Source organism: Hibiscus syriacus, unplaced genomic scaffold (genome assembly GCF_006381635.1).
Source record: "Hibiscus syriacus cultivar Baekdansim isolate YM2019G1 unplaced genomic scaffold, ASM638163v2 tig00111272_pilon, whole genome shotgun sequence".
NCBI lineage: Eukaryota > Viridiplantae > Streptophyta > Magnoliopsida > Malvales > Malvaceae > Hibiscus > Hibiscus syriacus.
The window spans coordinates 355,428-426,112 of NW_024063039.1; the positions used below are offsets into that span (position 1 = coordinate 355,428).

The 70,685-nt window shown below is 34.2% G+C and overlaps 6 protein-coding genes and 2 pseudogenes across 7 annotated transcripts; 5 read left to right on the forward strand and 3 right to left on the reverse strand.

Moving 5' to 3' along the window:
- Positions 1 to 2,764: 2,764 nt before the first annotated feature.
- On the reverse strand, positions 2,765 to 13,202 carry LOC120157435 (protein GIGANTEA-like). 2 transcript variants are annotated; one of them, XM_039168553.1, is made up of 15 exons: positions 13,115 to 13,202; positions 12,279 to 12,518; positions 11,261 to 11,332; positions 11,066 to 11,120; positions 10,794 to 10,936; positions 10,366 to 10,643; positions 9,539 to 9,594; positions 8,318 to 8,558; positions 7,643 to 7,793; positions 6,459 to 6,668; positions 4,768 to 6,303; positions 4,492 to 4,560; positions 3,996 to 4,214; positions 3,534 to 3,626; positions 2,765 to 3,334 (listed from the first exon to the last, which is right to left on the reverse strand). In XM_039168553.1, the coding sequence occupies exons 2-15, from the start codon at positions 12,363 to 12,365 to the stop codon at positions 3,038 to 3,040; spliced, it is 3,507 nt and encodes a 1,168-aa protein (XP_039024484.1). In that variant the 5' UTR covers positions 12,366 to 12,518; positions 13,115 to 13,202; the 3' UTR covers positions 2,765 to 3,037. The 2 variants fall into 2 exon arrangements, with proteins under 2 accessions (XP_039024484.1, XP_039024483.1); XM_039168552.1 differs by lacking the exon at positions 13,115 to 13,202 and having other exon boundaries at positions 12,279 to 12,618.
- Positions 13,203 to 14,558: 1,356 nt separating this feature from the next.
- LOC120157448 lies at positions 14,559 to 15,434 on the forward strand (annotated as a pseudogene).
- A 2,891-nt stretch (positions 15,435 to 18,325) lies between these two features.
- Positions 18,326 to 25,238, reverse strand: LOC120157436 (S-adenosylmethionine carrier 1, chloroplastic/mitochondrial-like). Its single transcript, XM_039168554.1, has 7 exons — positions 25,176 to 25,238; positions 24,726 to 24,833; positions 23,357 to 23,439; positions 20,160 to 20,236; positions 19,761 to 19,851; positions 18,447 to 18,508; positions 18,326 to 18,361 (listed from the first exon to the last, which is right to left on the reverse strand). Exons 1-6 carry the CDS (start codon positions 25,228 to 25,230, stop codon positions 18,500 to 18,502), a joined length of 423 nt encoding a protein of 140 aa, XP_039024485.1. The 5' UTR covers positions 25,231 to 25,238; the 3' UTR covers positions 18,326 to 18,361; positions 18,447 to 18,499.
- A 2,263-nt stretch (positions 25,239 to 27,501) lies between these two features.
- LOC120157454 lies at positions 27,502 to 29,708 on the forward strand (annotated as a pseudogene).
- A 1,512-nt stretch (positions 29,709 to 31,220) lies between these two features.
- LOC120157428 (50S ribosomal protein L13-like) lies at positions 31,221 to 33,407 on the forward strand. The gene is made up of 6 exons (XM_039168550.1): positions 31,221 to 31,333; positions 31,368 to 31,413; positions 32,037 to 32,108; positions 32,407 to 32,573; positions 32,830 to 32,941; positions 33,136 to 33,407. The coding sequence occupies exons 2-6, from the start codon at positions 31,369 to 31,371 to the stop codon at positions 33,352 to 33,354; spliced, it is 615 nt and encodes a 204-aa protein (XP_039024481.1). The 5' UTR covers positions 31,221 to 31,333; position 31,368; the 3' UTR covers positions 33,355 to 33,407.
- A 1,010-nt stretch (positions 33,408 to 34,417) lies between these two features.
- Positions 34,418 to 39,291, reverse strand: LOC120157453 (ras-related protein Rab7-like). The gene is made up of 7 exons (XM_039168561.1): positions 39,182 to 39,291; positions 39,060 to 39,086; positions 38,745 to 38,844; positions 38,466 to 38,612; positions 35,253 to 35,333; positions 35,024 to 35,169; positions 34,418 to 34,620 (listed from the first exon to the last, which is right to left on the reverse strand). The coding sequence occupies exons 1-7, from the start codon at positions 39,232 to 39,234 to the stop codon at positions 34,557 to 34,559; spliced, it is 618 nt and encodes a 205-aa protein (XP_039024492.1). The 5' UTR covers positions 39,235 to 39,291; the 3' UTR covers positions 34,418 to 34,556.
- Positions 39,292 to 51,115: 11,824 nt separating this feature from the next.
- LOC120157449 (probable WRKY transcription factor 51) lies at positions 51,116 to 51,876 on the forward strand. The gene is made up of 3 exons (XM_039168559.1): positions 51,116 to 51,306; positions 51,388 to 51,537; positions 51,714 to 51,876. The coding sequence occupies exons 1-3, from the start codon at positions 51,116 to 51,118 to the stop codon at positions 51,874 to 51,876; spliced, it is 504 nt and encodes a 167-aa protein (XP_039024490.1).
- A 2,491-nt stretch (positions 51,877 to 54,367) lies between these two features.
- Positions 54,368 to 58,741, forward strand: LOC120157450 (probable F-actin-capping protein subunit beta). Its single transcript, XM_039168560.1, has 8 exons — positions 54,368 to 54,383; positions 54,803 to 54,926; positions 56,761 to 56,874; positions 57,082 to 57,154; positions 57,244 to 57,321; positions 57,540 to 57,656; positions 58,485 to 58,554; positions 58,660 to 58,741. The coding sequence occupies exons 1-8, from the start codon at positions 54,368 to 54,370 to the stop codon at positions 58,707 to 58,709; spliced, it is 642 nt and encodes a 213-aa protein (XP_039024491.1). The 3' UTR covers positions 58,710 to 58,741.
- Positions 58,742 to 70,685: the final 11,944 nt, after the last annotated feature.

Here is a 70,685-nt window from a genome sequence, read left to right on the forward strand (position 1 = left end):
TATCTGCCAACCAAAGACCTTCGAGTTCGACTACGCTCAGCTTCAAGGCACATCATTTGCAGCATAGCTTAAGTCAAGAAGGGCTATCTGCCAAAGCCCTCGAGTTCGATTACACTCAGCTTCGAGGGCATATCATTTACAGTATAACTCAAGGCTAGAAGGATTATCTGCCAACAAAAGACCTTTGAGTTCGACTACGCTCAGCTCAAAGGCATAACATTTGCAGCATAGCTTAAATCGAGAAGGGATATCTGATATACAAAGACCTTCGAGTTCAACTACGCTCAGCTCCAAGGAATATCATTTGCAGCATAACTTAAGTCGAGAAGGGTTATCTGCCAACCAAAGACCTTCGAGTTCGACTACGCTTGGCTCCAAGTCACATCTTTTGCAGCATAACTAAAATCGAGAAGGGCTATCTGCCAAAGACCCTCGAGTTCGATTACACTCAACTTCGAGGGCACATCATTTAAAGCATAACTCAAGGCTATAAGGGTTATTTGTCACCAAAGACCTTCGAGTTCGACTACGCTCAGCTCTAAGGCACATCATTTGCAGTATAGCTTAAGTCAAGAAGGGTTATCTGTCAACCAAAGACCTTTCGAGTTCGATTTCATTCATCTCAAAGGCATGTCAACCACATGGCGGAATCAAAGAACTACTTTCCAGTCGAATTTTAACCAAGGTCTTTGAGTCGAGAAGAAGACCGAAGTTGACTACAATTTGGCAACGAGAAGCACGTTCCAATTCCGAACTATGTACTCAGCTCTATTTCAAGATAGACTTGACTTCACGACGAATGAGTCATCTGCAATACAATTCGACAGAGAGTTATTCTTAATTTATCACAGTCAAGTCTTCAACTCCATCGAGCGAAAATTTGTGTTATTTTATCTTTGTCCTATTTTTCGTTACTAGAAAAATGACAAAGAGGGGCAGCTGTAAACACTCATTTTCGTCTACATGGCATTTGCATGATTTATGTGTTATTATTTATATATGTTGTATGTGTATTATATTATATTACATAACATACACATATTATATATTATAATTAGATAACATATATTTTATTTCCATTAATTTATTATTTCATTTGTTTTGCAGGCCCAACAGCCCACTTTGCTTTCAGCATCTTAACAGCGCCGCGCCTCTTTCTTCGTAACAGCCCTGCCGAACACGCTCCAAGCCACATGCACGCCTTTCATCTCGCTTGTTTCAACAAACACAACAAGACGTGTTAAGAGGACTCCAAGCAACCACAAAAACCGAGTTTTACTCGGAACCAAATGCTAGAAATAGAATCCTTTTCGTATTATAAATAAAGCTTGTAAACCGAACACGAGAGGGGAGATACGACGAAAGAATACGAAAAACACAGGGAAATATAAGGTGGCATCCATTCGAAGCAAAAAGAACGCATAAAAAAGGAGGTAGGATTTTTGGGTGAAAAAACGAGAAAAAGGAAGACCGAACCATTACCGGTGTTGAACGCTTCATCATCTCGCCGGTCACGGAATCCCGAAAGCCAAAGAGAAAGAGAGCCTCGACAATCGGAGATCCGGTGACAAACTTGGGGCAGTTATATTTTTTTCAAGATCTCGAACACTCCAACCTAAAGGAGGAGACTGCTTTAACTCCTCAGGCTTATTTGCATTGGGTACATGTATTTGGATCAGCTCCAAACAAAACCGTAAGTTAGATATTGTGGGATGTCAAAGTTGTATTTTGGTAAATGTTTGAAAGCGATTGAAAACCGTCTGGTTTCGTGTGTCTTAGTTGAAAGCTGCCTATGGTTTTCCTTTGCTTAATGAAAATATATTAATATTTTTTCTTTCAGTATATAATTTGACAGCAATTTGCTTTTCATTTCTTTAAGCATAATAAATTAATAATATTTTATTACTGTCTCTCTCTCACTATAAGTGTAAGTCAGGGGTATTTGTTTTTTTATATAGGGGTAATAGCTTATTTTGTCCCTAATCTTTGTAATATTTTATTTTAATCACCTAATTAAATTCCATGTTATTTTATTTTGAGCATGCATATTTCAATATTTCTATTTTGGTCACTTTTTTTTTGCAATTAATCCAGTCCTCATTCAATATTATTTATGATTTGTCCATCTTATTTTACGCACATTTTATTTTAGTCATTAATGGAAATTATTTGTTTTTTATTGTTTTTAAGTTAAGATTTTTTATTTATTTAACATTTATTTTTTAACTATTTTTTTTAAATTTTTTTGTATCATATTTATTTTTTTCCTTTATTACATTTCTCTCCCTTTATTATTTTGTTATTATTTTATTTATTTAATATTTTTCTCTTTTGATTTATATTTATATTTTGTCTATTATTTTTATTTTACATTTTGATTTATTTTTTTCTTTTTCTTTTATTATTTAACATTTATTTATTGATTTTTGTCTAACATTTTCGATTGTTTTTTTTTAGAAACTTCAATCGATCAAAGGTAAGTAATCTGAATCGATTTTTAATTTTTAATTTTTCGCAATAAAAGATAATCAACAAATTAATTGATACCGAAAGGATAGTTCGATGGTGTTAATCCTTCCTTGACCGTAACAGACTCCCGAACCCGACATGTTCCTAGTACAACGCAAGTCAAGTAAGATGGTGTCCGACCCACCTAAATTCATTTTAAAGTGGTCGGTGACGACTCTAACCCAATCAATTCGTTTAATCTAAGTCGAAGCTCAATTTCAGACTCAACCGAAAGACGGTTCCGACACTGTACAAGTAAACTGAAATTATATTTCATAACCCGACAAACAAATCGAAACCTGGGTCTATTATCATACAAAGAAAGCTAAGCTTAACGCAAAGTAAGATTAGGCACATGAGATGAAACTTCAGAGCGGCATCTTATCATATAACACTAACCCTGCTTCAACAGGTTCATGGCATTCCAACCTTCAGTGTGGCTCCAGCAATTTGAAGAAAGTCTTTGTAGTCTCAGTTTCTTTAAAAGAAAAGGGTATTTTTTTACTGATAATCCGTAAGTTAATTGATGTTATATAGAAATATTACAGCCTAATTCCTTGGCGGCGGTGTCGAGAGATTGTATAGGCATTCCTCTTGCAAGCTGACTATAAGCTTCCCATGTTAAGCACTTTTCGATATCAGTTTGCCAGTCAATGGCGCCTATATTGATGTACTGATAAGAAGGGCCATGCATACCGTTTAGTTCCACCTTAGATTTAGAATCGATGGAACCTATGTGCAAAATATTTCGAAGGACTGATGTGCTGAGAGCTCGAACATGCGCACTTGTATGAGAAAGGCATCGAGTTGTAGCTGGTAGACGACACTGCATGGATACAGAGATTTAAGGCTCAAATCAGCAAAGATCATGCAGTGACAAGGGAGAAATTTCTTTTACTATGCGCCCCCTTTATTCGACGTCAATGGACATTGGTATTTATAATGAACAAGTTCAAAGCATGTTTTAAACTTTAAGGTTAAGAATATGTCAAATTGACTAAGCCAATAAAGGGCATTTTGCTCACCTTTAGCAGGTTTGAAAGTCCATCTGCTACTGCCAGTCCAGATTCTCCCCACTCGAGTACCGGCTGGACTGCTCTAGCAGTTGCTTCCAGCAGCTGGATAAAAGGATTGAAGACATTAACGAAACTTTGAAATAAATTCAAATGCATTTGACCTGATTTATTTGCAAGATAAGACCCGTTAACAGTCCAATATGTGTAGCTTTACAAGGGTCTTTACACAGACGACCTCGGAAGGGGTAACAAGGAAGAAGAATATAATATACCTAAGCTCTAATACCATGTTAAGCATCCAATCCGAAACCAATTGATGCAAGTGAAGAGGCTTAACCTTGAATATAATTAGATTATACGAAATGCAAAACTTAACAAAAGTGGGACAATATCCTTTGACTTCACACAAATGTTCAATAGAAAGATGCAGTGATTCGACCATCTATAAGCATCAATAATTGGTTGGAGTACCTCCAGTTGCGGTAAAGTACAAGCTTCTCCATCAACAAGCATCCCATCTGTAGCACGAAGAAGTAGATCAGAAGCACTTGCCACAATTACCAATGATTCTGGGCTATCATGGTTTCTCATCAGTTCCACGATCAACTTTACAATCCGCTGGTTGATTCTCCACATCTTCTGACCTTGATCATCATTTTTGGCAATCCAAGGCTGCAATTCCCTATCCGCCTGACAAGAACACAAGGCCAAGAAAGTGACCAAACAGATAGAATAAATAAAGTTAAAAAAACACAAAAGCTAAACAAAGCATTTTACGGCTGCTGGCTTGGAAACACAAGCTAAACCAAAGTGTTTTATCTGTTAACTCTGGGTTTTATTACCTTGATTACAAATTGACATCACCTTTTACAAAAGGTATGGTGTTCAAATTAGCATACATAGAAAAGCAGGAAAATCTGTTTTTTAATATATAGACTAAAGTTAACAAGATGAACAAAATTTGGACCTGAAGTACAACGGCTGTAGCTGCTTTTGTCGGTGAAGCTGATACGACATTGCACAATGCATCTACCACCTAATTCCATCCAAGTAGGGAAGTCAGACAAATATCAATGAAATCATAATGATGAATTTACAGATGAAACATAGGGCAATTATATGCATCACAGAACGTTACCAATCCACACAAGTATAACAAACTATATCTTCCATTTAGAAATTAAAAAAAAAAATCTTAGGAATCAGTTAAGGGGAATCTTTTTTATATACAAGTGACGATTACCTGTCTCCATCCTTGCTGGGCAGATGTGCTTTCAGCACTGAGCTGTGTTTCAGGGGCAGCTATCATCTTGTGCCACAGTAGTGAAACAACATAGAAACATAATTCTTGTTTCTCCACAAGCACTGATCTCAGAAGAATTTGTGCACTGCAATTGAATCCTATGTGCCTGTCCTTTGTGAGAAAATTGGCCAAATCTGAGGCATCTAGTGGGAAACTTGTGATACCTTTGCCCAAGGAATTTCCTGAGCCTTCATTTGATGCTAGCAGCCTCTCACATCTGAGATTACTCTCTGAATGAGTTGAATCTTCAAATTCTGAAGTAGATGACTGTCCAGGATCAAAGCAAGTGGCACTGGAACACTTGTTCAGTTTTCTGTCATCTAAACAAGGGGAAGACTTCCTAACAGGTGCATATATCAGTTGTGCTTCTAATGGTTCAGCCTTGTTAACAATGGATGCAACAGCCTTGCTGTGAATGTCAATGAGATTATATAATGATGATGCCCTGGAGTAGATTTCATTGTCCCACTTGCATCGCATTAGAACAGAGAGTGCATACATGCAAGCCTTTGACCGTCTAAATAGTTCAGAAACATGAGCAGCAACCATAGCTGCAGCAACTATTTCATTCGAACTATAACCCCATGAGGTACCAACAGAAGATGGCTTTAGCGAAAAAAGTGCCTCTAAAATTGCCAAAATTCTGTGAGTATGATGGATAGCGGAGTCAATACCATGTCCATACTCGATAGAAGATCCATTTACATTTACAGGGTTTACTGTAGCTTGAACATCTACAGAAGTTGAATGATTGTTTCCTCTTGTAACCAAAGGGAACAATTGAAGCTCGCAGGCAAGAGCACAAACAGCAGCCAGCACATAAGAATCAAATGCAGCTACAGGTCCTTGTTTTTTTGCTTTTCCGTGTTTAATATTTTTCAGCTTTTCAGATTGTGCCTGTGATTCCTCAGTGCCCTCATCAGGAGGAAAACTTTCTTCACCTCTTGGTCTCTTACTCCCCTTGAACTGAGCTTCATGGCTAACGCACACAGTCAAGACAACAAAAAGTAGGCGTGAAGCAAGCTCTATAGAAGCACATGATTCTAAAAAGAGGGAATGCACCATTGTACGAAGCTCCGCCACAGCAAGATTCTTTGAGGCAGACCCTATGCTGTATCTTGTTTTTCTGGTTTGCTCCCTGGAGGGTTCAGGTGGAAAAGTTCTCTGAAGAATTGCTTCAACAGTCGCCACAAATATCTTCATGAGACATGCTTCAGAAGGACTTCCACGTGGAAGGTATTCCAGGACCTTCAGAAGTGGTATGTATAGGTTCCACGATAGTAATGGAGGTTGCAATGGGGTTGAAACAATAATTTCTGGAAGATCAACAGCTGAAGAGCTCAAGGGAATCAGGCCATAAGCAGCTTCCCATATGGTACATATTCTCCATTCCACCTCTGGGCCATGAGCACAAAGCATTGAGGCGATCCCTTGAGCAGTAGCTTCAATAGTTGCTTCAGCTGCGGGCACCTCAATCTGATGAACAATGTTTGAAGATTTTTTTCAGTAATTGTGAACATGTATCATTGTATGTATAAACCCATGCATATTAACTACTTATCTGCAAAGAGAAACAAAAAGGATGAAGAATGGAAGATCACATGCAAAATTTTGAAGTTGACCAGTAATACCTGCTTTCTATAGCACGAGATATAACCACCAGAAGGTTCATGTTGAACTTCTACTCCCTCAACTTGTCTTATTGGAGGAAAAAGCAGTGCAGGCTGTGAAAGTATGCGAAAAAGTAAAGCTGCAGCAGTATCTGCAGCAATACCCGCTCGCATAGACATTGCAGTCCCAATTGCCCGCAAAAAATGCAAATGCATCCAATTTCGAGGAAGCTACAGCATCATCCATAAAAGTAATTTGCTAAGACAAATATAATGGTGATAATAGAAAGCATCATTGCATCATTTTTGAAGAAATGTAATTATATTTTTTTTCTGAATGAATATTTGGTACCAGATCAGAATGCTTCCTCATAAACAACTTTATATTACGGCATATGCTCCACATTTCACTGACATTCAGACAAGATTGCACTCCACCACATTGACCGATAACACCAAAAATACCATCAGGTTAAAGTTTCTATGCCATAGGTGTTTAAGAACAATGAGCTTCACAACTGTCAACAGGAGCTAACACGTAGTGGGTACGCTAAGAGTTTCTTGTAAGACAGATACTCAGGGTAGTATCTAAATCCACATCAAACAGCTTTTAAGTTGGATCCTAGCAACAGCCATGTTTGACATCTTAAATTTAACTTCAATATATAATTATATGAATGAAGCCACCTCTAATGAAAACATTTTCATAAAGAATGGATGCACACAACATAGCTCACATGCATCTAGAAATACCTATTCAACTGTTTTCACAAAGTATTTTCATTAGAGGCGAAATCCATTTTCAAGACTGAAATGCCAAGAATAAATATGGAGAAACTCTGATCTGCAAATATATTTTTTCCTTTAGATTTTAATGGCTGGGCTAACAGGGGGGGATCTCACTGGAAACCCCCAAAAAACATTTAGGAAGACGAGATTTAATTCCGAGTCCTTGATACAGCCACCAAATTTTTTATGAAGAACCATATCCTTCACGTAATTCTGTTTAGCATGTGGTTGAACAATCTACGTTGACAAATTTAACACTTTCATTAAGCTAAATTCAGAATTTCCTTTAGTATCTCACAATTACGAATTGAAAAAAATTCAAGATAATGAAGGTGAGGTCCACATGAGATTCAAGTTTGATGCCGGAAAGTGTCAATTTATATTCAAATACATGCAGCGAAAAGCATTTAACTCACCCTTATACCAGTTGCATAATCTTCAGCAGCCCGAAGGAGCTCCACAAGCTGCACGGCAGCATCAAGTGCATCTGGAGCCCATGATGGCGGCGCTTCTAAAAGTCCAAGAAGAAGTCTTTGGGTGGCACTTGGAGTTGCAATAGCATAGTACCTGGTTAGGAGAAATGAAAAAATTGGAAGGGGGAAAAACATCAGACTTTTCCATTGCATTTATTAAACACTTCTATTTCAAATAAGATGTCCAGTATGCACTTTGAAACATCCCAACAAATTACTTTCACAACTTTTCAACATATCCTAAAATCCCATTTTTCTACATCCATAATTGATACACTTTGTTGTACATATTTTGCTTTAAGAATATTAGGACTTTGTATTACAGAAAATTCTTATAGTTTAAATGTTAAGATATATATATATATATATTTTAAGAAACCATGTGGAAGGCAATTTGGGTAGCAAGATATGCAAATGCATGCTAACACAGTCGTTTCCATGTAACCTAACCCTTCCCCCTTCTCAGAAGAACACGAAAAAACTATTATTCAAAAATCCACATTTATGATATAAATTCACAAGTGCTTTGCTTGATTCACAGGATACAAGGAAAAATGTGTACTATAGAATGAAAACCTTTGAGCAATGCTGTTCAAGAGAAACGGTTGAGCAATTTACCGATGAAACAAACGTGCATATGGTTCAAGAGCTGGTAACCCAGCAACTAGATGCTCATCCAAAGCTGTTGTTGGGGGAGGAAGTAGAAGAGCAGGGACTGCAGCAGCCGTTAAACTAGCAGTCTCGTAGCGTGCAACCTCTTCATCACATACACTTAAAATGACACCGGCACCATTTGCAACAGCCCATCTTGGAGTTGACGGCATAAGCTGAGGATGCTTTCCAGATCCACGAGAAGAAGCTATGGAAAAATGGTGGTCAAGTGATGAGTCCTCAGGTCTAAAATATCTTATTATTTGTGGTTATGAAAAAAATCACTTAAGGTCATTTTATTTTCATTGCTTGATATATATTAACACGCGCATTCATTAATTATTACGGGCCTATTTCAGTATTTCCCTCATCAATTATCATCAAATTATTAAATGGGAAACATCATAACAAGACAGTAACATTCCCATGATAATTTTACCACAATGAAGGCTCACTTATGCCTTAAGCCTCAAGGTAACAAAATAAGACAGGCTTGGCATAAACAATATCCTACTAAGCAATAAGCACATCAAAATAAGTTTTCGTTGCATAATTTTTTCAAATGGAATAAAAATATTTATTTTGAGTCATTTTACAACAGAATGTTCCCCAGGCTTAGCATCAATGTATTTACTTCCAACCAAGATACAACAAAATTTTTCAACTTATCAACCGGTCAATTGCAAATCAATCCGTATGAAAAAGTGTATATAATCCCTAACTGCCATAAAGAATTTTCTAAACCACATCTTCTCTGGAAAGCTGATTTCTTTAGATGAGCCCCTCCAAATAACCACAAATATAGTACATAAAATCAGTTGCAGCAATGTTATATTAGATCAATTACGAAAAGTGAGAGATATCCTATCACTTATACCCAAATTTTGATTGGTCATAGCTATTAACCATCAATAGTTCTTGTTCTTATTGATGATTTTCGCAACATATATTTATGTATTATGTATGATATGCAGAGGAGTGTGTTTTACTTTTATGTTTTGCCTTAATCTTCTTATTATTCATATCTGTTAGAACTTTTTCAACTTAACAATTAAAGGCTCGACTTATTTAGTGAGACCTTCATCTATTGCTCATATATTTGTTTAGTCTATTATGATAAAATCTAGAAGATGTTAATATTTTAAAAATGAACTTGCATCTTAAAGGTCACAAAAATATCTCACTAACCAGTAGTAGGTGGCTTGAGGTCCCCAGCTGCATATTTGCCCATTACACCACTGCACCTGTTAACATTTAATCATGGTCAGCTTCAGAAATAGGCACATAGAGTTCTAGGCGGTGAGGTCTACTCATAGGATGAATCACTCAAGGGAAGTTAAAGTTGATGACAGTTGTACAATAAATTCAACTACTATGTAATTACATAGGAGTGACCTTAAAACTCAGATGCACATCTTCTGCAGATGAGCAAATAAAAGTCCTTTGCCCACTATTCAAGCCTCAGCAAAAATCTTAGAGGAGTTACACACCAGTTCTAAAAGAAATGCTCACATTTGGAACCAATCATAGTGCTTGTGAAATGCAATACATGATATAAAATGTGAACAGCCAGTAGCACCGACAAAAGGGAGGGATAGCCAAGGTAAACAATGGGAAATGTATCCAAGATGCTTTTCTGTATATATGTATCTACCAGTAAACAAAAAATTTAAATCAACAAACTCACCCACAACATTCGTATTTTAAAATATAATAAACGAGCAGTTTGATTATATCCTGGTTGAAAATAATATGAAAAGTGAGATTAGAAGCTCCTATCCACAAAAGAAATTATAACATGATTTTGCTAAATATAATTCCTTTTATATTTTATCCTCATAAAAAAACAAATTTTCATATTCTTTTCCTTAATTTTAATAACTTAAGAGGCTCATACACACCTAGCACTTGCACTATAAAATTAAGAAAGAGTTTAAAAAAATTTAGAAAAGAAAAATTGAGAAGGCACTCACCAAAGGAAAGGACAATATAAAGCTATAGTAAAAGGCACTCACCAACGGAAGTAATCACTTCTGATACCCAAAGGTGCTGCAAGCAATATATCAGTAATCCAAGGAGACAAAGGTCTCAAAGGCTTCCTCTCCTGTTGCATCAAAGGTATATGAAAGGAAGGTTCCCCATCTACAGATTCACTTGTTGTGGCTTGGCTGCTGCTGTGGCTCCTATCTGGTTCACTATTTTGTGGTTCCATTTTATATATTGGGCGGTTGTAATGAGTCAGAATTCGCAAGATCTCTCCACATGCTAGAGCCCACTGTTCAGAATACTCATTCTGTAAAAAAGAAAAGAAAATGCCGCAGATATGTTCTTCATCAGCATTGTGAATCTAATATCTAAAAGGAAAAACAGGAGGAAAAAATAATTAGTAGTTTGGGAAGCAAAGACTATCTTCTTTGTTGAATGAAAAACTTTTATACAATACCTCACTACTGGGGCAGACCAACGAGATGAATGACGCAAAAGGAGAGGTACTGTTATCATACACCAGTGTACCATCAATGATGCCTGAAATTATTGGAAGAACAACTGCATGCCCGTGTTCTGGATGATGAAGGACAAAAGTTGCTGCAAACCAATCATTTTAAAGAACCGATCATTCTCAATTACATACATAAGTAAAATCTTTTGAATATATTAATTTAAAGGTTTAATCTTAATGGATTGTACAATATTACAGAAGAAGAAAGCCAGTACCAAGAACGTCATCAAAAAGGCGTTGCTCCTTCGATGGATAGCGGTTGCGAATAAGCTATTACAAGTACAACCAAATTCTGTTAGATATATAAATCCTTACTTTCCTACGTTGAAATATTGATACTAAACAAATCAGTTACGCATATTTTCTTTCACAGTCTGCAAGGGTGAAATGATTGTATGAAACAAACATACCTCAGCAATATCCTCAGGGAACTGTTCCGATGTGAATTGTCCAAAATACTCAACATAAGCAGTAATTTGAATCTAAACAAGGGGGAACATAACAAAGCATATGAACTTATATTAGCAAGAGATAAGCATATAAATTGAAAGGACTAGAAAGGCATGGATTGATCAACGCAAAATTAAAAAACACATTCATGCTTGCTTTTCAAGTGATATGATTCAACCAGAATAGCGTTTTATGTACATGAACTTTGTAAATAATCCCTCAAACACATTTTTTAAAAAAAACTTTAAATAGCTGAAATTTTCATATAGATTGTCAAACTCTTCCAACTGTAAAATCAATTCTATCGTACTCTTTAAATGCCAGTATTCACAATCCTTCAAGTTCTATTTCTAAGGTATATTCCTTGTTCCATAGATCATATCTCCAAAATGAAATTTTATCCTAGTTAAGAGATCTACAAGAATCTTGAAAAGATAACATGATGTATAGCGTTCAGACATGTCCAAGCGTAATTAACTTGAGAAGCCAATATCCTGGACACCAAATGACCCAAACTCGAACCACATCTGAATGCACATCCAATGCTTTACACGTGATAGATATGTAAAATAACTCAAGTATCTGCCTCAACCATGCCAGGAACTTTAAGCAGCGAACTTTTCCTATGGATTAAAGTAGTAATAGACAGAGCTTATATTCTCATCTGAATTCAGGTTCATATTTGTTCTAAATATATCTTTTAGAGATCTAATAAGAATAAGCGAGATTGCAAACTGGCTTTCTTCTTTGCGGCCATAAGAAACTAATTTTCCTCTCTTTGCTTCAAATTGTACCGTATCAGAATGCATGCTCCACTCAATATCTACTATGACTAACATCCAGTAACCTATTCAACTTTTGCAACCTATTTCACAAAGCAAGTTTTCAGGTAAACCAAGGATGACCGTATAAGGCGATTAAATAGATTTAAAGATGCAACAAGTATCCAATAATCCATAAAGGTTCTCCACGCCGTACCTTTCGTTCTTGAGGGTCTTGTGGTGGCGACCAGAACAACGACGAAAACTGAAGACCATCAATCCACCTCTTAGATGGATTAGCCATTTAGACTAAACAAGATGTCACCTCCAAAGGTACTCTGTTGAATCAATCACCAGAAGAAAAAGATCAACAAGAACATACACCAGGACCTATGCTTTTCCACACTGCAACTGCTACCAGTCAAGAATCAGGATTTCGTAATTCAACATCACAACCCTGTGCAACCCTCAGATTCCCACAAACATATATGTCAATATAAGAAAGTAGAAAAGAATTGAACTTGTAGAAAATTTCAACGAGAGAAACTATTGCATCTCTCTCTCTCTAAAAGGACTGGAATTTTACAACAGTATATATTAGTCTCCAGAAAGCTTCAGCTTTTAACCATATAAAGCTCTTGTAATACAACTATAGCTTAACTTATAATCAGAATCCGCAACTATACAGAACAAAGTGAAAAACAATAAACAGATTTTTATTAAAAAATATAATATTTTATTTTGAAAATATGAATAAAAATAAAATCGATTGAACATGGATTAATACGAAAGCCAAGAACATCATCTAGACGATACGCCTACCTAAAAATTCAGGTAAAAACAAGTACTAAAAAATAATAAAATCCTCAAACTTCCCGAATAATAGAAGAAAAGGAAGACAAAAGCCAACTGTTATTTTAAGATAAAAATGAAAAAGCACAATAAATCAAAAAGTAAACCAAGATTAATCCCAAGATCAATTCTAAAAATATTGTAAAAATGCTAAACAGAACGAAAATTTCCAGAAAAAAAACTTGGAAAGTCGGTAAATACCTGAGTTTCGGTTAACAGATACTAAATAATTTCCCGGAATAAATTTAGATTTAACGCTCTGTTTTAGACAAATGTGACGGTAAATTAAAAGGAAGGAAAATATCTAATGTTTTTGGAAAAATTGAAGGAGTGGTACAGCTTTTGCTGCGTGTGCAAGAGAGAGAGATTTAGAGAGAGAAAGAGGAGATCTTTAGAAGGCTGTTCGCTTAAGAATGCTGATGACTTGGCATGATATTTTCCTCTTGTCTCGCAGACTCCTATGTCATGTCAACAAGCACGATAACTCCATCCATGATACGAGACATCATCATACATGCATGCATGCATGCATGCATACACATACATAAATAATAACGATAATGGTTTAAAAAAGGTTTAATTAAATTAAAGAGAAGTAGGTTTTGTTAGCCTTTCAGCGTGTTGAAGTTGAAAGATTAAAAATATATATATAAAAAAAGTTGTAGTAAAAAAAGTTAGAAGATAAATGGCGGTGGACAAGCCGCCTTTAAATTATTATAATATTTTGGTTGAAAGCTTCGATTTTTAAAATAGTTTGGTCGGAACATATTTTGAGAGGGGTTTGGTGAGGTGTCTTGTTGTGGTGTACGTCTGCCATTGGAGTTCTACTTGTTTGTTTTCCTCTCAATTATTGATCCCATGGTTTTGTGTTGAGCGGCTATTTGCGGTAAACGTTCATGTACGGCAGTTTTATAATACGATTAAAAAAATATGTTATCGATTTTATTATTATTTAAATAATAAATTCGATAAAAAATAATTAAAAATATTATTATTTTTATCGGTTATAATTATCAATATAGGTAAATACGATATAAAAAATTTCGTCAGAAAATAATATTTTAATTAACGTTTTACCGAAAATATTATTTTTTACCGAATTCGTTTATCTATATCGGTAATTAATAATAATAACAAAATTAATAAAAATAATAAAATTTTCAATTATTTTCTATCGATTTTATTATTTAAAATAATAACAAAACTATTAACTCTTTTTTTAATCTTGTTGCACCGTAGAATTTTTCGCCTTCCTTTCTCCTCGAACGTATTTTTTATTAATATTTAAATTCATCTCACTTAGTTTAAAAATTATTATCTAAATAAAATATTGTATTTTGATGAAAATTATTTAATATATAAACTTTTAAATATAAATATAGAATCTATAAACCTATAAATCTCAGTTATGCTTCTATATTTTTACTCCTAAAATCTTTTAAAATTTAATATTTATTTGGGTAAAATATATAAATAGTCCACAAATTTTTAGGATGCTTACATTTCGGTCACCCAATTTTTACAACTTGCATTACCATCACCAAATTTTTAGTTCCTTTTCATTTGTCTCTACCGTTATCTCCTTTAATTTTTTATTGATATGGAACTTAACTGCAGTTAACCCTCCCTCCTCCTCCGTCTTAATTTTGAAGAGACCGTCAAGAATCAGCATTTCTTCGCCGATAAAAGGTGGATGGTCCCTCTTGCCATTGCTGGTTCCATAGTTATCTCCAGCCTCGTAGAAAACCGTTAATTACTCCATCCTTTGTTCGCTCGCCAAAGCCAGATCCATGGACATTGACAAGTACTCTGCCACGCCGGTCCAACTCCAAGCCATCATCCACAACGCCACGTCACATATCGTCCCCAAGCAGAACTTCCAAGAAACCTCGGTAACCTTCGACGTGCTCAAGAAACGATCTCCTTGCAATTCCTCGTCTTTGGACTCGGCTACAACTCACTCATGTGGACTGCACTCAATCCCAATGGCAACACTATATTCCTGGAAGAGGACCAGAAATTGGTCCGGACTGTGCTCAAAGACGCTCCGAGCATCCACGCGCACGCCATGAAGTACCGTACGCAGCTCAAGGAAGCGGACGATCTGCTAGCCCATTACCGTTTGGAGCTGAGCTGTTACCATTCGAAAGCTTACTTGCGCGAAAACAACAAGTTCAGGCTTGCCTTGACGGGGTTTCCCGATGAGTATTACGATACCAAGTGGGACCTGATCGATGCGCCGCGTGGATGGTACCCGGAGGCGCCGGGGAGGATAGCGACGATATTCTCGACGGCGGTTATGGCGAGAAACAGGAAGGGGTCGGGCGTGACACGTGTGTTCTTGCACGATGTTAATCAGCGAGTGGAGAAGGCATTCGTGGAGGAGTTCTTGTGCAGGAAGTACTTGGTGAAGAGCGTGGGGAGGCAAGAAATGATGAATGAAGATCTTTTAGCTCGTCAATACCAATTCAAGTTGTGGGTAGAAGAAGGAAGCGGAGGAAGTAGGGTTAACCGCAATTAAGTGTCGGACGGTAGAATAAAAATAAAAATAAAAACTAACTAGTGATGGTAATATAAATTTTAAAAGTTAAGTGATTAAAATCCTAAAAAATTTACTATTTATATGTTTTACCCTATTTATTATTAAGTTATAAACATACCAACTCGATTCCCACCACCCTGAGTAGTGAGTATTAGTTGACTTTCTACAAATGCGGGAAGGAAACGATCACTCCACTTATTAAGTGGGAAGTGCACCCATATTATTTTATAACATCACAACATATAATAGTTCAACTTTATTATACATCAGATGAAAGGCCAAGAATTTTGTCCATTACATGTTTTTATTTTAACTGCTACTAATACATTCATATTCTTATAATTATAATTATAATTATAATTATAATTAATTAATTAATATAATATAATATAATAATTTATGTTTACACTTAATATACTCGTCTAGCTATGTCTATAAAGAAAAATCATAACACATTTAAACTGATATCCTACTCATAATATTTGTACTATGTAAATTTACCTTACCATTAACCATAATCATTTTTAAAAAGCGCGTCCGGTAAATCATGCTTGTATGAATATGTGATAATATAAGTTGAAAAATATCGTAAAATATACACATTTGCACGTGTACAGACCAGACTAAACGAAAATGATAACTCTAGTGTATGAGTTTTATCTTCAATCACTTGATGGGTACATGTTTAAAAATATTATACTTAAATACATGGAAAAAGACTGAATATCTAAACAATGTAGAATTTGAGAATTCAATTGTCAAACTTATTGGTTTTGAGATTTTAAAGATAGGTCATGTACTTAATTAAACCTAGATCGTGAACTTTATCAACTATTGCCCTCTGAATATACTCAGGATCTTAGTATCCAAAACTTTCTCTAATTATCATACTAACACGAGTCTGATTAAGTTCGGAATCTATTTTTTGATAGCTCAAAGTCAATAACTTTAACAATTAGATTCTCAAATCTCACATTATTTAAATATCGATTTTTATATATTTAATATAGTCTTTTAAACATGAACTTATTGAGTGATAGAAAACAATACCCAATTATCATACTAACGAGTCTGATTAAGTTCGGAATCTATTTTTTGATAGCTCAAAGTCAATAACTTAACAATTAGATTCTCAAATCTCACATTATTTAAATATCGATTTTTATATATTTAATATAGTCTTTTAAACATGAACTTATTGAGTGATAGAAAACAATACCCATGCACGTGTGTTGTTGTTGGTTGGCCCGTACTTGTGTCTTCGACACATATTGAGTTTTTTTCTTTCTTTTTGTACATAAATTGAATACATTTTTTTCACATTTTTTACATTTTCATTCTTTCTTTCATTTGTTTTGATATTTGTCAAAAAGATTTAATTTAAAAGTTAATCTACAATGAATGTCGCTTCAAAAAGATAATATTTTTACTGGCGATGTTCAATAAAAAGAAGCTCATTAAAACTATATTTTTTAATATCTATAATTTACCTTCTCAAATATAAGTTATTTGTTGTGGGAGTCGATCAACATCGAGGTAGAAAGATATACTTTGTGCATTGCATCAGAAGCTATAAAATTAGAAAAGAATGTAAAAAGATGAAACAGAAAACAATCGAGTTGAATAAAACTGAATTACATTCACAGATTTAGATAGTAAAGACGAGGCAAAGGCCAAAGCAAATCAGATGATTCCCGTTCCATGGATGGTGGGAACCTCAAAATCAAACGATCGTTACTCTAGATACTGCCCGAAACAATCAGACCATACAAATAAGCCACGTGAAACTTTCGGAGGCGGAGAATTTAGCGGGCAGCTTCAACGGGCAGATCCGAAAATATCTGGCTGCCAGACACACCAGCTCTAGATATTTTTGGGGGTTCCCCAATCAGATCAAACCAAACCCCAAACAGCCAATGAGGACAAAGCAATAGATATTTACATGTTATGGGTGCCGATTGCCGTTTTGTTTTATCCCCATCCGCCCATCCGCGAATGCATACATGATATACATCGCATCCCATGTGATGTGACAAGTCGAGCGGAGATTCGGTGAGAGCGTGTTTAGATTACTTCGAATCGTGGCTTTCTTTAATTGGATTGTTTTTCCTTCTATAAAAAATCGACATGAAAAGTATGAATTCATGCTTTTAATTGGATTATTTCATGATGAAAAGTATTATGTATTTAATCATGCTTTTGTTTATATTCTTTTATATGTTATAATAATATATATAATTATTTTGATATACACAAGCTACCTATTTTAATTCTAAATCATACAATCTAAAACACTAGCTCTGAAATCGAAAATTCTAAATTCTAAAATCCTAAATTTTAAACATAAACCCTAAAAAAACCATAACCAGACAACAGGATTGAGGGTTAAGGCAGAGGTAATGTAACTAATCATGGATGGGAACGAGGGGAGCAAAGCACATGATAGGCAAGAAAATCAAAATGACAATCAGAAGGGAAGTAAGATAGGGTCACTGAATAGCACTTAAAAAAATTAAGTAGAACATACTATAAAGTGAAAGATAAAAAAGATTTGGACAAATTTATCAACATATCAGTCACCTAGGCAAAAACAAAAATGATATATGTCCGTCAGTTGAAGTTAATATTGATCGAGTTAAAACGGCTTCTGATTTTCCGGGCGCTTTTTAGCCAGCATTTCCTTCGTTTTTTCAAGAACACCGAAGAAAATCGAACCACCGATCCCTGTCCACAGTACCCTTGGTCCCATACCCTGCACAAAACAATGGCAGAACTCAAAATAAATAGAGGTGAATCTGCTGCAGCTTTCACAATTTCAGGCGCCAAGACAATTATGTTTCCGACTCCAACATGATCTTTCAGTGTTTCTTACAATCAAGAATCCCTTTATACTGCTTTGATGATCCCTGAAAGAAAAAAAGAGAGGCATAGATTTGAAGTAGGATGAAACTCTAATGCCTTTCACCAAACAAGAAGGTAAAGGTAGTTGACCTGGACCATTAATCGAGTTTTTATAACGTCAAGAGGGGTCGTCACAGCTCTAGTTATGGCACCTGAATATGGAATTATGATCAACATCATAATTCTAGCAATAAGAAAATAAGAATGTATGTTTTCTGGAATTATGATCAACATCACAATTCTATCAAAAAGAAAACAAGAATGTATGTTTTCTGGAATTATGATCAACATCATAATTCTAGCAATAAGAAAATAAGAATGTATGCTTTCTGGAATTATGATCAACATCTACTCCAAGCCGGAAGTAATAATAATACCCTATTACCAACTCTAAATGTAAAACAAATTTAAAATATACATATAATAGATATCTTAAACTGCTCAATACAATTTACCAGCAAAAGCAACAATTATGGCATTCTCAGGATCATTCAGGTCTCTTTGTGTCTGTAAACGTTACAGAATTTTTTTTAAAAATAGTTTACCACAAATGAAAAACGACAAAGGATACTTATTCAGGTAAACAAGTCAATACTGATAATAAACACTAGAAAACTGAAGTCCCCTCAAGCATGCTGCCCTGGGCTAAGGCCCATCTGACACATGTATTGGGCTGGGCCTGGGCCCTAGAATTTCCTAAGTAAGGTGCAATATGTACTAGTGTTTGTGCATATAAAATAAGCTCAGAATGTATGATATTATGATAATAAACAAAAAATGTAAAAACTGAGAAGTAGAGAGTTTGATTTCATCCCCTTTTTTCACAATTAAAGTACAATTAATGAAAAAAAAAAAGATTGAAAAGAACTTCAATCAAACAGGGTTTCTAGCTGCGCCTATCGCTTAATAAAAAAGGGAGCATGGGCACACTAGACGTGCACCTGATAAACATGCCATGTTTTAAATGATATGAGGTGCGTTTGTTGTCTAAGACACATTGCCTAAGAGCACCTAGACGCATGCCTTTAACAACAACAAAAATGATAGAAAACAAAATACGGAAAGAGTAAAACGAGGTTTCAAAATATCTAAGAGTAAGAGTAATATTTCAGTGTCATCATTTACACAATAATTGAATTCAATTTAAACATGGAAGGATGCTGTTGCAAACTGATACTTTAGGGGTGTGCAAAAATATCCGATCCAAATAATCCTATCTGTTTATCTGATGGTCCGATCCAATTTTTTTTGGGATAATTCGGATTGGATATCTGATAAAAATTTTGGATAGTCGGATAGCATACAGATCGAAAAATTCTCTATTTCGGATTATCCGAATATCCGAAAAATAAATTTTACTGGTACTCGTCTACCAATTTGCTGTTTGTTAAAAATAAAACTTACCAAATGAGCAAAAGCACTCAGGTTTTCAGGAAAGGTTTTCAACAACTTCTGCTTTGCAGGTTCATATACACCAAGAAATATAGCTGAAGCCCTGTGGATAAGAAAGTCTATCAGCTAAAATGTCAATAAACCAAAAAATAAATTTGTGAGAACAGTAGAGAGCTATTAAAGAGCTGCAAAATTGAGGGTGCAAAAGTGGTGAATCAATTAGGAGAAAAAGGATTTCTGGAATTGTAGAATCAAGGTTTGTGGAGTTGAAGTTACCCGACAAGCTTTTATTAGTTTCACAAGAAATATAAATGGAACTATACTTTCAAAGTACATATGGTATGTCTAACTTAAACCTCATTTTGGGCATGAAATAACAAGGATTATACAATTTGCAACAAAGATACTTACGGCAAAACGCCAGCAAGGTTTCCACCCAATCCAGAATAAAGACCCTTTAAAATAACTTTTCTTCCACCACGGGATGCCTACCATAAGAACAGCGGATTATGGACACTTAATCACAGGTATTAGGGTAAATGCAAAAGCAGACGAGCTAGCAAGGCAAGGGATGGGGTAGTAAGAGTTGATCGTGTAGGGGGAGGTGTTTATCTTGGTAATCCTACCAGATCCTTAAGATGGAGTGGGTTTTCTGGTTTAGGAGAGGTTTAAGCTGTTGTAATATTAACTGCTGCTTAAAAGTGATTTTGGGTCGAAAAAATTTAGGCGTTTTTCAAAATTTTCTTTCTTTATCACTTTCGAATCCTTTAATGGCGAGTCAGTTGAGAAGATATGGTGGGAAGAATTGTGCTACAGTTATTATTTTCAATATTCCAGATTGTCTTCATTATCAAGGTCTTAGGTTATTGTTCGATAAATATGGCGAGGTGGTCGATTCTTTCATTCCTAGCAAAAGAAGCAAGGGAGGTAGTCGGTTCGGTTTTGTCCGATTTTCTAGAGTGGAGGACGCGAGAAGGGCTATCCTCTGTGCCGATAGATCTTGGATTCAAGATAAAAAGGTTAGAGTGTTCATGGCGAGATTTCAACCTCGTGATGTTTTCTGGAGGAAAAAGTATTCTAGTTCAAATTCAGTTGTGGTCAAGAGCAGTGAGGCGGATGTCAAAGAGGCGCCAATTATTGGTGTAGTTGACGAGGATAAGCTCATTACTCTTAGAGATTGTTTGGTTGGTTGGAGTAGAAAATTTTTAAAAATGAAAGAGCTAGCTGCTATTATGCACAAGGAAGGCATATTCGGCCCGAAAATTATGAGGTTAAGTGGTTTAGCTATTTTGATTATATTTGAAGATGAAGAGAGTAGGGACTATACCCTAAAAAATCATATTGGAGCGTTGAATAAATGCTTTGCCAAAGTGGATCTGTGGTCGGAAAACTTTCGGTGTAGCAGTCGACGGGCATGGTTATCGTGTAGAGGGATCCCTCCGTTTGTGTGGTGCCATTCAACTTTCAAGAACATAGCAGAAAAATGGGGAGCTCTTATCTCCATTGACGAAGGAACCGTTAATCCTGGCTCGTTTGATAGGGCCTGTTTTCAGATCATTACGAACCGCAAAGATCGATTGGAAGAATCCTGTGTCTTGAAAGTTGGTGAACAGTCTTTTACAATTTTTGTTTCTGAGTTTGAACCTTGCTTTAGCCCAGATTCCGTCTGGATTGATTCGTCTCTGTTGGAAACGTCAGTAGCAGCCCCGTTGCCCACGGAGGGGGAGCTTTGTGGTGTCTCGCCGTTTAAGCCTTCCGAGTTGGTGGTAGATGCTGGAACGATTTCTGGAGTTAATCTTGATTCCACTAATATTAAGGAAGTTCAGCTAGAAACTCGAGCGTGTTTTGAAGGCATGCATTCTGGTGGTGGTATGTGTGGTTCAGGTGCCGAGGATGTAGGAAATGGTCCATGTTCCGATGAGGTAAGGGCTGTGGAAGTTGTGTCCCCGACAGTCCGTTACGGTACAGCTGCGCATGGGTCTGATTGCCAGTTGAGCGGCACTTTTAATTCTTTGGAGGTAGCTAGGGGGCGCAAGTGGGGACTAATGTGCATGGGCATAAGCTGTCGTTTTGTGATAACCAGACAAACAGTAATGGGGGAAGCTACGCTCGGTTCAGTTGGCCAAAGGAGTGCTGATTTTAATATTTTGAAGGAAGCTAGTGGGGTTCATGTGAGATCAGGTTTGGAAGTGTGTGATGCTAGAGTTGATAGTGCAATTTCGAAAGATGTGCAGCACATGTCTCTTGCTGTTAGTGGGAGGCGTTTGGCTCCAATTAGGAATGTTGATTCTCGGCAGACCAAGGTTTTATTAAATAGTAATAGGTTCTTGGAGTTCCCGATTGTTTGTTCGGTTAGTGGGACAGCTGTGCACGAGGATCTGCCTGCTGGTCAGGGGATGGGGCTGTTGAATTCCGAGAAAGTGGTTGGGCGTCAGAAAGAAACAGCTTTGGAGGAGAGAGAAATGCTATATTTAGTTCTCTCCGAAATTTTCAAGAAAAATTCTCTGCTCATCAAAGGAAGCCTCGTTAAAGTCAAAGCAAGAAGTCTCAGAGGAAGGTGCATGGAGAGGGAGTTTTTTCTGATCTTGAAGGCTCTATAGTTGGAGTTTTGGATGGTCTTTGTCGACATGTCGAGCTAGAAGAGGCAGTTAGGCAGAAGAGGCAGTAATGCGGAAGAAGAGTCTTGTACTCGTTGAGTGGCAGTTCAGGGCTTTTTGTTTTTGATTTTGGATTTTATGGTTTGAGTTAGCTATGATTTTCGGCTTCTGCTGTAATTGTTTTGTTTTTGTGTTGGTTTTCGGGTAGTTAAGGTGTTAATTCTGGTCAGTCATTTTTGTGACTGTCGGTTTAGCTTAGTTGAATTTCGCTGTGTTAGTGTTGCTGTTTAGGGTTCTTCTGGCTGTTTTGGGTTGTTTGTTTATGTTGGGGGAGGCTTTTCTGGTTGTATCTTATGTTTTCTATGGTTATGAAATCTTAAGGCACTCTTTTCCTCCTTCCGCTGATTAAGGAGCTTTTCTACAAGCTCTCGTAATCAAGAAGGAAGTTTTTAACGAGGCCTTCAATTCCTATAAAAAAAAAGCTGTTGTAATATTCCTTTCTTGTAATGTTTGTTGTGTGCTAATGAAATCAGAGGTACTATTTTCCTCCTTCAGCTACTTTTCAGATACTTGATAGTATTCTGGAAAGCATGAAGGGGGTTTTTAATGAGACCTCCAACTTCTATCAAAAAAAAAAAATCACAGGTATTCAAAGAGGAACCAGGTATTGTAAGTAAACGTTAAATAAGGCCAGATGTTTAAGAGTATACAGAAGGCTGGCTGACAAAAAACTAAGGAAAAACATTGTGTAAGAACAGTCCTTAAATAAAAACCATTTCTGTCTTCTGCCCTTAATAGCATCTCTATATAACCGATTCCAAAGAGAAAAAAATTACAGTAAGGTAAACCTTGAGTCATAGCAATAGACAGTCAAACAAAACAACTTTATATAGTAAAACACTAGACATGGTGCTTCATCATTCAAAATTAACAAGTAGAACATATGAAAGAGGATTTATCTCGCAACAAGTACAGGAAATGATTAAATAATGAACCATTAATTCAACTAACCTGGAGTCGAGTTTTTATTGTATCAATTGGGTACAGAGCTGCTTCCACAACACCACCAGCAGTAGCTCCAGCTATGATACTTTCTGCAAAAATGCATAAAAAACCTTTAGAAAGATCTGCTATTCTGCTTCCAACCATGATTAAATAAGGGCATTTCCTACAACTGACCAAGAACTTGGGGAAAGTCCCGCAATGCGGGGACCAGATTCGATGCCATAGAAGGAATTCATGACACGAGCTCAAGATGTAGAACACTCAAGCAGTGATTTCTCAAAAACAGAAAACAAAATATCGACCAAATTTTCAAGAAAAATATTGCCAATGGGACAAATGTATGCTCTGCTTTTCCGTCGAAACCAAAAATTGCATTGTAAATGATCTCTTGAACAATCTATATTTTCATGTAAACAGTTCGACCACTTAGCAACAACTAGCTATAAAGAAGCTGCATTATCATGAAAAATAAGCAAACTACTGTAACTTATTTGCATAACTTCATTTAGAGCAACTCCAGCGCTGCGCTGGAGTGGAATTAAATCTCCACTTTGGAGTCTCCAACGCTGCGCCAAATTCATCTCCACTTTGAAGAACAATGAAACTGCATGCTACATGTAGCGTGCTACTGTAGCAACACTACAAAAAAGTTTTTTCTTTTATGATTTTTGGTTTTTGGTTTTTGTTTTTGTTTTTTTATTTTATTTTGTTATTTTCCTTTTAATTTGTGGAATGAATATTCTAATTCGAAGAATTAAAATAAATAATTATGTAACTTATGTTTTTCGTATTATTATTATTAATTGTAATTTTCTTATTTATTTGTATTTTCGCAATGTTATTTATGAATGTTTTATTTATGCTTTTTATCTTGATATTTTTTAGAAATGTATATGTTCTATTTTATATTTACAAAATCAATATTATAATAGTTAGATATTGTGAATAAAGTAGAGTTGGTGGTAATGTAGAGATAGTGCTACAGATGAATTATTGTTTCATCTTTAGAGTAGAGATAGATATGTTGTAGAGTAGAGATGAGGGCTGGAGATGGCCTTAGACTTTCATTCCAAGTTATTTAGAGCCAAAATGGGAAAATCATTTGACCTCATATTAAATTCCTTATATTAAATTGGCTTGAAAGTTTAGAACAAAATTACATTTGACCTCATTCATGTTTCAACTTTCGAACTACTTGAACAACTTTTCCTTGCGTTCCTAATTATAAGTTATAGCACGTGTCTGAAAGAGCACCAATTACAGTTTGCTTCAAGACATAGTTCTAACAGTAAGCACACAGTGATGAATCTCAAGCATTAAAAGAGACTGGGAACAACAACCAAAGAAAATATGAGTAATTATAGACCGGTATTACCATAAAAAACACCAACAATATCAAATGGATTGTCCTCTCTTGCACGAACTGAATCCAGCAACCTATTTTCTTGTTTCGGAAAATCACATTTCTTATATTTCAATCCATCTGCAAAAAAACAGCATTTGTTTAAAAACTGGCAAAACAACAAACAGCTTAAAATAGTCACAAAACCAAAAAGATTTCATGAAAAATTAACACATTTTAAAAAGAGAACAATGTTTCCAGATTTGGGTTCTCCTGAAGGATCCAAATTTATCATTGATCAAATTGGAACTAACCCAGAATGAAAACTAAAACAAATAGTCAAATGATAACCAAATTTCCTGATTTGGGTACTCTTAGAGAATCCAAATTTATAGTTGATAAATTAGAACCGAAATGGAAAGGCAAAAACACGAAGAACAAAACAATTCAAGTTTAGAAGATAGTTAAAAAGAAAAGAGCAACCAGATGAGATTTTGTGAGAAATTGACACGTTAGACGACAAAGATTGAGGATCCATTACCTCAGATTGCGGTTATTCTACAACCTTTTTTAGTGGCGGCGATAACAATGGATAGATTTGGTTGTGTGTTTAGGACTGCGCAACCGGCAACGAGGGAGAAACAAAGCTACTGATCAAAGGGTTTTCGCTGGGGTTTGGTGTAACTTTTTATTAAAATACGAATCGAATCGAATGAATCTAATCGAATCGATTTTGCTGATTTTTAAAATTAAAATTGAAATGGAATGTTATAAAAATCATGGTTTTTAGTTCAATTCGATTTGATTTTACCATTTTTGATTAAACTCGCCATAAATAGATAAATGTAAAGCTTAAATAAAGTGAAAATATATTAATTTAAATGTAGATTTTATTTATTTAAATTTGTCTTATAATAAATTCAAAATAAACTTGTTTCGGATACTTATTTTCTTTTATCTTTTTAATTCGATTTGATTTGATTCAAACAGTTTTCATATGAAAAAATTTAAATTAAACTAAATTATATATTTATTTTTTAAAATTGAACCTAAACCAATCCGCAAATTAAAAAATCAAACCTCATAATCAGGTTTGAATTATTTTTTTTAAATTTCTCAAATGGCTCAACCCTAAATTTTATGAAATCACTCTTATTTTAATTTTATAGAGATGGTAAAAAAGAGAGTAAATCAATGTGTTCCGATTCCGAACCGTTCTAATTGTATAGAGATTAATTTTTTTAAAATTTAATTTTTAGTTTGAGTATAATTTTCTATTGAAATTTTTTATCTAAAATTTATGTTTTATTGATTAATATATTATATATTTATTAAATTAATATTCGACACCAATTCAATAAAAAAACTTACTTCATATTATATCAAGTTCATGATCCCCCCCCCCTTATTTCAAGTCTATGAAGTCTATAAGTTAATTAATATATTTATAAAAACTTTTGGGTTGGGCTAAAAGTTTTCTTAGATGGGTAATTTAGGCTACGTTTGATGTTTAGAACAACAAAGCCAATGAATTTTACATTATTTCCTACGTCTCATTTAAGTACGTAAACGAACAGTTCTACGAAAGTTCATTTATGTTTACGTTCGTTATTTGTTAAAAGAATAAACATAGACAAGATTTTATATTTGTTTAATTAAATGAGTGAATATGAATAAGGAGTTCGTTCGTTCATTTATGTCCGTGAACATCCGGTAATTCGTTCGTCTATTTATGTTGGTTTATTTATATTAGTTCGTTTATGTTCGTTCATTTATATTCAACAGAATCTATAAATCCGTTTAAAATATTAAAACCTAGCAAATTTTAACTTTAAATCTGTTAATATTTTAAAATATAATTAATTTTAAACCTAAATAAAAAATACCCAAATCAATTAAAGAAAATATATCATAAAATCATTTGAAAGGAAAGAACCCTTTTTAGAGATAAACCTGATTAATTTTATGTTCGTTCGTTTATGTTTGTTTACATTTGTTTATGTTCATTCGTTTTTGTTCATTTACGTTCATTCATTTGTGTTCGTTTATCACTTTAACGAGCAAACATGAACGAACACAAACAAGCTACATTACTTAATGAACGAACACGAAAAATAATTTTCGTTCATTTAGTTGTTCGTGCTAGTTCCTTTGTTCAGCTAAAGTTAAATGAACGAACACGAATACACTCTATTCGTTTATGGGTCTAAAATCATTTCCTCATTTTCAACGATAGTTAATAAAATTATAAAACTAGCGGGCATAAAATTCTATATTATAAGTATATTTTTTAAAAAAATTGTATTAAAAATTTAAAGTGTATGCAATTATAGATTTTTAGAAAATATAAATTTGGATATCATTAAATATACAAAAAATGTATATAAAAATTTTAGGAAAATTTAATTTTTTTTAAATGATCACACTCAACACCTCTTGATCTATCTCTGAATACAACTTATAGGTCCACAGTGGACCGAATAATGAATACAAAGTTGGTCCACAGTGGACCGAATAATGAATACAAAGTTCAAAGAAAAACTTGAAGGAATCAACTTTGAATAAATTATAAGCCGCAAAAAGATGAGATGAGATAGATAAATAATCACGTGCGATAGCTTTAATATATCGTTAAAAATTAATATTACCATTTTGTTATTATTTTTTAAATAAAATTGGTAAAAATTTACCGAAAACATTGTTATTTCTACGGTTTTGTTATTTTTGGACGTTTTACCGGTTTTGGTAACATATCCGGTAAAGCGTTACTTAAAATATTATTTTTTTCTACCGGGTTTTCTACCGCGTATATCAGATAAACCGGCCGACAACACACGGCGATCTTCATCAGAAAGTGTTGGTCCGGGTTTATGGTGAAGGCGTGGAAGTGTTTTTCAATAGGGATGATGAGATTAGGACCTTTGAGTGCATGTCCAAGCATGGTCAAGGACCTAAGCTTCTTGGTCCATTTCGAGATGGAAGGATTGAGGAGTTCATTCATGCCAGGGTATGCCATATCTTCTCTTAATAAAATCTTTTTAATCATTTTAACGTCTAATATTTGGTGCCCTATGCTAATTGCTTCAGTTTCAAGCCAAAGCTTTCGGAACCTAACTTAATTTGATCTGTTTCTCTTTTCGATCTTTATCAGACACTATCCGCCGCAGACCTCCGTGACCCTGAAATATCTTCCCTTATAGCAGCTAAATTGAGCGAGTTCCACAATCTTGACATGCCTGGTCCCAACGATGTACTTTGGAAGCGATTGAGGTACTACTATGTACATTTAATATTAGTGCTTTTAGACTCATGAGTTGAGATATCTAAACCGCTTTTGTTCCTTGCCAGGATCTGGCTTGGTCAGGCAAAGAAATTGAGTTCCCCGGAAGCCGCAAAAGAATTCGGCTTGGATGCTTTGGGAGATGAAATCAGCACCCTGGAGAAAGAGTTATCACAGGGAGATCAGGAAATTGGGTTTTGTCACAATGATTTGCAATACGGTAACATAATGATGGATAAGAAACAAGAGCAATCATCCTAATCGTAAGTATCCGATTCGGTTCATATCTTTTGTGAATGCGACTTCTATACAGCACTTTCGGTTCTAGAGGTTATCATAGCATTCTTTTCGGTATCAACTTTCTTGCTGTTTGGCCTGTTGTCAAAGGGGTAACTGCTAAAGTTGCATTTGAATTGAGTTTATAGCCCACCACATTTATGTCTGTACATTCCATGGCAATGTTTCTGCTTTGATTTAATGACATCTCTGTACTGGTCGTACTGTATACTGATCAGCCAAGTTGAAATTGAGCAGTCTTCTTTGATTTCACATAATTTTAGCTTATCTTGTTTCACTTCCAAATTGTTAGTTAAAAAAGACATTTGCAGGATACATAAATGAATTTTCGCACCGACTATGTATGTTCTAAGGAATAATTTATTCCCTTCTTGTAGGACTATGAGTATTCAAGTTACAATCCTGTTGCTTATGATCTTGCAAATCACTTCTGTGAAATGGCAGCAAATTATCATTCTGACACGCCACATATTTTTGGACTACACCTTATACCCTGGTCAGTAACTGTTTCAATATAGAACCAACTCCAGTTCATTCATTGACTTCAAAACCATCCGGCGTTTTTGGGTCTAACCCTACCTCTTCCTTCTGCATTTTGTACAACAGATACAGAGGAGCGCCGAAGATTCATCCGTGCATATATAGCATCTGCAGGTTAATTATGTCAATCTCTGTGTGTGTCAAAGAGTATTAGGTACAATTACATATTGTATCTGGTTTTAACATACTTGAATGCAGGGAATGAATCCAGTGATGCTGAAGTAGAACAACTACTTGCTGATGCAGAGAAATACATTCTCGTGAATCATCTGTTCTGGGGCTTATGGGGAATTATCTCGGTAAGTTTTTCTGGCACCGTCTTTCATTTCTTTTAGATCATCTTACTCCAGGTTTGAGAGTTTCTTCGTGGACTAATTTCGGGGCAGGGCCGTGGCTGGGGGGCGCAAACTGCGCGACCGCGCAGGCCCCCCAAAAGATGGCCCCCAAAAAAAACATATATACAGTGGCGTTTTACCAATAAACGCCACTATAGATAGACCTATTGCGACGTTTTTTCAAAAAAACACCACTATTATTGCGGCTTTATTGATAAAACGTCATTATAGATGGATTTATTGCGGCGTTTGTCAAGAAAACGCCACTATTATTGCCCCGAAATCGAATATATCTAGAAAATAGGGACCCCTTTATACGAATTTGTACAGGCCCCCCGAAAACCCTGCCACGGCCCTGTTTCGGGGTTGTTGTGTGCACAGGGTCATGTGAACAAAATAGACAGAGGTTTAAGCAATACTGGTTGAAGAAAGCCCTTGCTCTCGAGTCCCTGAGTTTGTGAGGCCAGCCAAGGCATTGCCCCCACCCCATGATGACAAATAGCAGCTATAGATTTTCAAACTATACGTAGAATAAACCTAGCTTGCTGACAAGTGCCTTACTAAATGGTGGTGAACACCTAACTTGGGATGGGGGCAATACCGGTTGAAGAAAGTCCTTGCTCTCGAGTCCCTGAGGCCAGCCAAGGCATATTGCGCCCATCCCATATTAACAAATAACACCTATAGATTTACAAACTATACATAGAATAAACCAAGCTTGTGTTGATAAATTTTTAATCTTCTGAGTTTTGGGTTTTCATTTGTTTCCTGAAAGTATATTGGTACCTTCGATTGGATCAAAGTAGAAATTAAGATACGTGGATTCAAATCACTTAATAACTTGAGTACTAAATGAATTTTATTTATGATTGATAGGCACCTTGTAACAGTATTGTCAAAGAAAGATACACAAGTAAAGATGGGTGCAAAACTTTCCCTAAGAAGTATGCCATGTTAATCGGATTTTTATCATATTTGTATATTATTAATATTAACAAACATATATATAAAGATGTAATGTATGTTGATATTAGTTTAATTATTTTTAGATATATTTATGTTCAATCTGTGTTCGTTTAAAATTTTAAAATCATACCTTTTTTCAAAAATAAAAATAAAAAATTAAGAATCATGTTAACTTATTTAAAAATATATGTGTTTGTTTGTTTGTTTAATGTTGATGAACATGTGTATTTGGTGTTTAATAACATGCTAAACAATAATGTTCAACACTTAAATAAATATGACTAAATGATAATGTTCATGAACATTAAACAAATATATTTAAAAATATATATTATGTTAACAACTAAAAAATCTATTTATAAATAACAAATAAATAGATAGTAAATGAATATATTTTTATTTTTTAATCTGATATTTAAATATAAATATTAACAATTATATTAAAAATAATTAAACATAAACACATTTCCGATCTCACCTTATAGTCTTTTTTTTAATCATAAATAATTGATGTTTGCCATACATGTATATTTTATTCAATGAATTTTGTCACACATAGAAATTATTTTTTATTAATATGAGGTAAATATAAGATAATATCTATTTAAAAGTAACTTTTAATTATTTGACATTTAACATTCACACTTTTAATACTTTTAGAACTCGAGATCTTTAAAAATAATAATTATTATTTTACACTGAATTTATTTACAACTAAAGTTGTTCCGTTCGTGTACATATATAAATTATAATTGGGCAAATAATATCTTATAATCCAAGTCAAACCCATTAGCCCAATATGTAACAACTCCGCATCGGTGAAATTAGCCCAATAAATTATATGGATTTTTTATTTAATCTAATATGATAAGTAAAAATTTATTTTGAGATCTATGATATTTTTTACAGTGACATAAAACTCGTCACGTAAGGTAAAGAATTTCAATAAAAATATTTTTTATTCTAATTTTTTATTTTGATGTGATAAATTTTAAGGTGACGAATTTAAATAAATATTTTTTATTGAAACTAATCTCGGTAAAAAAACAAAAAAAAAACCCTCATCACCCCCACTGTGTCATCCCAAACCCAGGCATCCGGTCGTCTTTGTCATCTCAAACACAAACCCTAGATCAGGGTTTAAAGATTTTCTTTTCGTCTAAAATTCCATCTCTTGATTCTTCTTCAATTACACATTTCATTTTAGCAAACAATATCTTCTCTTTTGGTTGAAAGGAAAGAAAAGCGACACACAGAAATGGCAGCCCAAACAGCAGCTACCACTTTCAATGGGAATTTAAAGGCTAGTTTTTTCTTCTTTTTTTTAGGATTTACCATTTCATATATTGGTTAATTCTTTCATTTTTAATCTAATAATCAATTATTTAGATTAAGTCTTGCGGTATAAATTACTTTTTTGACTGCAGTGCACACCAACTGTTTGTAATATTTACTTAGTTATCACTTATTTTGGAAACATGATGTGCTTTTCTATTTCGAGTTATGGTTTGCAAAAGTTCCGACTAAAGGACTTCGCTGTCATGTTTTCAACTTAAATAGAGTGTGCTTACTTGAGTAAATATGCTTCGAAGATAAAACATGAAAAATTGTTTCAGGATTTTATGTGATTTTGCAATGGTCCCATTAACTTGTCAACTATGCAAAAAGTTTTAGATGAATGAGTGGTTCTGTAATTTTGGGGATTTAGGTTCTCGAGTTTTTTACCTCATATCATGGAGTGTGGTTTAGTCTAATCCAGTAGTCGTTAACTTTTATATGATAAAAATATGTGACAATGTCCTTACAAATTTCTGTACTCCTACATTCTAGATTAAGATTTCTTATTGCAGTCAATGTAAATCAATATACTGCACCATATCTGTTACCTACACCTTTGATTTATAAATTTTGTTTTAACTTGCGCAGAAAGCACTTGCTGGTCTGAGGCGTATTAATCTAGAAGGTTTGAGATGGAGGGTTTTTGATGCTAAAGGCCAGGTATCTTAATCCTTGTCCACATTCTTTTAGAGATAATTAATCTAGAAGTCTTTCTTGTATCGCAAAGAAGAGCCCATAGTTTGTGAAACTTGTTTTCTGATAACCGGAGATGAGAGGTCTGGAAACCCTCCATCCCTGAACCTCTCTTGTGTGAAGTTATAATGATAAAACAAACTCCGGGTTTTCAATACAATTCCCATTTACATATTTTCATAGTACAGTTGAACCCCTTATTTTAACAGTTTTTTCCTGCTTGAGGTTGAAAGTAACTAAATGACTTGTGTATAAATTTTTACAGGTTCTTGGAAGATTAGCTTCTCAAATTTCTACTGTAATTCAGGGAAAGGACAAACCTACTTATGCCCCAAATCGTGATGATGGGGATATGTGCATTGTGATCAATGCGAAGGATGTATGTGTTACAGGGAGAAAACTTACAGACAAGGTTTATTACTGGCATACAGGGCAAGTAATACTGTTCTAAGTTGTTGTTTCTTTTAATGGTTTGAAGTTTGATTGTATAGTGCAATTACTTGGAAATTAGTGACCTTCTTGAGTTTAAGATTGGTATTATGAAGTGCAGATATCAAAACATGCGTACTTATTGAGCTTGTCTTTAAAATAGGAAAATTTAGCTTTCTTGCTCTGGTTCTTTAGATTGTATGCTTCAGTTAGTGATGTTCTAATATACTTCTATTAATGAATCATACTTCTCCTCCAGCTATATCGGCCACCTTAAAGAAAGAACTTTAAAGGACCAGATGGCAAAGGATCCTACAGAAGTCATATGCAAAGCTGTGCTACGCATGCTTCCTAGAAACAAACTGCGGGATGTAAGTAGTTTGAACCTGATTAGACTATGACCTGTGTTTAGCTACAGATAAGCTATGTTATACATGGTTCCTAGAGACAAACTTTATCTTTGTGATGTTCAGATTCTCATGTTAATTCAGTTAGTCCATTTGAAAAAGAAAAAAAAGAACACTTTGGCTTTGTTTGGATTTCTGATTGCTGCTTATGGATGCAGGATAGAGATCGGAAATTGAGGATATTTGCTGATAGTGAGCACCCCTTTGGTGATAGGCCCATTGAACCATATGTGATGCCTCTCCGAAAAGTACGAGAAATGAGACCTCGTGCAAGAAGAGCCTTGATTCGAGCTCAAAAGAAAGCTGAAGAGCAAGAGCGAGGTGGCAGCCAAAGAAAAGGCAGGAAGAAGGAAGCCAAAACAGAAGTAGTAGCATGAAGGGTGATTGATCTCATCCCCTCTCCAGACATCCAGTGTTTTTCCTGTTCAGTGAGGAAGAACACGAACTGGAGATTTCATTAGAATAATATGTCTTTGCTTACAGGTTTGCAATGTTTCTTTCTTGCCCAAACATAGCAATTATAGTTTTGCTCTTTGAGGTACTAATATTCAGGCGCAGCAAAAGACTTGGGTTTTGTTTGCATTCGTTGGCAGCCCACAATCCCTGTAATCCGAACTCCTCTAAATGTGTGTTAAACTATTTCTTTGCTGTTAGTACTACTCACTAAGCGTATGATTTGAAGGTTATATCATGTTTTACATACTATTTGTTTTGATATCCACTGCACTGGCATGCGTGATTTTGGAACTTGGCATCATTTTGGTTAAAAACATCCGTGATGTTTGACCTGTCGGCTAAAATGAATGTCTTAATTGTTGGGTTAAAAACATTTTCATGCATCATTTTTTGTAATCTCACATTATTACCGATAATGTATTTTTTTTGGAAAGGATTTCTAAATTTGATTTGAAAGGAAAAAGGCAATAACTTTGCCATTAAAGTTTACACTCCTTAAGCAGGAAATATGACAACTAAAATCATACAAAAATAGCCAACACCAGAAAACAGAACAAAGCACCAGTTTCTCTCTCGTGCTACTAGTCGAGAACGGAAATATTTGTTTGAATTTTCATGCAATTTTTTTGAATTGATTAATGGAAGATAAACACTACAATTCTCACATGGAATTCTACAAATTTCAGTTCTTGTTGTTCCTCCTTCGGTGAAAATAAAACTAGTGGCAAATAATGCTTCAATCAAGGGAATTTTTTTTATAGAAAGTGGAGACCTCATTAAAAACCCCTTTCATCATTAAGGAACATCAATCGTTTTTCCTTAATCAGCGGAAGGAAGAAAAGAGTGTCTCGAAATTCATTAATAAGTAAAAGATTACATAATGTTTAAAACAACCAATCCCCTTACAAAAACAACCCGAAACACTCCAAACAACACAACTTACACTCAACTAAAAACATCTTAAACCCAACAAAACAATAACTACTCAATCAAGGGAATTTAGAATACAATGTACTCAAAAAATGGATAAGAATCATTGGGACCAGAATAAAAGGCACATCGAGCAACCAAGAACAAAGAGACACATCGAACAATCAAAAATAAAAAAGAATTTGGCTGGTAATCAACATGCACAACCTCCTCTTTGTTCGGTCTCTGTCACAGCCTCTGGGATGCCCTGGAAATATCTGCGATCATACGAAAATGAGAAGTCGGTTAAAAAGAGAATCATAAATTGCATAGCCTCCTCTTCAACCTTAAAATGTTAAAACCTTACACAAGAAATAGGTAGACACATAGACCCAGTACTTTTTAAGGTGAAAGTGGAAGAAACTGTTCATTCTGCATAATTCTAGAAACATCATACACCCGGTATTTTTTTTAATGTTAGAGAAAGATGATGTTTCTGAGGAATATGTCATTAACGTAATCCAAACTATACTCCAGTATAAATGCAAAACAAGATTATTATTATCTCAAAATCTGCGGCAATTGATGAACTGATGCGTTACCATTTCAGAACAATACTAATGTAATTGGCAAAATTCGATATTCACTCCAACCACGGAATATAGTTCAAGATAAACTTACATGTCCTGCTCCCGCTCATTTGCTAGAGCCGTTTTGGCAATACAAAGGAATGCAGCATCAACATTGATATCTTCTTTTGCTGATGTTTCAAAGTAAGGCATGTTTCCTTTGGAAGCACACCAGTCTTCTGCTTTCTTCTCAGAGACCTACATGACTCAAAACATCACCTTTTAGGCCGAGGTGTGAGGACAAAAGAAAACTAGGAAGTGTATATATCATATAACCTTACCACTCGACTATTACCACCATCTATATCTATCTTGTTTCCAAGCAACGTGAAGGGAAACATCCTGGGGTCAGTTGGATTTGCCTGACATTGAAAATGAAAACAGAAACCATATCAATTCAAAACAGATGGTGATCACTTTTTCAAAGAAATTAATATACAGTTTAGAGGAATGAGAACCATAAAAATAAGAGTAAGCAGCTTCAGACATTATAAATTGGCTGCTAGGAAAGATTATGCACATTGGAAGGTCAACAGGTCACACGTTTCGTAACCCATTTCTAACTAGACAAGGATTATGTGATGCAATCATGCAACTAGGCATGAAAAAAGATCACACTACATGATAGTGCATTCCTTAAATGTGTTGTTACATTACTCATAACTACTGAGAAGCTCTTTTTTGATCTGTTTACTCAAACCCATATCGCTCTCCTTTAAAGCAGCTTTGGCTAGATAAATACGGGAATGCTTGGGAAAATGCAACGATGAACAAAAGAACAGCAGATGGGCAAAAAAGTAGACAAAAATCAGGAGATCAGTATGCACATTTGAGGTTATATCATTCACTCTAGTGGCCAAATGTAATTGTTCAAAATATTTCAAAATAAATTTGTAATACTGCATGTTTAATTCCTGTGAGCAATGTGAACAAAATGAATGACCATATTATGGTCATGTATTTAAGATCGATAGTTCAGCTCATCAAAGCAAGGCTGATATCTCTCAGTCCATCAAAAGGGAAACTAAAATCTTATGATTTGTCATAGAGAGATCAAGATTTCATTATGATTTGTCATAGAGAGATCAAGATTTCATTATGATTTGTCATAGAGAGATCAAGATTTCATTAGGGTTTTGATAGAGACATTCTGCTTAGGGTTTATTATTCCATACATCCCTTTAAATAAGGTCCAATCTTAGTTAGGCTGACTAATGTACTAGAACTTCTGCAACCATTTGTCACTCCACTGTCAATATCATAAGCACTTGAAAGCAGACATTCCTAACCAGAAGTATCCCATGCGTTTCTTCTTCCATTAAACACAAAGGAAACAAAACTTTGGTCAAGGTCACTGTCACTCAATAAAACACCAACTTGCAAGAAGATTTACATAATGTAATTCATGTGAAGTGTGCCTCAATTAAGTAGCCATTAACTTTTTCTATGAAATAATTTTATCAAAAAATTATCTTCGTTATAACAGATTGACTTGAAACTTGTTGATTGGGAAAGTTACCTAAAACGGCTTCAAACCCTAACTGAATTCACCAGCCATGCATATCACAAACTTAAGGAAGATTGGTAAACATCGGTGTTTTCCAGGTGCAGCGCTAGACAACAACAGTGTCTCACCATTTTTGGAGGCACATTTGATAAAGTATATGCTTGGTTCCACATGTATTTGTAAGGCAATAGTTTCCAAAAAACGCTACTTCACTCTGAAGCTTTTGCATTTCTTTTATTTTTCTTTTTTTTTTTTCATTATTTGTAACCTTTAATACTAAAAAAGGTACAACATCGATTATAAAACCGGCCAATTTCTTAAGTCTATCAATTCAAAAAAAATAATGATGTGGCTGTAAAGCTCCTCCAATCCACCTTTTATACACAATTTGCAAGTCCAACATCATGAAAGAGGTTTTCTTCCTCACATAAGCAGATTCATGGCAAAGACTACCTTTTGGTATGTCAAATAGGCTGTTGGCATCTTCTGGAATCTCCACCAGGGTTCCCACCAGTTCCTATCACAGCCTAACATTAATGGCAGTATGGCACACAACAATCAACCACACATCATAACGCAGCCAATTCTGTTTCTTGACCCTGATTTCCTCTCCCTCTAACTCTACTGCATTCTATTGTGGCTGAAAAGTAAACCCTACTATGAACTCTATGATTGAGTTGGCCTTTGATACTAAAATTGGTCTGGCCAACAAATTAAGAGAACTTAGGCTGAAAGCGAGTAAGATAGAAGTTGGAACTCAAGAAAAATATAGAGTTATAAAAACTCTAGTTGTGAAGTCCAGAAAAAAAAATCATAGGAAATAACAATGCGGCGTTAAAACTATTTTCCAGCTTATTTATATAGGGCTACAAATAAATCCTAAAGATCAACTTATATTCCTAACCGTTTGTCTATATCTAGTAATTAATAAATACGACTAAACTAATAAAATAACATAGCACTAAAATAGCATAATAATAGTATCTCCTATGTAAATTTAATAATAGCCAAAAAAAATAAGAGAAGTTTTGCATAGTGGACTACTCTTTTGAGTTTATCAATAGAAGTATATATATATTAAGCTTAGTTTGTATGTATTGACATACACAAACAGGTATATATTGTGCTTTACTTCATTTAGGTCATTAGGTGAACACTATTTTGCGCCAATGCAAGGGATCTAGCGCATCAAATACATGTTGCAACCTTGACAATTCTTTCTAGGCTCTCAAGATATATATGACTAGACAACAGATGTTATCTCAAACTTTACCCTTCCATTAGTCTAGTGCAAATCATTTAAGTAGGCCACTGTTAACATGAGCACATAAAATTGAAGAAGTTATTCCAATAAAGTAAATGAGAGAATTCAAACTCGAACACAATTTTAGTTTTGAATAAACAAAAACCTAGCAGACAAGAATATGTGGTATCGATTTGAACAGCGCAAGTGCATATCGTGGAGGCAGAGAGGCGAGAGTGTTTAAAAGAAAATAAATAGAAGGAAATAAAAAAAACTTTTTGATGGATTATCTATAACTAGCAACAATGTAGGATGAATTGCATTTCCATATTCGGCAAGGTTGGGAAGGTTTTAAGGTTAGTTGTAGACTAAGTTTAATATATAATGCATTGCTAGCCAACATCCCTTGACAAAAAGAATATATTTCTACTAAGAAGATTTATCACGGCAGGGGTAAATAAAAGTAGTTTAACATACATAAAATAATATTTTTGACAATTTTACGACTAAGCTGAAGTTATAGTGGCATAAAAACAACTGGTTTATCATGGCAGGGGTAAATAAAAGTAGTTTAACATACATAACATATTGTTTTTGACACTTTTACAACTAAGCTGAAGTTATAGTGGCATAAAAACAACGTAAAGTGGAACATATCATTCAATAGGACAAACAAAACATAGTTCACTGAACAACTAAACCGGACAAGAAAAATGAAAGAACAGAGGAAGGGGCAAAAGAAACCTGTTTAAGAAACTCCTCATGCCAATTATCAAGCGTATCAAATGATTTCAAAACATTAACATCAAAAACTAGCACACAGCAATCTGCACCCCTATAGAAGGCGACTCCGAGACTCTGAAATCGCTCCTGTCCTGCAGTATCCCATATCTATCCAATGCAATCCACACCAGACCCCCACACCCCACAAAAAGAAAAACATAAACATGCTTTCCATGATTACTTTAACATTAAGCTACAAAGAACATAGAAATATCCAGAACGAAATAAAATAAAATCTACCTGCAGAGTGACGAGGCGATCATCAATCTGAAGTTCCTTGGTCACAAAATCAGCACCAATAGTTGCTTTATATTGCTGACTAAACTTCTTGTGAACATATCTAAATTCAAGCAGTTAGTTCTAACAAGAATATACCTTTAAAATCAATAAACAACCTATGAATGAGCTGAGATTATTCATATAAAAAAACTAAACACAATGAAATCAACTTTAACCCATAATAAAAAATTTAAGATCCAAAAAATAACCCCAAAAATGAACAAAAAAAGTACACAAAATAAGAAGATTCAAATTCAATGACTGTTGAAAGGATACCGATTCATCAACGACGTCTTGCCAACCCTGGCATTGACAATAACCCCATGATTATACAAATAATACATGTTAATGATTAGTAAAAACCTACAAATTGAAATTATAATTGAAAACGAACATACCCGCTGTCGCCGAGAACAATGACCTTGAGCAAGGTTCGTCTTCGCGTTGACATGGCGGTAAAATTTTTTCAATTTTGATTGATTGATTTAAGATTTATTTTAAAAAAAAACCTTGATCTTTTTACACTTCTTAAAATTGCTTTGCTCTTCTGGATGATTTATAGTACTTAGATATAAAGAAATTCCTCTTTCCTTCTTTTTCTCTTCGATCTTTTATGTACTGTCTGTTTCTTTACCATTAAACGGGAGAAAGAGTTCTACCTCTTTGTTGTTGTTTTTTGTGAAAAAATACAACTTTTTAATTAAAATTAGTTATTTTTTAATTGAATTGTAATATTTTTTTAAAAAAAGAAGGAAAAATAAAATAGGGAATGGCGGTGCCGCAGGTCGATTGCGTGAAGGATGTGAGTAGTGAGGTAGGTATGTCGTGTCTACGGTCATTTTGAGGAATTGTTCCAAGTGGTGGTTTAATTTATATATTTGAGTTTTTATTTTTTTCTCTTAATTTTAATCAATATGTTTCAAGGTAAATTATGTATTTAACCCTCTAAATACTTTCATAGTTCCGTTTTAGTTATCTAATTATTTTTTTCAAAATCATATTTAAAATTATGTTTGCTTTCTTATATTGCATCTTTCTTTTTCTTTTGTCTTTTAGTTTCAAATAATTATAACTTTTTATCATGTTTTCTTTCTCATTTTGACACGTTTCAATTTTCTTTATCGTTTTTTCATTTTTTTTTTCATTTAATTTTTTAGTGTTGAATTTGATATCATATATGTTACAAATTTGAGAGATAAAAAAATCAAATTGATTTCAACATAAAATAAGACATGCAAATGACGAGATTTAATGTGGTTCGGTCTCGTCAATCTTCGCGGACGAGATGAACAATAATCCACTATAAACGTAAAGAACACAAAGAGTACAAATACATTATATCACATGTATCCCAAAAAATCAATATAGATACTAAAATTCGATATATCTCAAAATACTCTTCCAATATACCTACAAAAAAATCTTTGCAATATAAAGCCCGAAAGTTGTTGAGACCTCGAAAAATTATATCTCTAAAATATTTCTCTCTCACAACCTTAAATGACAAAACATAATATTTATTTATAGAGTCAGATACTTGGTCACTAATAATTTTTTTCATAATAATTATTGCCCAAAATAAATATTTATTTTATTAAATAAACCTAATTACCAAGTAATCTTCAACCATTATAATTACAATGAAATCCAACTTAATTATCAATTATAATTTAGGTCAATATATAATTTAGGTCAATATATAATAAATTTTATTTGGCAAATAAATAAATACGATCGAAAAAAGTAAAAACACTAAAAATTACTTGGAAAACTCAAACGGGGATAAACTACGAGTAAAGGAGAATAATTTCACTGATGTTAAGAAGAAAATACAAGAGGATATTGGAGAAAGAAAAACTTGATACCTAACAATTACCCTTAGTATATATTTATAAGGATAAATACTTGATTACAAATCCAACTAAATAAAGTAAAAATTTACTTTATAAAAAGCTACTTTAATAAAGCTTTTTACTTTTAATCAAACTAGGTTTATTATTTTTCTAATTAAATTGTGTTACTTTGAATTCGAGTCAAACTTTAACAAACCTCCACCGTTACACGAATTCAGGAACTGTGAAGGATTCAATACAAAACACTCAAATTTGATGAGGCACCCAAACTCAACAAAAAAAATAATTTTTCACATCAACGAACAAGTTCTCCACCTCTTTCACAACACTCCTTCAAAGGGTAATCTTCAGTAATAGACACTGACAGAATCCAAGCTTTTTCTAAACTTGGATTTAGTATTCACATCAACATCGTTATCATAAGTGTCAACTTTGCTTACAAATGTAATATCACAAACAATATCATGTACAACATGATCATAATCATCAATGATGATTATATCTTCAAATTTGTTATATCAACAAAATTGAACTATTTTCTACTTCACATAATTGTTATGCCCATGGTATCTTGTTAAATAAAAAATATTATTTTACTTAATTTAGTCTTTTAGCAATAACAATGTTATTTGACACAGATGATGAAATATTAGTTGGATTATCTAAAACTATTAAACTATGTAGAACATAAAATTTCGCAATCTTTCCCTACTCTTTCATCATAATAAAATAACCATTGTAAATTTTCATAGCTCCACATTTATTGAAGAATTTGCACCCTTCCGAATATAGGGTACCTAACAAAATTATATTTCTATTCAAATCTGGAACATGTATCACATTACCAAGTATCCGAACAATCTCGTCGAACATCTTAATCTTGATTATGTCAATACATGTGACATTACAAGGGACATCATTTCCTAAAAATATATCACTTGTAGATACAACTTTATACGTTACAATCCAGTCCGGATTGGGACTCATATGAAAACTACTATTAGAGTCAAGTATTCACTCATCACATGTTATAAAGTTTTTATCAACCGTAAATAGGAGTTCTCCGTCATCGCACTTTTCTACTACACTTGCCTCACCAGATTTTCCAGAGTTATGCTCTTCGGCTTCTCATTTAAATTTATTATGTAATCTGTAACACTTCATTTTAATATGAATTTTCTTTTTATAAAAATGATAAGTTTTACCTCGATTGTAAGATTTTGATCTGACCTTTTTTTACTATCAAAAGAACGCTCGTTTTTTCTTCTACGACCTGAACTAGTCATTCTATGCACCACGAGATCCTTTGTCTAGGGTCAGAAAACAAATATAAGATATTTCATCTTGTAGAACAAGTGCAAACCATTGTGTATCTCTTTAAGAGTGAGTGTTTTATGACTGTACAAGATTATGTCTCTCAAACATGTATAAGAAGGGTCAACAAACATAAGAGGATCGATCTTAAGTTTTATTGGTCATATATCACATATAAAGTCTCTAGATCATAGACAATTTGTAATGCACCAGATCTCATGTTAGGAGTTTCAGGCTTACCCGAGGTGGACCTTGATTTAATTATTTGGTTCATAGGAAACTTTGACCCAAGTTGAAATGGTTTTGGGCTTGGGTTTAGCCCAATGAAGAGTAAAAATGGGTAATTTTAGTTTACATTCAAAATTAGAGGGGCCAAAGAAGTGATTATACCATTTTTTTTTCAAAAGCCTGAAAACCCATTAAGATTGGTGATATCACGTCTGAAGTATGTTTTTTTCTTTACAAACCCTATCTCTTCTTCTCCATTCATTTCCTCCTACACCAAGATTTATCAAAGTTCAAAGCTTTATAATTTACAACCTTAACTAAGGAACCTAAAGGTAAGAATCAAACTCAAAACTCCCAGAGCTTCATTTTAAGATCAAGAGATCAAGATTTGGCCATGATTGCCACAAGTGGATTTTATGGGGTTAAAGAGCGTCAGTCTTGTTCGTTAAAAAGAAAGACGGATCAATGAGGATGTACATTGACTACAAGCAGTTGAACAAGCTAACCATCAAGAACCGTTGCCTATTCCCTAGGATATACGACCTCTTCGACTAGCTAAAAGGGGCATGCGTTTTCTCAAAGATCGATCTACGTTCGGCTACTACCAGTTGAATGTTAAGGATGCAGATGTGGCAAAAACAACTTTCAGAATGAGATACAGTCATTACGAGTTCTTAGTGATACCGTTTGGACTCACCAACACTCCGACGACGTTCATAGACCTAATGAACTGAGTTTTTCACTAGTATTTATATTAATTTATAGTGGTGTCTATTGACGAAATTCTAGTGTACTCTCGATCAGAGTAGGAGCATGATCAGTATCTTCGTATCATCCTATAGACCCTCAGGGAAAGACAATTGTATGTAAAGTTCAGGAAGTGTGAATTTTGTCTTTTAGAGGTTTTCTTCTTAGGTCATGTCATGTCAGCGGACATTATCAGAGTTGACCCCCCAGAAAATATAGGTTATAGTAGAGTGAAAGCCACATAAGAAAGTGTTAGAGATGTGCAGTTTTCTTGGATTAATCAGGTATTATCGTCGTTTTGTTAAGGGTTTCTCGATGATAGACGCCCCACTAACTAAATTGCTTCATAAATGAGTGCCTTTCATTTGGAATGAGAAGCGATAAGAGAGTTTCAAATTATAAAATATCATCTTGACCCAAGCCCTATTGTTGACCCAACCAGAGTCAGGTAAGAACTTCATAGTTTTCAGTGATGCTTTGTTGAATAGACTTGGATGTGTATTGATGCAAGAGGGTAAAGTTGTTGCTTACCTGTCCTGACAACTTAAACCTCATAAGCGTAACTATCCCACCCATAACTTGGAGTTAGCAACAGTTGTGTTCGCCTTGAATATTTGATGACATTACCTCTTTGGTGAGAATTGTCACATCTTTACCGATAAAAAAATCCTCAAATATATTCTCACTCAAAAGGAGTTGAACCTCAGACAACGTAGGTGGGTCGAGTTGCTTAAGGATTAGAATTGCGTGATAGATTACCATCCAATAAAGGCCAATGTTGTAGCAGATGCTTTGAGTAGGAAGTCAATATCAGAGTTATGAGCCCTTATAGCATGGTTGAGTTTATCCAATGATGATAGGTTGTTAGTCGAGTTACGAGTTAAACCATAATTGGTAGGTGAAACCAATAGTCTATAGAGTTCAGATGTCTGGTTGAGAACTCGAATTGAGTAGGTTTGTGTTAGGGTGAGGCCTTAGGTTTTGAGTTACATGATGGAGATGTGTTGTACTTTAGGGGGCCGGTTGTTTGTACCCGTAGACACTCAGTTGTGTAGTAAGATTATCCACAAGGATATTGCAGGACATTCTCAGTACACCCAGGCAGTAATAAGATGTATCAAGAGCTTCACCAATTGTTCTATTGGTCGGGTATGAAAAGGGAAGTGTCAGAGTTCTTCGTTAGATGTCTAGTCTGTCAGTATGTTAAGGCGGAACACTAGGTTCCCTCAGGTTTGCTTCAGCCCATACAAATTTCTTAGTAGAAATGAGACAGGGTAACTATGGACTTTGTGACTAGGTTTCCAATAACCAGATATAGTCATGACCTAGTTTGGGCCATAGTAGACCACCTAACCAAATCAGCTCATTTCCTTCTAGTTAGGATGGACTATACCTTAGAGAGATTAACTCAGTGTATATCCACGAGATAGTGAGGTTACACGATCTCATACAAAGATCCTTGATTTACTTCCCGCTTTTAGAAAGCCCTTCACGAGTCCCTATGCACCAGACTATATTTCAGCACAACTTTATATCCTCATACATATGGACAGTACTAGTGAGTTATCCATATTCTAGAGGACATGCTCATGTGTATCATCATCGATCTAGAGGGTAGTTGGGAAGATCACTTGCCATTAGTCGAGTTTGTCTACAACAACAGTTTCCAGTCGAGCATTTAAATGACTCCGTATAAGGCCTTGTATGGGCTCAAGTGTAAGACTATGCTATGTTGGACAGAGCTCAGTGAGGGTATGATAGTAAGCTCAGACTTGATCAAAGAGACGATGTTCAGAGAGATAGAAGAGAAAATTCGATTGATTTAGAGTTGGCTAAAGGAAGCTTCAGACAAGCAGAGATCTTACGCGGATTTAAAGTGTAAGGACATCGAGTTTATAATTGGGGACAATGTGTTCCTCAAGGTTTTACTTTGGAAGAAAGTACTTTGCTTTGGGCGCAAAGGAAATTTGACTTTGCACTTAATAGGACCTTATGATGTACTTGAGAGAGTTAGACCAGTAGCTTACAGGCTAGCCTTACCACCGATTTGAAGTTCATTCACAATGTGTTCCATGTGTCTATACTCAGAATATATCATTTTAAACCTTCTCACGTCATACCCCTTAGAGCAGATAGAGGTCAACCTAGACTTGACCTATACAGAAGAGCCAGTCAAAATCCTAGCAAGTGATGTCAAGGAGTTAAGGAACAAGAGGATTCCTTTAGTGAAAGTGTTATAGAGGAACCATGACATTGAGGAAGTGACTTGGGAAACCGAGGAGGATATGCAGCTTCAGTATCCTCACATCTTCTATTCAGGTAAATTTCAAGGTCAAAATTTTAATTAGGAGGGGAGAGTTGAAACTCCCCAGATCCCGGGTTATGAGTTTATAGCTAACTCGAGGTGGACATTGATTTAATTCTTTAGTTCATATGAAGCTTGGACCCAAGTTGAAATGGTTTTGGGCTCGGGTTTAGCCCAATGAAGAGTAAAAATGGGTAATTTCAGTTTACAGTCATAATTAGAGGGGCCAAGGAAATGATTATACCATTTCTTTTCAAAAGCCTGAAAACCTATTAAGATGTGTGATATCACATTTGAAGCATGTTTCTCTTTTTCTTCACAAACCTTGTCTCTTCTTCTCCATTCACTTCTTCCTTTATCAAGATTTAGCAAAGGCCAAAGCTTTGTAATTTGAAACCTTAACTTAGCAACCTAAAGGTAAGAATCAAACTCAACACTCCTAGAGCTTCTTTTTAAGACCAAGAGATCAAGTTTTGTCTATGGTTGCCACAAGTGAGTTTTATGGGGGTTTAAGAAACTTTTGAGTTTTAATCATTCTTTCAAAATGTTTAGGCCTTATGAAGTATTTCTAAACCTTTTTTAGCCCTAAAATTCAGTTGGTAATCATAACATTTCTTCTTGTTAGTGAGAGAAGTTGGGGAAAACTCTCAAGCAAGTGGGAATGATAAGTTTACCTTAGGTCGAGACTTTGACAATTCCAGTATCTTAGATATTCATGTATCATATTTTTAACTTAACTATACCACTGATAACTCATTTGGATGAGATTTGGTAAGTTGCATAAGCTTGAAGCATGCCATAGTAGATTGCATTGTTTGAGTGTTTTCAGCAAGTTTATAGACTATTTATGACCCCTAATATCAAATAAAACACTTTATCATCATTTGGGGACCTCGATGGGGCATTTAGGGTATAAAGATAGGATTTTTGTACCAAATAGGGCACCCCGTGGGGATGATATTGATACTATAAGAACAATATTGATATTATTATTCATCCATGTAGAAAATAGACAGTTTTAGAAGGGTATTATCGATACTCATTCATAGAGTGTCGATCTTAGGGCATGAGGGGTATCGATACTGGAGATTTTTTCAAAACATCGAACCTAAATTTGGTATTAATACTCAGTCAAGTATCGATACCCCAACACTATAGTATCGATGCTCAACCTAGAGTGTCGATACTATCTTACCCAAACAACCTAAATCAGTTATGGGTATGGATACTAATAGGTGGGTATCGATACTAACGAGTCAATATCGGTACCTATGGACAATTTTGGATAAATAATCTAAGGATTAAGGGATCATACTCGAGGTACCCCAAATACACTTGAATAACAACAAATAAGACCTTAAGCGAGATCAATAATCATTAACAAAATAGCAGAAACAATAATATCTAGGTTTCTATAAACCTAACCTTGTTTGACACTCGGAAAACAGCCAGGACACCCGAGTTCCTCACAAGCAGAATACAACTAGGGATGAGCATGGTTCGGGTTTGGGCCAAACCGACCCAACCCAAAAATTTTACATCCTTCATCCGACCCAAAAAATATATACCCTGAACCTGAACTGACTTTTTGAGATAAAATCCGAACTCGATCTGACCCGACACGAAATAATAAAAAAATATTATTTTTATTCATTAAAACAATTATTTAAATAAAAAGATATATAGAGGGTTATAATTGTAATTATTCTTAAATATATAAAGTAAAATTATATATTTTTAGGTCGAGTAGGGTCAGAATCTGTTGGGTTCGAGTCTCATGCCCATCCCTAAATACAACAGTCAATGAACCAAAAATTTGACCCGACCCATGCTCATCCCTAAGAAAGACACATTAATAAAAGGATCAAAATAAAATTAATTTGATATAAAATTATTTTAAAAATTAAAAACATAATTTTGAAGGTAAATAACTCGCCTAAAAACACGAAAAAATAACATCTCACCAACCTTCGGCATATTCCGCTATGCGGTCGCCCACGTTTAAAATACTTGCAATGCCTAATATAAAATATCATTGACTTAAGCTATTTTGACTTTAATTATTTTAATAAACAAATTTTATAGCAATATAAATATTTAAAAATATTCCTTTCATTTTTATTAAAAAATATTTTAAAATAAATAAAAATTTATTTCCTTACGAGTAGAAATCTAATGATAATTTATAAACCAAATATTAATAATATTTTCGAAAAAGTCCATTACTACATCTTCTAACTGGGCCAATTTGACAACAATTTCACGTATTTTTTTATGTTTGAAATTTGTCTTTCATCATTTGAGTGACGTAAAATTTCACATTAAAAGATACTGTATTTTTTTTTCTTTCTAAATCACATCATTCATTGGTTCACCGATCCATGTTACTCATATGTAACGACAACAATGAATAGATAATTAGTATACCAAATTAGTAATATTCTTTTTTGAAATGTCATATTACTTGTAAAATATAATTAAGATATCAAATTGATAAAAAAGAAGATTAAAATACCACACGTGATTGAATAATTAAATTAATAAAATATATCCTGGAAAACCCATAATATTAAACAAGATTAACTCTATTTTCAATTAATGTGTGTGGCATGATAAAAGAGCTCCACAATTTCTAATTAAGCAACCTCACTCCACGGAGATTGCTTTTGTAGTATGTTAACGTTTCACACATGATGTATCAAAAAATTAGCTGACCTTATTCCCATATGTAATGGGGTGAGGGGAGGTAGAGTAGTAGGCTGTCTCCAACGTCAAGTTGAGAGCAGCTTCCGTGGAAAACCTCCGACAGTCAGAATTATGAATTGCCCACCGTGGGACTCGATCTCACGACCACAAGATTAAGAGTCTATATTTTTGGTTAAAAATTATATTTAAAGATACAAATTTATAAAAATTTATAGAATTTAAAATTAGATCATCAATTTGACATGAAATGTTTACACTATATGCCGAATTGTGGTTTTAGGATCATGTTTTGTTTTTTCATTCATTGTTATTATTATTATTATATATATAGTCATCATTCATCACGATTGATATATATATATATATATATATATATATATATATATTCCCTATGTGCCATTAAATGTGTCTCTTTTGATTTTTTAAATTATTTCATTGAAAATGTCATATTAAAAAAAATCAACAAACAACAATATTTGTATTTTTTTTATCTTTACATGTCTCACTCTTTTACACCTATCAAAACAAATCAATCAAATCTATCAATTACATTGTATGGATAATTTTGTCATTTCTCTTTGTTAAATATATATTTTAAAACTATATGCATAATCGATATAAAACATAAATTATAGGAAGGATAGAGTAATTTATATAATCTATAAATAGATGGTATGCACATATATCTATAAATATTTTTTAAATATGAATATTAAGAAATTCATCAAACGGTTTCGTTGGTTAAAATAATTTTATTCTTTTATGGGTTCATAAGTTTGAACAGCTGTATGTATGAGGTGTATGTGTTGTCAATGATTAAAAATGATTTAAACAAATATTACCTTTATAACCCTCTTACACTATTTAAAAAATATGCACATTAAGTTGTAAACTATATGTTGATATTTTTTTCCTCTCCAAGTAATATATTGTTCACATGCAATGTATTTTATTTTAAACACGTCAATGCTTATTTAAATTTATAATACAAATCAACTTATTGAATAATTTCAATGAATTAGGGTGATTTATTATTTTTTAATAATTTAAATTTGAGTAATAATATGACAATATTTACATAGTCCGAGACAAGATTCGAGTAATTTAGATAATTTTTTTATTTTTTTGATAAGTTCTAATTCTAATCATAACCTTATTTAGAGGAGATGAGAACTAAGAGGATATAAAAAAAATTAGCAATTTAATCAACTGACTAAATGTACTCACTCTATATTGTTTTAATTTTTTATGTTTTAATTTTAGAAATAGAGGTAAATATATCATTAAATATCAAATACAATGATAAGATATGCCATAAATTTAACAGTATTATTGAAAATGACAATAAATTATAAAATAACATAAAAATACAAACATATATTATACAAATATTGATCTATTTTAAAAGTTATTTGTGTTAACATTTTATGTGTTCTCATAATATATTTTAGGTAACTAGAAATATAAATCCAATATGGAGACAAATTATTTGTTTACATGTTACTTGCACTACTTTTCGTTTTCTCTATTATAAAATAAATTAAATAATATACAAATTTTGTAGGTTACATAAATTTTACTAATATCTTGTCCCTTTCATTCTATTTTAGAAGTATATTTAAATTATTTTTAATTTTTATCCGGTGCCATTATCATGGAGTGACAAATGGCAGTTTTTAGTGGGACCGCCATCCACTTTTTCAATGAAAAAGAAAACACAGCGGAATTGCGGAAATAATAATTTGCTGCAATTCCCTAAAAAAGCCTGCTTCAAGCATAAAAATTAAAGGATAAATATCTTTCATACCTGGTCTAAATTGGCACTTAAGGTGGTAAATGACTTGTTTAAATCACGAAACCAAATTTAAATACCAATTTGATCAAAAAAAAAAAGAATTTCAAGTACCTAATTGAAAAACGAAAGCTTAGGTAGGAAATTGAAATTTGAGACCAAGTTCTAGTTCTTGACTGAACACAAAAAAAGTTTAAGTAACAAATTGAATCTAGAGGCCAAGTTTAGGTACCAAAATGTATGTTTACCCAAATTAAAGAATAGTTTGACCGAAAAGGTATTACTAGTAGTGTTTATCAAGTTTGGTATTATATAGCCATATACACTGGATTCATCCGAGACTCAGTCAATTGAAGGGGGATACCTTCCCACTTCTTTCCCTGTATGAGTTTGACATCTTTAAGTTTCACACTCCTCTGGTCTTTGATTTGGAGACAAAAAAAAGTTTATCTTTTTGTAATTAGATATATTATTATTTTTTTGGTTAAAGAATGATATATACATTTAATTAAGTAAACACTAGAATCTTATTATGTACCTAAACAAATAGATTTAGGGGTTGTTTGTTTACTTCAGAATGATTAAGCGCTGAATGATTCAGAGATTCTGTATAAATTAGCTCTGAATGTAACATGCTATTTGATAATGACTCTGAATCATTCAGAATGTACTTTGATGTTGAATCATTCAGCACTGTTTTGCTGAATCAGTCAGCACTGAATTATTCAGAGGTGCGAAACAAACGCACTGAATGCTGAACGGTTCAACATTCAGCGCTGAATGATTCCATTCAGAGCCAAACAAACAGCCCCTTATAATTTTTTTTAAATAGTTTTACGTGATTATTTTATAAAAGAAAGAAAATAAAAATGTCTATTTTTTTTGTGTGAATAATTCCTAAGGAGGAGGAAAAGGAATTTCGATTCTGATAACTTGATGAGTATTGAACTCATAACTTAAAAGGAGTAAAAAAAATACTAAACGAAAACTTTTAACCACATGCTCTATAAGGGAATTATTGATAAAACTGTGTGAAATTTAATACGAGATGTAAATGAAATTTAAGGTGATATATTTTATTCGTACGTCGCAAAACATTGTAAGGCAAGAGTCTGAAATACGTGGAAGTTTGAATGTGGATTGATTTCTTCTACAAGGAAGTTCCCGTGAAACCTCTTCAAAACAAAGATGTGCACAATTCCTTTTACAATATAAGTGTAGAGTCCAAAGCTCTCTCATTTTTAAGCTAGTCGAAAGCCAAAGAAATTTCTAACTCCTTTCATTTTCCATTCACACCTTCTAATACTCCGGTATGTCAAGCTCCAAAATCACCACCACCACCTTCCTCACACCATCTTCAACCCCAAACCCTATTCGCACTCACACCATGGAGCTCGACAGTCATCAGCTAGACTTTGAAGATCTCCTACTTCTACCCGGTCAGCCCCAAACTTGTTCGGGAACTGCCTCAAGCTCTTCTTGTCTTAAACCCTACACTACTCTTTCCCCGGTCAATGGTGGCTGCTGGGCCTGGGAGGTTCCAAGCAACAGCCCACGTGTTGATTATATGTTGCCGATGTAAACGTATCTCCTTCCTGTATTTACGTAGTTTGATTTTTATTCTTCTTTATTTGATTACTGATTTTTTTTTATTTGCAGAAATGAGGGTCATGCGAAGAAGATGGAGAGGGAGGATGCGGAGAAGTTTAAAATCGCTTTCAGAATCAAATCTGGACTTGAGGTGATGGATGACGGGTACAAATGGAAAAAATACGGGAAGAAAAAGATTAAGAATAACCCTAATCCAAGGTAATCTGGGGTTCGTTTAGATTTATTAATGATATCCAGTTTCGTAAGGTTCGAGTTAGAGCACAGTAGCAAACACGTAGTTCAGTTTCATCATCATCGATCATCATTTATGCTTGCAGTTTGTTAATATATATGTGTAATTATTAATGGGGTAGCTAAGGATTATATCTATGCAGGCACTACTACAGGTGCTCAAGGGAAGGATGCAAGGTGAAGAAAAGGGTAGAGAGGGAAGGAGAAGATGGGGCGTTTGTGATAACAACATACGAGGGGAAGCATAACCATGAAAGCCCTACAACTTTGCCTGCGGCGTTTGATATTTCTCGTACCAATTATTAATGCCTTAGATCTTTACTTCTACTCAGCGCCCACGTTAATACTCTTCATGAACCCTAAGCTATATAACCGAAACATTTCTACATACACAACTGCATGCATGGTATTAGTATCGCAAATGTTTGCTCAAGTTCTTTGTTCTTGTATGAAAAGTATTTTATTCATACAACTTTAAAATTTTATATCTGTAACTTTGATTTTATATAACTTAATAAATGTTGATCTTGTATAAATAACATAATGAATACATAAATATGAAGAAAGTATGCTATATATTATCATTTGTTTTAATTTTTAATAATTAAACCAAATTTGAAGAAAGAATAATTTGATAATAATAGTATTACTACTAAGGGGCTGTTTGTTTGGCTCTGAATGGAATCATTCGGCGCTGAATGCTGAACCGTTCAGCATTCAAACTGTTTGTTTCTCACCTCTGAATGATTCAGTGCTGACTGATTCAGCAAAACAGTCCTGATTGATTCAGCACAAAAGTACATTCTGAATGATTCAGAGCCATTATCAAACAGCATGTCACATTAAGAGCTAATTCATACATAGCATCTGAATCATTCAGTATTTGAATCATTCAGCGTTTAATCATTCTGAAGTAAATAAACATCCCTAAGTGTTGAGTGTAATAATAAAACTTATTTACTTTTTTAAAAAGTCATTTTTAAACTTTAAAAACATTCTTAAAGGAATAATAAGTACATCAAATATGGAGCATAAAACATGCATAGAAGATTTTAAAATGTTCCTTTTAAATGAGTATCTCATCGAGTGTCATCTAAAAATATGTTCCCTTTTTCATTTCAACAAAAAAACTTATTTAATTAATCAGAAAAAAAATAAAAAAAATACTTAATTTAAAAAAAAAAGCTTAATACAAAAATAAGTGTATAAACTTTACTTCAAAAACAACTAGCTTCAAGAATTTCTCTCTAAACAACTAGTTCCCTTCTATTAATTTGTTTATTCTTATTTAAACCTTCAGTATGGTTTTTATTCTATCGAAAAATAAAATTTTATTTATTTTTACTTTAAAATCATGAAATTTGACTCTCCAATTCGTATTTTTAATTTCTTTTATTCTTCCTTTTACCTAAATTAGTGTAAATTTTCTTAAAAACATCTTACTTTGGTATAATAATTTTCGAAACTTCAGTTTTAAATCCATACTAATGTTTTATATTTGTGAGATTCATATAAAAAGTTAAAATTTAAGTGTTGTAGATATTAAATTATCTTAGGTTTATTTATTTTTTATGTATGAAAACTTCATTCAGAATCACATCATTAAATTTAAAAAATATTTATAGAAATATTAAATTTTAAAAATATTTTTATCGAAATTATATATCATATAAGTTAATAATTTTGATAAAAATAATAATTTAAAAATAATTTTTTTAAAAATTAATTAAATCTAATATATATATATATATATATATGGATTAAGTTAATGTGATTACAAATTAAAGTAGTATATGTTCTAAAAACACTCAACCATTCAATCATTTGCTATAGTCATTGGGTTTCGAACACGTGACTTATAAGAACAATAAAAATTCTTTTAACTGTTTGATTCTAAAAATAATATATATATATATATATTGATACAATAAAAGTTTAGGTCATAGGTGGCTCCTCAGTTCAGGGCCTAAGATTCAATTGGGATTTACATAAAAATTTACGGATTGCCTATCAAGAGTGACGGTGGTAACATTTGAACTTGACCCTACAAATTCAAATTCCTGAATCTCAATCACTAGTGCCAACATTCGTTGGCTCTAAAAATAATATTCTTAAAATATCTTTGAATGAATAATTTTTTTATTAATTAATTGAATGAATAATATATCTTATCAGATCTTATCCAAATTTGTATTAGCTAATTAAACAATAATTGTTTAAAAAATTAATTATAGAATGGACAAATATTGATCCAGGACAATCAAATTATATATATACCGCGAGAGAGACTAGGATCAAATAAGCCACACCTTTCTTAGAAAAGGAAAGGGCAAAATATGCGTTCTAAAACTAAAGCAATGTCATTTTTTAGAAAATAAAATTTTAATGATCTTGCATATCTGTCTGCGTATGTTATAGTGTGTTTTATTCAGTTAGTCCAAGTTTTAAAGTGAAAAAGGGCTGAACATTTATTTATTTATGACAAGTTTTAAAAATTTGTGTTTTGTAAAGATATTCTTGATGTTGTATATGCATTCTTCACTCTATGCTAGTTCAAAGTCATGGCAGTCGCTTTGAACGATTAAAGTAATGCATTTCACCTGTTTTCTGTTGGCTGCTTAGTTTCTTAAAGTTGTGAAACAAATTTATTTAGCCATTTTTATCAAATGATATTCTCTTGTCCCGTGTATTGGGAGGAACCAAGGAACTTGACCAAATAAACGGTTTGGGATTGAGTATCTTTGTCTTCTTTCTCATTTTCCCACTGACTGCGTGAACTTAAATTGTTCTCCCAGAGATGCCCTTGTTTGATGGTTGCATATTAAAAGCTTATTATAATGGTCTTGATTTATAAATATCACAGAAAAAAATATTCCTGTGTTTGAATGTTTATTCATCATTCATAAAAATTGCCATGTTGTAGATCCCTAAGTTTACTTCAATATTTGTCTATGAAGCTGCCAGCTTTCTTTTTTGCACTGTTCTCGAATCAAATAACATAGGCTGTTGTTGTTTTAGTTTCATATCATATATAATCAGCTCTTTACTTGAAATTTTCATTTTGCCTTTGCTAGGATTTGATTCTGCGGTATTGGGTACCCTCATGCCAGCTTGTTACATGCAACCATATACACTGATCTATTGGTTTTATTACCAGAGAAGTTTTGTTGATCTCAAACATATTACAACAATTACGTTTTGTTCCCTTAATTTGGATGAATAAGTTGATTAGATTTTCACCTTAAGAAAAAGATAACTAGAGCTTCATATTTTCCTTTGAAACAGGTTTTATCTGATGTGGACAGTGGGCAGAAATTCATTTTGTGCGAATACAACAGAGATGCTGATTCTTACAGGTAGCTTTACCCTTCTGATTAGTCTATCAGTGTATAGGTTATATACCCTGAACTTAATTGTCCCTTTCCTATTGTAGCCTAAGCGTTTGAAAGCTGTTTTGTGTTCTTTCCTGTTTGAATTTTTGTTTTGATTAAAAATAATGGAAAGTAAGGTCCCTTCTCCTCATTTATCTTGCCTAAATGATAATTGTTATGTTGAGTCAATCGAATCAATTGAATGGCCAAGAGGAGAGGGTGAATTGGCAATCAGAAAAATGATGGAGGCTTTTTGAAAGAAAATGAAAAGATGACACAAGTATTTTAGAGTGGTTCAACTTCTTCAATGAAGTCTACATCCACTACCTTAGCTTCCACACTAAGGATTTCAACAAACCCACTAATTTGTTATAACCTTTTAGGATAAGGTGTAACCTTACAATACACTTAGACTTATACCCCAAAGTAAGTGTAAAACCCTTCCTAAGAAGAAATTACAAAGAAGCAAATTTTTAAATATCCTCACAAGATAAAATATTTGCAAATTGAAGCTCTCACACATCCAAGAACACTAGAATGAAAAATACAAAGAATGGAATAGTGTTATATGTAAGAAAGTCAAAGTTGAATACAAATTTGGCTCTAAATGCTCTTTGATTGTTGGGATAGCTTTCGTGTCTTTTCTTAGCTGTTTGAAGACCCCTTTTATATGCTCTCATTGATTTCTAGCCGTTTGTGGTTGTTGGAGGGAGTTTGGAGCCGTTTGAAGCATTAAATTCACGCATTTAAGGCTATATGCACACAAAGTTTCGAAACTCTGGGGAAAGTTTCAAAACTCTTTGAAAGATCAATTGAAAAATATGACAGTTGGACCCAAAGTATCAAAACATTAAGGAAAGTTTCGAAACTCTTGAGATAGTTTTGAAACTACATAAAAGTTTCGAAACTTTTTGGGCTACTGTCTTGGAAAGTTTCGAAACTCTTGTAGAAGTTTCGAAACTTCTGGTCAATGCTTGTTTAAAAAGATAGTTTTTGACATTTTGAGAAATATAAAACTTTGAAAATTAATTCTAAAGTATTTGAATGATATTTTTAATATAATTTAAACTTAAAAGACTCATTTTAAAGATTTGACAAATTTTAGGGACTTAAAATTAATTTTACAAAAATTATTATATTTAATGTTATATCAAAATCATTTATGTTTATCATGTTATGCTAACAATCTTTTAGAGGTTTTATTTTCTATTGTCTCTTAATTTTTAGATTCAAATTTGGTGAGGACTATAGATAGTTACCTATGTTGGGTCTGTCCCTAAATCTTTATAGAAGCTTGCACGTATAGTCCATGGCACTATACTCATTTATAGATATTGGTCACTCTGGGAGATTTTCCTCCAGAATGTTAGTAAAACAGTTGTATGTTTATGGTGGAAACAACCTGCGTGTAAATCCAGAAAACTGCACATATCACCATGATGTTGAATAAACATTATGAAATATTAGAATTATGCCACGGTGATTTCTCTCATGTTTGTGTGTATTTGCATGTTCATTATCTATAAGAAATGAATTTGCATATCTGATATGCTTAAAACCTAAACACACATGCTTGCTCCAGAATTTGAATTCTTTCAGTCAGTACTCCCTGTTTGAGCTGTTAGGGAATCACGTCAGCAGCAAATCATACATCAAAGGCTATTCCTTCAGTTTCATGTCACATATGATGCTTTAATGCCATCTTTCGAGTTACATTGAGCCCCTTTTTACTTGCGGAGTAGCAATTTTCATTTATAATTCATCTTTGTGACTAACTCTTAATTTGTGGTTTTCTTTTGTGCAATTGTACTGCTTGTAGATCACCTTGGTCAAACAAATACCATCCACCATTGGAAGATGCGCCTTATCCATCTTCAAAGTTGAGGCAATTGGAAATTGAAGCTAACGAAATCTTTACAGTCTATTGTGACCAGTGAGGTTCTTACTTATGTCATGCTTTGTTTATTAATTTGCTATTAGCGTGGGTTTGATTACAATTGACCTCTATTCTGTTTTATGCTTTTCTTTTTTTGTGGTTGGATATTGGGTTTTATGGTGTAGCTCCATCAAGTTGGATTTTTTAATGCAATATTTGCTTTTTTATAATTTATTTGTTTATGTTTAACTAATTACACAATGGGTATTATGAAGGTGGCGTCTCATCTGTCTATATGTGGGAAGATGACAACGAAGGTTTTGTAGCCTGCTTTTTGGTATAGAAAGAGAAGCAGATTCTTTTTATCCCAAATAAAGCCAGTAACCATTGTTAGTTCTTCTGATTTGCTATCCTTGACATTTGGAGAAAGATGGCTCAAAGACTGGGCAAGGGCGAAGAGGTTATTTAGAGGAGGGAACTTGGGATGCTATTCACGTTATAGAGGTGAATTCAATGGCTTTATACAATTAGGGATGTAGAACTTTCATTCTTGTCTCAGGCCTCTCTTTCCCCTTCTCTTTCTTACTTTCTTTCTTTCTTCTTCTTCTTCTCTTCTTCTTCTTCTTCTTCTTATTACCTGTTTACTATTTATTCCTCTATGGACAGTAAGTTTGTTACTTTATTCTGCATTCTCTTGCTAATGTCTCTAACCTTTGATTTAGGTTGGACCAGAAGAAGAATTTACCCGATATTGCTTGACTAGTACAGTCATGCTGTCTTTGACTACAGATGATGTGTCATCGGGCACTTTCAGCTTGTCTGGATATATCAGACGACAGGTAATTTGTGGGATTTTCTAGTAACATATAGAGTTTAAGATTTCACCTTGTGGAAAGAAAATAAACTGCTGGAGAATGCAGCATTATGTCCACTCAACGTGGTTTGTACTCCATAGATACTTTCAACTCTTTTTTACTATCCATTACTATCTATTCAATTTTGGAAACACTGGGATGTGGAAACAGGTTTAGGGACTTCTTGATCACCAAATGCCATTGAATTGATGATCTTGGATATCACAAGCGGTGATTGGTTAGATCTATCAGAAAAAAATGGTTCATAACTAGTATTGATCATCTCAAATCCAAGAATGGAACTATGTTACTTGGACTTGGGTGTAAGTGTCAAATACGGGTATATGTTGGACATAAGTTAGATATGGGTATTTCAACAAAAGTGAGGAGTCAGATAAACATAACTCCAGGGCAATAAACTTAGATACAAAGTTGTTTGCGAATTGCCTTTGTAAAGTTAAATATCAGAATTTGAATTCTTTCAGTCAGTACTCCCGGTTTGAGCTGTTTGTGAACCATATCAGCGGCAAACCAATCTTACCTCAAATGCTATTCCCTCAGTTTCATGTCTCATATGACGCTTCAAGGCTTTCATTGAGTCCCTTTTTACTTGAGTCTTAAAACATGGTGTCCAATTCGGTTTTTACTGTTTGATACTGATATGTTTATGGACTGAGCGGATATTGCTTAGTTAATGTATTTATATGACAGTTACCCTATGGCTTATCGTCCTTCCCTTGTTTCTACACTCAAATGTGAAGTTTCGGTCAAGGTCTAAACAACCCTTTTCACCTGTTATCTTTTTGTCCGTAGATGAATATGAACCTCCCAGTAGCCGACGGTCATCTTTCTAACACGGGAAAGATGATAGAAGAAATGGAGGGTAAGCTCCGGAACTCTACTACTTTATCTGAACTGCCTTTGCCTGTTCGAACATTGATAATTTTGAGTTTGGTAGTAGGGGCCAAAATATTTACATATTTTGCAGGTCTACTTTGGAAAGACGACAGAGATGGTTTGCAATTTACGGTCTTCTAATGATGTGGTGCAGATGAGATTGCCTACCAGTTGATGTGGTTTTGATGCCATTTGAAGTTGAAGTCATGTTTGCTTTACTCGAGTGACCTCAGAATATGTGTGTATGGGATATATTCAGATCAATGGTTCGACTCTGCTTTTATAACAATACATTATATGTTCTTGCTGATGATTTGTTTTGGTTAATAACATCTCCATCTACAAATGACCATCGTTTTAGGCAACATAGCACAACTAAAACCTTATACTTGAAAATTATTCCTTCATTGGCCAAAAAAAGAAAACCTCTCAATCTCCAGTAAAAAGGGTGTTCAACAAACTGAAAAAATTAAAATAAAAGCATAAATAATATTGTCATGTAGCTTGAAGCATTTGACTCGGCTAAAATATACGATTGCAAGCCAAACATGTTGCTCTAAACGCTTTTGACTTCAGGTACAGCACAGGATGATGAGGCATCTTTCTTCGAAACTGATATTTCTTCCACAACATCTTCTGTATCACTGTCATCATCTGCAAGAACGCATTGAGATACATTGAATTCCTATGGAGAAATCATCTCTTTTTTAAAAACACAACCAACTCGATATCCCGACAGCAAATATACAAACTCACCTTTCGTCGCACCAAAGCCTTCATCACCCATGTTCATCTTCTGTAACCAATTCAGCAGAAAGAACATGCGAAAATCTAATCCCATCAAGCCATGTTTAACAAATTGCTTTCTTATTATCAATAAGATTTTAGTCTCTTAATTGAAAGTTGAAGCCTAAAGCATCCTCGTATATCAAAAAAAAAATATGAAAATCTAATCCCATCAAGCCCCCTCTTTAAAGCAGAATCAAAATAACAGAAACCCGGAAAGGAAACTTCAAAACACAAGGACAGGGACAAAGACACTTGTAGCCTGGAAAGGCCAAGACGGGTAAACAAACAATAGTGGCAATGGGAGTTTGATGTTCAATTTTCGTTTTCTTTCATTTCCTCCATCTTCTGAGCTACAAAACAACTTGAAGAAAAAGTGTGCAAAGGAAAATAAGAAAAATTCAAGAGAGAGAGAGAGAGAGAGAGAGAAAATACCTCATGATTGGGCGATTCTCAGCGTACTTGATTGTTTGCTTCGTTCGCCGGAAGAGAATTTATGTGCGATGCAGCAGACTGTAAAATGTAGAGGTTTGGAATGTATTTATAGGATCTATGGGTAAAAATGGGAAAATTTCACTAGTTATTAGTATTTACTATTTAAAAAAACAAATACTATTCGACGACTTTTAGAAGTATAATATTACTCCAGTAGATATATATAAATTTTCTGAACATGAAGAGCAGAAATCATATAAAAGAGATGGTTGGGGCATTCTAATCTCGACATTCAAAGCCGCTTGGATGGTTTCTCTATTTAGTCAAAAGCAGATGATGAGATTTTCTCTATTGACTCGGCAACGGGGAGAGTTGAAGCTATCTATTTAGTCAAAAGCAGATGATGAGATTGTCTCGTGTCCAAAGGAACTCAATGTGTTTCTCTCTCGAGAAGCAGTTCGCTAGCGACAAAGGTCAAAGATTTCTTGGATGTAGAACGGTAAAGGTAGTAACTACCCAGTATTTCCATGCACAACCTTCTAAGCGGCGGTGCAACAACCGTATTCTCATGCTTTTAAATGACGCAGATCAGCTTTCTTATCAACTGTCTTTAAGATCTTATGTTATTAACAATGTTACCCATAAAATATTCTATAATAATATAAAATTATAAAATATCAAAATTTATTATATTACGATTGTTTCTTATAAAATAAAAATACTTTAAACACATAAAATTAAGAAAATGTCACAAAATATTTCTATAATTGTAATATTTTATTTAAAAAGTATCATCTAAATGCTTTTGCAAATAAACTTGTAATTTTTTTTTCAAAGTATAAGACCGTTAGATTTTGGGACCTTGTGACATATCATATGTCGTACTTATAGATGAACGAGTCTACTTTTTGTAACACTCTAAATTATGGGTTAGTAATTTCGGGTTTATCCAAGAGGCATGTGAACCTCGTGGAGTTCATAATTAGAGTCGTTGGGCAAAGTTGAGGTTAATTGGATTGGAATTGAGCCCAAAAAGGTTATAAAAATGAGATTTTTGCGTAAGAGGCAAAATATGATGGATCTAAAGCGTAATTAGATCACTAAAAGAAGAAAAAAAATGATATCTTGAGCTTTTATTTATGGGTTGGATGTGGGTTCTCACATAGGGATGACATACGGACGGATTGGGTCCGGATACCCCTTCACATATTCCCATACCCACCTAATATTTTCAAATTCAACACTTGCCCACCACCTATGATGGGTAAAAATTTTCAAATCCACACCCGCCCACGCGAGTACATTCTCAAATCTATCCCCACACTCACTACCCAACTAGAGACGTACCCGACTAGATCCGCCTAACAACAACCTTAAGTTATACATAAGCAACAAACTTAAAACAAATATGTCCATTAAGAAGCATAATAAAATAAACCAAGGATTATCTGAGTTAAGTGTTAACATATATATTAAAGTACATAAAACACCATAATATTATATCGTATACAATATTAAGATTTATAAATTAGTCTATAAAATTATACCTAAATTCATAATGTTCCAAAATTTAATGGCTATTTAGTGGGCGGGCGGATGTAAGGAGGGCGGATGCGGGGCGGGTAAGGTCTCAAACCCATCACCCGCCCACTACCCCATATGGGTACCACTTTCTAAATCCACACCCGCCAACTACCCACTAAAGTTATACCCATCCCCGCCTCAATTGGAGCGGGTACGGTGCAGAATCCACGAAATTGTACCCGTTTTCCATTCCTATTGTAATATCTCAAACACCGGGTTAGTGAACCAAATTGTAAAATTTCAGAATTTAGTGAATAAAGTAGATAAATTGAAAAGTTTAGGGGCTTATATGTAAAATTTTGTGTAAGACTAGATATCAAAGAAGGATGATTGGAATGGCAAAATGGTCATTTGACCAATAAATGAAATAAAATGTATTATGGTGAAGATATATACACATGGAGATTTGAAAGAAAATGGAAGAAGGTTTATGATCTTTGGGTAATACTTAAGCTTAAGGAAAGCTTAAGTTGTCTTAAAACTATAAGATGAAGGAGTTAGAAAGGATTAAAGATAAGAGGGTGATAAGTGAAATCTTGGAAGAGAGTTAGTAAATACAGTTTGAGACTAAATTTGACTTGACATCAGTTAAATTAAGAAGTATGAAGTGTTGAAATGAAATTTGAACATGTTGTAAATTTAGTCAAATTCTTGGATTCAAGGTATAGGATGAGATTTTGAAGATAATGATGGTTTATATGGATATAAGTTGATTTGAGTAAGGGTAGTTGAGTTTAATGGCATGATAGGGGCTCAAAATGGAAGGTTTAGATTGGTATTGGTGATTTTTCAGATTTTAGGAGTGATTTCTGGGCTATGAGTATCGCTACTGCTTTATTCAACACCGATACTTCAAAGGTAAATAAGTGATAATTGGGGTCTGGGTATCGATACTAGTTGAACAATATCGATATCATAAAATAAAATTTGACAAGTTATTCAAGGAGTATCGATACCTAAAGGGGTAGTATCAATACCAAGGGTATCGATACCATTAGGCCAATATTGGTACTATTTTTGAAATAAGGATTACATAATCGAAAAAGGGTAGCTAGGGAAGTATCGGTACCATACCTTAGGTATCGATACTACTCAAAGGGGAAAAATTGAATTATGCTTTTCTTTTAGCTTAAGTTATTAAGGATCAAATTATAATACCCATAATTCTGATATGTATATTAAATGTATGATTATGTAGTTATTGAACATAAGCAAGTTTCGGAACAACCGAAGAGTTAGAAACGGTCGAGAGAAAGATAAAGTCATATAATCGATTCGAATCAAGTGAGGCTAAGGTGAGTGCATATCATAGTTAGTATAGATGTTGTTTGATGGAAATAAGACTTGTGATAAGTCTATTTCCTATATTTGATTTCATATTCATGTACATGCATATGTTATGATTATAATGAATACGTGCATAACTTATACATGCTTAAATATGATGATATGATATGTGATGTATGTAAACATAAGAGAACCAATCCAAGCTATATGTTATAAGACAAGTGATCCTATGTGTACATGTGAAATATGAGATGTGATTATATGAGAAATGATAGAAGAGATATGAAAATATGGAATGTATAAATATTTAAGCCCATGTTATATGATATGAGAGTTGTAGGTATAATTGGCATGCCAAGAGTCGAGGGTTCTATGTGGTCCTTCAGGATATATATGTAATCCTTTGGAACATATATGCAGTTCTTCGGGACATATATTTGGTCCTTTGGAATATATATGTGATCCTTAAGGAGTGGTCATTCTGGACATATATGTGGTCATTCGGGATATATATGTATATATGGGTCCTTCGGGACAAATTCTATGTGCCACTAGTGGGAAATTATACGAGCTGTGGTGACAGCATATGTGCACAACCTCAACGTACTCACGTACCTTAGGTCCTCAATAATGTACATGGGCATACAAAAGATAAATCGAATTAAACACCTCATAAGATGATAAGTATTATATTATTTGTGCATTCCATGATTTTTGTGTGTGTTACGATTGAGTAAGTACATGAAGATTGTAATTTCATGTGGAATTATAGGATCACATGTTTCATGAATTCATTATTGCATGTTATATTATGCCTCACTAAGTCTGTGACTTAGCGTGTGAGTATTTCACACGTAGGTACCAAAAGACAAGAAGATCAGAGTTGAAGTCTAGGAAGACAACATCTTTTTTGAAGATGATCAGATCATAAGTGATTTAAAACATTATGTCATTTTGTTATAGTAATTATGTTGGCATGTAATAACAGTTTAAATCATATATGATCTGATCGATTTTGCAATTATTTTGATGGTATTTATGTAAATTATTTCATTGTTGTTTTATTAAAATTTTAAATTTTATGAGATTTTGTAAAAGTAAACGTTTTAAAAAGTCAATGTGACACCTCAGATTCGTATTCGGATCGGGTACGGGTTGGGGGTGTTACACCTATTCTCACATCGTTTCTTCTTTTCACTCCTTCCTTTCTTCATCAATACCTACATATAATATCATGTTGAAGTAAGTTTTTCTGCCTTGCGCAGCCAATATGATTTTATCATCCTATTCTTTAATGATAATTAAATCTCTGGATCTAGCATGGCATTTTCAAGGAAAGATTATGTCATATTCAACGGCCGAGTTTGTTTTTTAAACTGGGATTTATGTGCAAGTGTAGTAGGTTGAGTACATTGGAAGTTTTTACGAAGTGCGATTTGAATTCAATGAATAATCTTATTGATAAAGGATCTTTGATAATTTGAATTCAAGTAATATTTGTCAGTACTACGTGTGAAAGTAATCAATCGAATTACAAGATATATAAAGAATGTTAAAGAAAAAAATGTGAATAATAAGAATCTTATTAATTTTGCATCAAGGGAAAAATATTATCTAATCGAGTATTTTTTTTATTATCTAATGATCAATGGCAGTCAATTGCGTAGTAAAATACAAAAAAAATGTTCTTTAATAGCACAAAAAAATATTATCTAGTGATCTTCCAAGACCTGATGGATTCTCCAAATCTATATACACATTGGATATTGGGCATAATGATCTTGCATATGGTTATCTTCAACATCGAGTCGAAGCCAAATATCGAGCTTCCATTCCTCGAATGCTCAACCTGTTCTCCCAAGCTGTTCATGTAAGGAAAAAAATATTACTTGTTGCGGAGAAAATGTATGATTTTGTGTTTGTATTATGTCCTTCAAAATTTCCTGTGTTGCAGCTATTGTATGGAGAGGGGGCTATACATAATATGGATCCAATAGGGTGCTTTCCCTTCAGTGTCATGATATACCACCCCAAGGCTCATGATTTGGACCGATATGGGTGTGTTATCCCTCAAAATGAGATGGCTAAAGAGTTCAATAGGTAGCTTAAGGACAAAGTATCAGAATTGAGGACGCAACTTCCTTGGACGGCTTTCACTTATGTGGAGTTCTATGGGATTGGTAATGTGACAGTGATGTAATTGTTATGGTTTTGGCGACTTGCAGGGTTCGTAGATCCTTTGACGTTTTACTGCGGCAGCTACAGATCCCACGGACACCATGTCGACTGCGGGAAGAAACTTAATGGAACGGTTTATGGGAGTTCGTGTGGGCAGCCGTGGAGGTACATTAGCTGGGATGGAATACACTTCACTGAGGCAACCAACTTGTGGGTTGCGAATCGCATTTTTAATGGATCTTTCTCCGATCCACAGGTTTCTATCAACAATGCTTGTCACCGGTCATGACTATAGGTGCAATCCCTTGAACTTAATGGAACGGTTTATGGGAGTTCGTGTGGGCAGCCGTGGAGGTACATTAGCTGGGATGGAATACACTTCACTGAGGCAACCAACTTGTGGGTTGCGAATCGCATTTTTAATGGATCTTTCTCCGATCCACAGGTTTCTATCAACAATGCTTGTCACCGGTCATGACTATAGGTGCAATCCCTTGTATCTGTAATTTGGTCAGTTTGTTTTCCTAACGTGTATCTCTTTTGGTTTGAGAATTTTTTTACTGATTTGCTGCCTGTCATTTGGCTGCAATGAGTTGAAATTGAGTTGGTTCGATCTCATATTCAATCAGAAGTTGCCATTTGACTTTGATGTGCCAATGTAGGTGATTGCGGACCTTAATAACATAATTTTTTTATACCGGATAAACATAAATAAAATTTTAGACATGACACCGAATCTGTTAAAAGTCAAATAATTTAGGCATCAAATTAGGCATCAAATGGTGCTTTGTCAAAGTCAAAAATTAGGCACCTACTTTTTGTTGAAATTGGGTAATGGGATAATTAATTTTAGTCATTGTAATTTAGGGTATTTATAAGATTAGTCCTTAAGTTTCAACTATAAATTCCTAGCTCATTTAGGTTCAAAATCATCCCAAAGCATTCTAGCTTTCTTCCAATACTAGAGAGATTTTAGAGAGTTTCTTGAGAGTTGTTTTCTCCTTTTTATCTAGAGAGAATTATCATTGTTTTCTCCTTGGTAGATCGAGAGAGGTTGTAATTCCTATTTTCTCATAGTGAAATTCTTCTACCGTTGCCCGTGGTTTTTACCCTAAATTTTTAGGGGTTTTCCACGTAAATTTTGTGTCTCTTTTATCTTCATTTTTATTTTCTCAAATTATCAGTTGCGATTTTGCTCTATCCGATAGCCGTCTTCCGCAACAATTGGTATCAGAGCCAGATTTGAGTGTGTAATATCTGCTTATTGTCTTTGTGGTTGCCACCAAAAGGTGGATCCTCCAACATAAGAAAATAAGAAGGTATTACCCATTCTTTGAGGTTCTAAAGAACTATTCACGATAGTGAAATAGTGGGAGCTATCAATAATAGAAGCTATGGCAACGAAATTTGATATTGAAAAATTTAATGGGAGAAATTTCTCAATGTGGAAATTGAAGATGAAGGCCATCATGAGGAAAGACGGTTGTCTAGCAACTATCAGTGAAAGACTAGTAGATTTCACAGATGACAACAAATGGATCGAAATGGACGGGAATGCTATGACAAACTTTCATCTAGCATTAGCAGATGAAGTATTGTCAAGCATCGAGGAGAAGAAGACAACTAAGGAGATATGAAACCATCTCACCAAATTGTACGAGGCCACATCGCTGCACAATAAAATTTTCCTTAAGAGAAAATTGTATACTCTCTGTATGCCAGAATCTACTTCAGTGACGGAGCACTTAAATACACTGAATACTTTATTTTCTCAGCTTACATCCTTAAGTTGTAAAATAGGAGAACAATAACGTGCTGAACTTCTACTTCAAAGTCTATCGGATTCGTATGATCAACTCATCATCAATTTGACAAACAGTAATGTCACTAGTCTAGTCTTTGATGATGTTGCAGCTGCTGTTCTACAAGAATAAAATCGGCGCAAGAACAAGGAAGACAGACAAGTAAATCTGCAACAAGCAGAAGTGTTGACAATGAGGACAACGATGAGAGGGAGATCAACAGAACGTGGCCAAAGCAGTAGTCACAAACATGGTAGATCGAAGTCGAGGAGCAAGAAGAATTTAAAGTGTTACAATTGTGGAAAGAAGGGTCATTTGAAGAAGGATTGTTGGAGTCTAAATAAAAACTCCAATCCACAAGGCAATACCGCAAACACTTCAGATGATGGAGATGCTCTATGCTGTGAAGCGTCAACCACCGTGGAAGGAAGAAAACGATTTGCAGATATATGGCTCATTGATTCGGGAGCAACATATCACATGACCTCAAGAAGAGAATGGTTTCATCATTATGAACCTGTCTCAGGAGGATCTGTTTATAGTTACAATGATCATGCCTTAGAGATCGTTGGCGTGGGAACCATCAAATTTAAGATGTATGACGGAACAATTAAAGTTGTTCGAGATGTGCGGCACGTGAAAGGCCTGAAGAAAAATTTATTATCCTACAGATTGTTGGATAATAATGCAAGCAAGATTGAAACACGGAAAGGAATCATGAAAGTGTTCCGTGGAGCGCTTGTGGTACTGAAAGGCGAAAAAATAGCTGCAAACTTGTACATGCTGAAGGGAGAGACTTTGGTAGAAGCAGAAACCTCTGTTGCCTCATGTAGTTCAGATTCGGCAATGCTATGACATCATAAACTTGGACACATGTCAGAACAAGGAATGAAAGTCCTTGTGGAGCAAAAGCTACTTCCAGGCTTAACAAAGGTATCACTTCCTTTGTGTGAGCATTGCATAACAAGTAAGCAGCACCGGTTGAAATTCAACACATCAAATTCTAGAGGAAAAAGTGTTCTAGAATTGGTTCACTCTGACGTATGGCAAGCACCAGTAACGTCCCTAGGTGGAGCAAAATATTGTCTCATTTATTGATGACTACTCCAGGAGATGTTGGGTGCACCCTATTAAGATGAAGTCAGATGTGTTTTCAACTTTCAAAAACTTCAAAGCGCGGGTGGAACTTGATTCTGGAAATAAGATCAAGTGTTTCAGAACAGATAATGGAGGAGAATACACAAGCGAAGAATTTGATGACTTTTGCAGGAAAGAATGCATCAAAAGACAGTTCATAGTGGCGAACACTCCTCAACAAAATGGAGTGGCAGAGCGGATGAACAGAACATTGTTAGAAAGAACAAGAGCAATGTTGAGGGATACAGGCCTAGAAAAATCATTCTGGGCAGAAGCAGTCAATACCGCCTGTTATTTGGTGAATCGAGCTCTATCAACTGCAATAGAGCTGAAGACACCAATGGAGATGTGGACTGGAAAACCAGCTGATTATTCAAACCTCCATATATTTGGAAGTATAGTGTACGTGATATACAACTCCCAAGAAATTTCAAAGTTGGATCCAAAATCCAGGAAATGCAAATTCTTGGGGTATGCTGATGGAGTAAAGGGGTATCGCTTGTGGGATCCCACTGCCCGCAAAGTGATCATTAGTAGAGATGATATCTTTGTAGAAGATAAACTACAAAGAAAAGAAGACGATGATAGTGCTGAAAAGTCAGAGACTACTCAGATACATGTGGAAAAAGAGTTTGAAGAAGGAGATTCTTCTGAAGCAGAACCAACACATGATGAACAAGAACCAGAGAATTCTGAAGCTCCAACAACTCGTCAATCAGATCGTGTGAGAAGACGTCCCAATTGGCACTCAGATTATGTTATAGAAGGTAATATTGCATACTGCCTTTTAACAGAGGACGATGAGCCATCAACATACCAGGAGGCAATAAACATCTCAAATGCTTCAATGTGGATGATGGCGATGCAAGAAGAAGAAGAGATTTACATGCTCCAGCCTGAAGGTTTTGAAGAAAAAGAAAAGAAGAACTTGGTTTGCAGGTTGAACAAATCTCTGTACGGTCTAAAGCATGCGTCGAGGTGTTGGTATAAGAGATTTGATTCCTTCATTATGTGCCTTGGATACAACAGACTTAATGCAGACCCTTGTACTTATTTTAAGAGGTCTGGTAATAACGATTTTGTTATATTGCTGTTGTATGTGGATGACATGTTGGTTGCAGGACCCAACAAAGATTATATTGAAGAATTAAAGGCACAACTGGCTAGGAAATTTGAAATGAAGGACTTGGGATCAACAAACAAGATTCTAGGGATGCAAATTCACCGAGACAGAAGTAATAGGAAGATTTGGCTTTCACAAAAGAATTACTTGAAGAAGATTTTATCACGATTCAACATGCAAGATTGTAAGCCAATTTCTACCCCTCTTCCTATTAACTTCAAATTATCCTCCAGTATGAGTCCTAGCAGTGAAGAAGAGAGATGATGAAGATGTCTCGAGTACCGTATGCATCAGTAGTGGGAAGTTTAATATTCGCTATGATATGCACAAGACCAGACATTGCACAAGCAGTGAGAGTGGTTAGTCGGTACATGACGAATCCAGGCAAAGAGCATTGGAATATTGTAAAGAGGATCCTCAGATACATCAAAGGGACCTCAGATGTTGCATTATGTTACGTAGGATCAAACTTACTAATCAATGGTTATGTGACAGTTACACAAGCCAATAAAGAAGAAATTTGATTGAAGATGCTATTGGAGGAGCTTGGGCACAATCAAGAGTATGTCTCTCTGTTTTGTGACAGTCAAAGCTCCTTGCATCTAGCAAGAAATCCATCATTTCATTCAAGGACAAAGCACATACGAGTTCAGTACCATTTCATTCGTGAAAAGGTGGAAGAAGGAACGGTAGATATGCAGAAGATCCATACCAAAGACAACATAGCAGATTTCATGACGAAGGCAATCAATGCTGATAAATTTACCTGGTGTCGATCCTCCTGTGGTCTGTCAGAAACGTAAGCAACATGAAGGTACAAGGTAGAAAGAATGGTGTGAAGATATGATTATTCCAATCAAATCTTCAAGTGGGAGATTGTTAAAAGTCAAATAATTTAGGCACCAAATTAGGCACCAAATGGTGCTTTGTCAAAGTAAAAAATTAGACACCTAATTTTTGTTAAAATTGGGTAATGTGATAATTAATTTTAGTCATTGTAATTTAGGGTATTTATAAGATTAGTCCTTAAGTTTCAACTATAAATACCCTAACTCATTTAACTTTAAAATCATCCTAAAGTATTCAAGCTTTCTTCCAATACTAGAGAGATTTTAGAGAGTTTCTTGAGAGTTGTTTTCTCCTTTTTATCTAGAGAGAATTATCATTGTTTTCTCCTTGGTAGATCGAGAGAGGTTGTAACTGTTGCCCGTGGTTTTTATCCTAAATTTTTAAGGATTTTCTACGTAAATTTTGTGTCTCTTTTATCTTCATTTTTAATTTTCTCAAATTATCAATTATGATTTTACTCTATCCGATAGTCATCTTCCGCAACATAATCACTTATATTCGACCGACTGAATGAAACTTGAAATGGGTAATGTGTCGTTTGCTGTCAGTTTACAGGGAAGCCAAGGAATAAACATCAGACCGGACTGGTAGTTCAGCAGAATAAGTATAAAAAACCATATACAGACCGGACCGGTAGTTCAGCAGAATACGCCGCTTCACCTTCTTCTCCTATTGATTTCAATCTCCTTTTCATGGCCGCTCCTCAGCATCGCAGTGTTTTCGGTCTCTCTCTCTCTCTCTGTGTGTGTGCACGTGTGATTTCCTTTTGATTTTTCAGATTGTTTTTTCTGTTAAATTGCTGAAAAAATATTTGTGTATCAATAACAAACAATCTCAGGATTTAATTTTTGTTTCCATTCTTTTAATTGGTTAGTTGATAGTAGTTCGAAGGAATTGATATTTTTCATGCAAAGATACTGATTTCGTTATTTATTT

Excerpts from the sequence above, each read along its gene's own strand:
- LOC120157428 (XM_039168550.1), top strand. The coding sequence starts at position 31,369 with ATGGCAGCCCAAACAGCAGCTACCACTTTCAATGGGAATTTAAAG. Across the intron at positions 32,109-32,406 it reads TTTTTGATGCTAAAGGCCAG|GTTCTTGGAAGATTAGCTTC; the intron begins GTATCTTAATCC and ends AAATTTTTACAG. Across the intron at positions 32,942-33,135 it reads CTAGAAACAAACTGCGGGAT|GATAGAGATCGGAAATTGAG; the intron begins GTAAGTAGTTTG and ends TTATGGATGCAG.
- LOC120157449 (XM_039168559.1), top strand. The coding sequence starts at position 51,116 with ATGGAGCTCGACAGTCATCAGCTAGACTTTGAAGATCTCCTACTTCTA. Across the intron at positions 51,307-51,387 it reads GTTGATTATATGTTGCCGAT|AAATGAGGGTCATGCGAAGA; the intron begins GTAAACGTATCT and ends TTTTATTTGCAG. Across the intron at positions 51,538-51,713 it reads AAGAATAACCCTAATCCAAG|GCACTACTACAGGTGCTCAA; the intron begins GTAATCTGGGGT and ends ATATCTATGCAG.
- LOC120157436 (XM_039168554.1), bottom strand. The coding sequence starts at position 25,230 with ATGGATCCTCAATCTTTGTCGTCTAACGTGTCAATTTCTCACAAAATC. Across the intron at positions 23,440-24,725 it reads TATTGTTGGTGTTTTTTATG|AAAGTATCATAGCTGGAGCT; the intron begins GTAATACCGGTC and ends GCATTTTTGCAG. Across the intron at positions 20,237-23,356 it reads CAATAAAAACTCGACTCCAG|GCATCCCGTGGTGGAAGAAA; the intron begins GTTAGTTGAATT and ends TTCTTATGGTAG.
- LOC120157450 (XM_039168560.1), top strand. Across the intron at positions 56,875-57,081 it reads TTTACAGTCTATTGTGACCA|GTATTATGAAGGTGGCGTCT; the intron begins GTGAGGTTCTTA and ends ATTACACAATGG. Across the intron at positions 58,555-58,659 it reads GATGATAGAAGAAATGGAGG|GTCTACTTTGGAAAGACGAC; the intron begins GTAAGCTCCGGA and ends CATATTTTGCAG.
- LOC120157453 (XM_039168561.1), bottom strand. The coding sequence starts at position 39,234 with ATGTCAACGCGAAGACGAACCTTGCTCAAGGTCATTGTTCTCGGCGAC. Across the intron at positions 39,087-39,181 it reads ATTGTTCTCGGCGACAGCGG|GGTTGGCAAGACGTCGTTGA; the intron begins GTATGTTCGTTT and ends TGTCAATGCCAG. Across the intron at positions 35,170-35,252 it reads ATGGTGGTAATAGTCGAGTG|GTCTCTGAGAAGAAAGCAGA; the intron begins GTAAGGTTATAT and ends TGAGTCATGTAG.
- LOC120157435 (XM_039168553.1), bottom strand. The coding sequence starts at position 12,365 with ATGGCTAATCCATCTAAGAGGTGGATTGATGGTCTTCAGTTTTCGTCG. Across the intron at positions 6,304-6,458 it reads TCTCGTGCTATAGAAAGCAG|ATTGAGGTGCCCGCAGCTGA; the intron begins GTATTACTGGTC and ends ATTGTTCATCAG. Across the intron at positions 4,215-4,491 it reads CTACAGCCGTTGTACTTCAG|GCGGATAGGGAATTGCAGCC; the intron begins GTCCAAATTTTG and ends TGTTCTTGTCAG.